The following is a 72,089-nucleotide window of genomic DNA, read 5'->3' on the forward strand; positions in this document are numbered from 1 at the left end:
TTTTTATTTTTTATCACATACTTGCTACTGTTGAGTTCAGTGTTGATTTTTAGTAAAAAAAAAAAACACATCCATGTAAAGATATAAATTATTAAGCTTAACTGTCCCACTTTACCCATTGTCCCACTTTACCAGCATTCACCCTATATATATTCACCCTTTTTTTATTTATTTTTTATGATAATATACTGGCAGTTAAATTTAGAATTAGCCTATATCTAATTTAATCTAATAATGGTTGGTTCTTTTTGGGTTGTTCCACTACTAATGAATCATTGCTTTAAAAGCGCCCTGAAATTAATTAATTATTTAATTTATTGACACATTTGAAACATCAAAGTTGAGTCGACGGCTAATAATAAAGTTATTTCTAATTTTGATGTCTGGTAAGGGAAAGTGCAGTGTAGTGAACTTCGTCTTCACCCTCCATCACAAGAGTTTTAGAGAATCTGACCGATGTGATGCTGAGACGTAAAAGTGCGATAAGATTAAATCAAAGGGACTGCTATGAATTTGTTAAAAAAAATCTCTTAAGATAAACGACGCCTAATGTGACATGTGAGCGTTCGATAGGAATGTCGTTTATCATCAGCAGATGAACTGAAGTGACACACCCATTACAGGTGAGCAGTGAAGAGTACTAAAGGCGAGAGTGAAGCCAATAACTCATCACATTCCTCCCTGCAGACAGTTGAGTCAAGCCAGAGAGGTGAGACCAGACTACACATTATATGATTGATCACATTTCTCCTGTCAAATTAAATTAATTATGCCTACTTATATGATCAAAAAAAAGTTTTCTGCTTTTAATTTTATGATTATGATTATTATTATTAATATAGATGATTGTCTTGCTGGTCATTTTTGCTGCTCTTCTGTGTCCCACCGTCCACAGTACGGATGCTTCAGTGGGTGAGTATAACTGAAGTTTAACTTAATTTACGCAGTGAATAGTATAGTTTTATTTTGCATGCCATGTGTTTTCATTGGTTTATATATATTAATATTGTCATTTCACTGTAAACAGAATGGTGCTATCACAAGGCAGAATGCAGTAAGTGTGATTAATGCGTTTTTTGCACCCTACATTGACATAAAACTTGATATAAAATTGATTATAAATTGTATATATTACTTTATTAAAAACTTGTTCTGAAGTGATTTATTTATTCATTTATTCATCTATATGAATAGATTTTACCACCTGGCCTAATATTTTCCCTGAATATTGCAATGGATCCAAGCAATCTCCCATTAATATTGTGACTGCAAGTGTTCAGGGCAACCCTAACCTGACCTCCTTTAACTTAACTGGTTTTGATGACAGCTCCACCTTCCTGTCAGTCTTAAACTCAGGAGAATCCGGTAAGGATCACTGCACACTGGGAACCTTAATTTGCTAATATTACTTGCATTTATTTCAATGCACATTTAACAGAATAACCTATAAAATAGTTGCTAAAAACTTTCAGCAGTCACTTATTCAGTGACTTCTATGAGGAATACCTACTTAGAAAACCAATCCTTAGGAAGAGGTAACAAGAAGTATCACATTAAAAAGGTTGCACAGAGAAGTTCAAAAGTGCGAGCTAGCAAAGAGATGTAGGTGATATATTGCTAGACAACAGAAGAATATATAATGGAAACTTAGACTGGCAAAAGTAGGGGTATGGTCATGGAGTGCAGATTAATCATCTGTGATGATCAGAATCAGTGTATATCATATCTTTCTTTTAACAGCTGAGTTAAGGCTGCTCTGTGCCTGCTTAAAACTCAATATGAAGATGCAATGTTGCATAAAAGCCAAACTAAATTAAGCCTGCTCTACCCACCTCTGCATCTAAAGTATACCATTGTATTTGCAGTGTAAATACTATTTCTGCACAGCATTAAACAGTTAAGAGACTGAGAAAGCTCTTCTAAATTTGCCGTAATATGTCCATTGTCTTCACAGTGGTGGTTAACCTTGATGATGACAAAATGTCAGTGCAAGGAGGTGGTCTTCCAGGTCTTTACAAAACTAAACAATTCCATCTCCACTGGGGTAACGGCAGCTCCTCACCTGGCTCCGAACACACCGTGGATGGCAAAAAATACCCAATGGAGGTATGAATGAATGAATTTTCCCTGTAAATGCACTGCATCATTTCAAATATTGTGATGAAATAGAACAATAATTTTGGGTTCCACAAAAATCTTTTTTTTTCAAAGTCTAAAGTACATTTTAAAAATCTAAATAATTTTTTTTTTACTATAAAGAACCATTTGTATACTGTACAAAGGGAAGGTTCCATGGGTGTTAAATGTTCTTTGTGGTACCATTGATGTCGATAAAAATCTTTATTTTTAAGAGTTTGTGTTCCTTCACTGTTTGTGTTCTTTCATGTCTCATAGCTGCACATTGTAAATGTTCATTCAAAATACAACGGGAGTGTGTCAGCTGCTCTAGCTGCCAAAGACAGCACAGCATTGGCTGTTCTTGGATTCTTCATTGAGGTGAGCATGTCATTACCTGAATGAAATGCAAACCTAAAAGAATATTCATGGCTTAGTTGTGTGCAAACACAGGCCTTTTATTTATTTTATTACTATTATTTTTTTATTTAACCACAAGGGAACCAATGAAGTGAACAAAACAAAAAGCTGGGATATCCTAACATCCTTTTTGACAAGCATCCCCAATTCAGGTGAAAAAAATGTCTTTTTTTCTTTTTCTTTTTTTTTTTTTTTGAGTGAATACTTAAACATTGGTGTATTTGGTTAATCTCTATTTCACCAATATAATTTAACAACACATTAACACATAACTAAAGAGAGCCAAGTAGTTTTATGACACCCTACTGATTTTATTTTATTTGTATATTTAGGTGATACAACCACAGATATCATGAATCAAATCACACTGAACAGTCTGATTGAAGGTGTGGACAGGACTAAATATTACCGTTATCAAGGCTCCCTAACTACACCCAGCTGTAATGAAGCTGTGGTTTGGACCGTGTTTAAAGAGCCCGTCAAAGTTAGTCACAATTTTGTAAGTAAAGACAGCTCCATGGTACAGTAATTCATAAAAATCATATTCGTCTATTACTGGGTGACAACTTTTACATATTCTGAGTAAAAAAAAAAGTCACTGTATTTATTTTATTTCTCCAAACAGATCAACCGCTTCAGCACTACTGTCTTTTTCAAAGATCCAGATGCTTCAGTTCTGATCACCAACAGCTTCAGAGGAGTTCAGCCCTTGAATGGTAGAGTTGTGACATCACAGGTGGAACAAACAGCAGCTTCATCAGCGGCCACATCCACTTTATCTATTATCACAGTACTCCTCTTGTCCAGTTTGTGTTGGCTATAGAAATATGCTTTGTGCACATTTATGAAATGATTTAATTTATTGCACTACACGGTGTACATTTTGATTTGCATTTGATCATGACTGAGGATATCTGTAAATATAGATTTGTATCCCTTGTGATTGTTGTTACATGGGAAAAAATAAGATGTAAGTTAGAAGTTTATGACAAATAGCTGTTCCTTTTTCAACCAAATGTGTTTCTATTTCTATATATTTTTAAAAGCAAATGTTGTTATCTGTGATGATAATAAGTTCTTAGATGTATTACGCTGCTGATGCTTTATATGAAGCTTCTGTGTCATATTCAATATCGGATAATTCAGTAGTATTTAAAATGATTTGTTTTTAAATTGTAAAACCTGATTTGCTTTAAATTTAGTTATTACATTTAAAATAATAAATTTTTGTGGTTTAATAACAAAATGTCTCCAAATTATTTCTGTTTATGTACCGTATATGAGGGTCCAATGACCAATCAAAATGTTTGTAATTATATGTACTTATATACAGTACCATTTTTATCTATCATACACTTTTTATGTGTATGTGTATACACACACACACACACACACACACACAAACACACACTACCACTCAAAAGTTACACTTTTTTATGTTTTTGAAAGTAGTATTTTATGCTCAAGGCTTTTTGAATAAAATTTGAATAAAAAATATACTAATATCTAGAATCTCTATTAGGAGTGTGGTTTAAAATGGTTTAAATTCTGTTTAACTGTTTTGGTGTATTATGGAACCCACAGGCCACTTATGACACTGGAAAACCAGAGAGCTTTAAAACTTTAACATCTACTTGTCAAAAATCACCATTATTTTTAATTTTAAAATATCAAGTTTCAGGCAGCAAATGTGGCACATACTTGCCAAATTGTATCTTTGGGTATTATGTTCTACTGTTTTTTATTTTTTATTTTTGTTACTACCCCCCACCTTCTTAATTGCTTCTGTGAAAAGAGCTATACAAATAAGTGACTTCCAATGCTCTTCCTTCAGCTCAGGTGATTAAAATATGCATTAACTCAATATATCAATATACGATCTTATTCCTGGAGTGGACAGAACTAAATATGACTGTTATCTTGGTTCTTTGACCACACCAAACTGCAATGAAGGTGTGGTGTGGACCATCTTTAAAGACCCCATCAAAGTCAACTGTGATTTGGTAAGTATGGGGGAAAGCTTATTTAGCAGAGTTGGTAACTGCTGAAGTACATTTTCCTTCCTACAGCAGTAAAGTTTTGAAGTGTTCCAGTATCTCTGGTTTACGGTGCCTGTAAGGTGACTTGTTCGGTTTACTTAGTTTTGTCATGGCCACGACATAATAACTCGTGGGAATGTGATAATATGTCGTGGCCACGAGATCATTTTGTCGAGGTAACGACATCCCGAAATTGAAGCAAAAAACAAAACAAAAAAGAATATAAACGAAAAAAAGACTTTATGTAATATTTATTTATGATAAACTTCATTTGAATGCTGACGATCGCATGTAATACAGCCCGGTAGCCAAAGCATATGGTTAATATAATAATTACTTAAAGGGGGGGTGAAATGCTATTTCATGCATACTGAGTTTTTTACACTGTTAAAGAGTTGGATTCCCATGCTAAACATGGACAAAGTTTCAAAAATTAAGTTGTACGTTTGAAGGAGTATTTTTGTTACAAAAAAACCTCTTCCGGTTTGTCACAAGTTTTGGAAAGTTTTTTTTCGAGTATGGCTCTGTGTGACGTTAGATGGAGCGGAATTTCCTTATATGGGTCCTAAGTGCGCACTCTTCTGCTGGAAGAGCGCGCGCTCCCGTATAGCAGAACACTGAGAGGCTGAGCACAGCCTGATCAGAGCGAGAGCGTCGCGAAAAGTCACAAAAGAAGTGTGTTTTTGGTTGCCAGGGCAAGACAACCCTGCACAGATTACCAAAAGAGAAACAGCATTAAGGGACCAGTGGATGGAGTTTATATTTACAGAGCATCAACGGAGTTGTGCAAGTGTTTTTGTTTGTTCCCTGCATTTCGGATTGCACATCGTTTATTTCTTAAGGATAATGCAGTCCCAATGGAAAAGGGTCACGATCGTGTGTTGGAACCGCATGCGGTGAGTAAAACTGCTTCAAATATCTCTGTGTTGTTAACTTAGCTATCAGCGCGTAAGCACATCAAGTAAACAACATGTGATGTTGTCATCAAACTGCACTTTCCACATGTAACTTACAGCTTAAAAAAAAAAAAGACGACATAAAGTGGAACTTAGTCATTTTCCAAAACCGCTAAGCAAATATATACAGTTTCAGTACATACCACATAGCATACCGCCTTTGCTGATGCTGCTCTTGTTAAATTTCAGCCTCTGGATCTGTGTCACAGCTTCCACATGCTCTCAACTCAAAAGCCTACTCGCGCTCGTGATTCTTTAGCTCCGCCCACACGTCACGCCTCTAGGCGCTCGTGTTTTTCCGGGAAAAATCGATAGAGACTATCTTTCTCTTATAAATATAATAAAACTAAAGACTTTTTGGAGTTATGAAGGATGCAGTACTACTCTATAGGTACTCAAGATTAACAGGATATTGAGTGAAAACGAGCATTTCACCCCCCCTTTAATTCAAGATAAAATATTAATGAATCCATCTCTGATAATCCCGGGGTTACTATGGTCACGCAGGTTTGTTTACGCATTAAACTCGTGGCCATGAGAAAAACATGCCGTTCCCTCAACATAAGAAGTCGAGGCCACGAGAAATGGATGTTGTTCCCTCAACATAGCATCTCGAGGCCACGACATAAGGATATCGTTACCTCGACAAAATGATCTTGTGGCCACGACATCATATGACGTTCCCACGAGTTATTATGTTGTGGCCACGCCAAAACTAATTAAACCGAACAATTCACCTTAAGGGCACCGTACTGGTTTAATAGTTTTAAACCATTCTATTCCCGCCTCTCACTATTAGATTAACCTGTTCAATACAAGTGTTTACATCAACAAGACGACCAACTCTCACCTAATGGTGGACACGTTCAGGTGTGTTCAGCCGGTCATCAGCAGGATTGTGACCTCACAGGTGGCTGGTACCAGAGCTACTAGTCCTGTTTCCCAAACAGCATTTGACTTGGAAACGGATGCATACTGGTAGGATTGTAGTGTGAGGTTGGTAATGTTATGGCACAAGTTAAGTGTTTAAAAAAAAAATTATAATCATAATAATTTAAGAATGATACTTGTTCCATAAACTTATCATGTAATGGCCCGTGCAGATCTTGAATAAAATGGTTAAAGGCATCCTGCTTGTTCATGCATTAATCTTAATAGCATCCAACACTACTTTTAACATGTTATCGCCTTTTATACAACTTAAGATCACTGTTTGGTGCGTGTATGCTAATTGTTGTATTGTGGTGTTTTTGAAATCCATGTTTGTGCACTTGATTTGGACATAAGACTATCATCAGTTTTGCACTTCAGAATGAAACTAAGCTTTTTAATTTGTATTGTAGTTCCTTAAAGGTAACGTGCCATCATTTGAGTGTAGAAGGGAGCTCAAGTTGAATTTAAGTTTTGTTAGGCAGAAAAGAATGTCTCAGATTAAGTGATTGAGGTGTTTTGTTGCTGGATGTAATAATGGACACGGCAGTCATCATTTACACCAGACACCTGAGCCGCTGCAGTCACAGAAGATTAACGTTACTTTCGCTTTGGAGGTTATGCGCCAATATGCCTAAATGTGTCTGAAATCATTTGTCATCGACCTTCATCTAAACAAGAAGTGACTATACGTTTTTTTTTTTTTTTTATTAATCTTTGCAAATCGCCTTTCCTAATATATGCTAGTTATCAAGTTTTGTGGCTATAGTAAACAGTACTGCTCATCACTGCATGAAAGAGAGGGGCGGGATCAGCAAAAACTCATTAGCATTTAAAGCAACATGAACTAGAATTGCTTGCAAAAAACAGCCATTTTGATGGTAAAAAGCTGTTTTTTACACTTCCATTGAGAAATTAACATAAAAATGTTATAGACTTTTCATTAAGACCCCAAAGAATAATCATCTATATCAAATTGGCATCCGATTACCCCTTATAGTTGAGAAACTTATGCTGAAGTACACTCCAGTTTATCAACTATGTTTTAGAGACCCGATACGTGGACCGATACGTTTCTCCAGACCTTTTTGTTTACTTTTGCAACTCGGATGAAAATAACAACAAAACAAGTTTAGTTGTTGGTTTTAATAAAACAAATGTGTTCAAAAACAACTTGTATGTCTCTTCTTCAGTATAAAAACCTGAATGCAAAACAAAAGCTTAGGGTTCCACCTAGTGGTAAACTTAAAGGAAGAATTTACACGAAAAAGCTTAAGCTAAATTTAAACATGCTAAAAACAATTATTCTGCTAAGAGTATATTTATTTGAATCCAGTTCAGTATTTTTCTTGTACTTTTGAGAACGGCATTAACAGTCTCCATTACATCATTTTGAACTTTTATTTATAGAATCCAAAGCATTTTGGTTTCATGTGTGAACCACAGGTTCTACTGAACCTCACAAACAAAAAAAGCCGAGGGCAGTATGACCAGAACATTACAGAGCTCCAAAAAGCAGATGACGGAAAAGACACGGTACACAAGCTGCTGTGACCACTGCAAGACACATCTGCCCACAAATACAATAATAAAATCATGTCATTTTATAATGAGTCATGGTACTCTGTGGAACAAATTACAATCAAACTATTCCAGTAAATGTAATTATAATTCTTTGGTCATCATTTAAGTAATGCTGATTAATCTTGAATTGGTTGTGTTGGGATGTCATTGTAAAGACGTACCATTCAGTATTTCCAGTACACTAGAAGTGTCATGACCGATTTTATCAGGAGTGTGTTTCACACACTCACAGATTTTTGGTAATTTTATAGTCTATTTTTTCTCTCTCCACCATGGTTTCCCAAGGAGGGATATGCCCTTGTTATTCCGTCAACTTCATCCTCTTTTTATCTATCCAGAACATAAGCAGATGAGAGTTCATGAGAGCTACGGGCAGCCAGACAAGTGTTCGCACATGTTGTGAATTATGCTGATTTTTTTCATGAGAATTTTTGATGAATACAAATATGAAATCATTCAAGAAATTGGTAAATGAGACCCAGTGTCTTGGCAGAATTCTTTTCGATTTCTTGCAGTGCATATTACAATATTGTATCTTTATAAAAAGGTTACTAATTACGTTGCATTGCCACATTTAATGGAAGTTGCTTTAGTTTCCTTACGTTATTTGTTTCACCTTCAGAATGACTCACAGGATTTTTTTGTTTACATTGGAGAAGCTTTGGGGAAAACACTGTTTCTTAGCCCTAAAATTGTTTGCATGCAATAACAAAACACCATAATAAAGGTAAAGATCATGGGGTGCAGTACCTGTAAACTTCACGGCCGAGCAAATCCAAGATTTGCAAAATCCAAGACTACTTTGCACCAATACACAGATTCTGTTTTGTTATTTTGTCTTCTGTCACAAGTTGGTTGGAAAGCAAGGAGAAAGCTGAGGCAATGATTTATATGAAAACGGTAAGATGATACAGGACAAAAAAAAAAAGTGTGAAAATATCAACAAATCAGTAACTTAAGCGATTAAGTACACAGGGACTAAGAACAGGTAAAGTAAAAGAACTCAATGAACCAAAACAGCATGTGACACTACCATTCTTTCCAGTAGGCACAAGTTGGCACTCTACAGAAAACAAAGTTTAAGTTTTGAGGAAGTGGGGATCATTGGAACAGGAAACCACCAGAGTATTAATATACAGGCATCTGTCCCCACATCTCACTGAGAGAAGATGCGGGAACGCTTTTTTTTTTCCACCTATACATTTGTTCCTCTTCCTTGACTTCCTACCCTTCCTTTACTGTATAGGGTATGCCCTTTTCCATTGTCTTTCATGCAAATTACCATCTGGCCCCAAAAGAACGCTCCAGGTCTAGGACAGTGTAGATGATGTGGGGAAAATTGTATAACACGCTACAGTACAACAGCTATGTTTCTCCCCTCCACCATGTTTCAAGTTTATGTGTGTAGACCAGGGTTATCCGACCCTGCTCCTGGAGAGCTATATTCCTGCAGACTGTAGTTGAACATATGAAGCAGACTCACTCCTTTAGTCAAAATCGAAGGTTCAAGGGTCTGTCCATACAAACTTCCCTGGTCCAATCATAAAGTGCAACTGGCAGCAGGGATTCCCCCCAAGGAGAAGTGCTTAGGGAAATTCCAGAGTGAGTATCTAAAAGCAAAGTGAAACTCTAGTAAAACAAAATGCATTTGAAGTATAATTATGTCAACGTACAGTAAAGAATGGTTCAAAACCCCCTGTTTATTTTTTACTTGTATCTGTCAGTCTGAGACGTCATTGCCATTGCTTATTGATTAAGCTTAAATTTCATTGCACTACAACACCACTTTCTGAAGTGGAAACAGTTCAAATTCAAGAACATGCAAAGGACTTTCTTTTTATAATTATGCACATATATAATGTAAAATGTTAAAATTGAATTACTCCATATATACTGTAGATGCAAGTGTACTTTTTCAATTGGTGTCAAGGATCCGGTACTTCGGTACCAATATTTTTTAAACGTCACGGTACCAGATTTTCTCAAACCCGGTACTTGATGCGCGTGGATACCTGAAGTGCATGCAGTTGGTCTTCTAGAGAGCCACAGAGCTTCTCTTAAACCAGAGACAGTAGACAGACTTGTGTTCTTAGCTAAAAACTTGTAAAAAAAATACTTATCCTGGTTTAATTATTTTTCCCAGTTTGTTTATTATTTAAATGCAAATGCAATCATATCGAGATACATATTGAATATCGTAAAAAATTGGACAATATCGAGATACATTTTTTTTTAATAATAATAAAAAATCTCTAGTGTAATAATGACAAAAATGTATAACAAAATTACTAAAGCTTTAATTAGAATTCAAATGAAAACATAAAATACAACAATAAAAACAAATTTAAAATATTACCAAAATATTAATATCAATGTCACTAAAATAAAATAAAATAATACTCAAACAACACCGTAACACTGTAAGTATAACAAAAATATCAAATGCTTATAATAAACACAAGTAATCATAATAGACTATTTGTTTGTTAAAGGGATGTAATCGCCCCTATGTCTTTAACTTTCTTTATGAAATACAAAAGAAGCTATTTTCAAAATGTCAGGGTAGACATGTTGTTTTTGACCCACTGGCTTTCATTGTATGGACAAAAACTGTGTGTTTTGGAGAACAAAAACAGTTTTAGAGTGACATAAACAGGAGTAAATTTCTGAATGCACATGCTCTTTAAGAAATCATACTAGTGCATCAGAACTCTCCCCCGACTGTCTCTTCTGTCTCGGCTGATTTTATGTATAATCTTACAGAAGAAGAAATATATATATATATATATATATATATATATATATATATATATATATATATATATATATATATATATATATATATATATATATATTTATGTATAATCTTACAGAAGAAGAAATATATATATATATATATATATATATATATATATATATATACTTTCATTGTCTATATTCCATTTCTTTCTTTTGGTTTAGTTAAATCAGAGAAGCTCACACACAGGGATCTCTCAGTCAGCCGGTATTCTGGAACTTATGATGAAGAATGTTTAGAATGCTAAACAGCCTTTTTTATTTCCTCTTCTCTGTGTTTTCTTCTGAACTTTGCCCATGTTCTTTTACAATTTTTTTGTGTGCACAAACAAATGATTACTGCAAAACATTTTTTCTCTTAATTAATTAGGCAACTATCATTTCCAGGTGACAGTATGATGACAGAGGTCCATCTAATGTGTGTCTAGGTGAACTCTGAACATTCCAGTTCTAATGACATTGACTGATGAAGTGTCAGAAGACAACCACTCATATGTGACACTGAAAAAACTAAAACAAAGTCTGAGCAGGGTTATTATAGCTAACTAAAAATAAAACCAAAAACAAAAATGTTTCCCAAGACATTATAATGTGTTCTTTGGACTTAACTGACAGACTGACGTTCTGAGGTTTTTTTTTTTTATCTCCATTTTATGTTGCAATTACTCTGCTTATTGTACATATCAAATATGAGACATTTATATCAGTAGTCTCATATTCATAATTGTGACCACAAAGTCTGTTTACAGTGTCTATCATTGGAACATGTTTAAATCTGCCATTGTCTGTGTGTGTGCATATAAACAGTACACATAGAGAAAGTGTGTGATATATACATACATAGATACATCACACGTATATTACTTTAACTTTCTGCACAACTCTGTATACATTGGATTGATTTTAAAAACTTGAAATTTGCACCAAACATACATTCCTGTAGGAAAATAATTTCAGCTCCCACGTTCCCACGTTAAATTTTCATTTGGTTTAACTTGATGTATTAAATTAACTAAAAACTGCAAAGCTGAATATATATATACACATACACACAATAATAAAAACTACATATACGTATTTTAAAAAGAAAAATACAAAAATAAAAACTAATTAGAAATAAGAAAACTATGATAGTATTTTAGTGAAAATGTTTTTAATGTCTGATATTGTAAGATTTTTTTTTTATCTTCACACATTTTCTATGTATCTGAACATTGGATGCATCACATGATTTTGAATTGCAATAGTATGTTTTGTTTTTGTTTTTCAAAGAAATAGTAATGCAATAGTACTTTCACATCATGAATTATGTTCTTTGAATGAGGCTTTTTCGTAATTATAATATCAGTAGGGTTGCATCACTTCTTTCAATCGCATTTGTATGAATAAAAAATAAAATAAATTATACAAAAAAAAAAAAAAAAATCTAAGTAGGTTCCACATCTTTATCAAAATGTCCAAGCAAAATTAGTTCCAGGCCTTGTGTATTTATGCAATGACCCCTACACAAGCTGAAGTAGTAAACCACTGTCCTGCTGTGTGTTAATGCTCCCATGTGGATCCTACTTGTCATCACAGCTAGAGATCATAAGAACTACATACAGCATGGGTCAACAACCTTTTGGGCATGAAGTGCAATTTTTTTTTTTTCTGGTTAACCACTGTGCCAGCAATGCCTGACCACAGCATGAATTTTTTCAATGCATGCTTTATTTACTGTATACAGTTCCATTAATTTAATTTCAGCCTCTTTATTTCAACTTTACCCTAAAATAAGCTTAAAATAATTCATTTTAATATATTTACACATTAAAGGTGCATAGTTAAAAATAAATATAAAACTGTCTTTTACCATGTAAAGCTGCTCGTAGTACTATTTGGAAATTATATATCATTTTAAGTGCTTTGAAAGAGTCTGTAAAAATAAGTTTGAAGGTTTTTATTTATTTACTGTATACAGTTCCATTAATTTCATTTCAGCCTCTTTATTTCAACTTTACCCTAAAATAAGCTTAAAATAATTCATTTTAATATATTTACACATTAAAGGTGCATAGTTAAAATATAAAACTGTCTTTTACCATGTAAAGCTGCTCGTAGTACTATTTGGAAATTATATATCACTTTAAGTGCTTTGAAAGACTCTGTAAAAATAAGTTTGAAGGTTTTTTTTTTTTGTTGTTGTTATTGCAAGTGGCCCTATACAAGAACACCTGGATAAAGCAGTAATATGATCAACAGTAACCAGGATGAAGCACTCATCTGTAAGGCTCTGTTCTGGTCACAGTCATATTCTCCTCTTTGACGTGGATTGTCAGGAAGTTTGGTCGGTTCAGGACACATCATCCAATCGACTGCTGTTGATTTCTGACTGACATTGTCTAATTCTCCGTTCTTCAGAATCCAGTATGAGTTGTTCTTGAAGAAATAGCAATCTCCTGAGAGGTTGAGAAAGTAATTGTGAGTAAAATGCATTGAGATTGCATTCAAAGTTGGAGAAATGTTGATTTCATCAGTTCACCCAATATTTGTGTACAACATACTGCATTGTGTAATTCTGCATTAAATATTTAAATGCTACATGGTTATCAGATTGAATGTTTACATGTACTTTACAAATAATGAGTGAAGAAGATAATGTTATAACTTGTGGTTGATATTCATTCTGCATAATTTCTTATGCTGGACATGGAAGACCAAGCAGATCGAACTGCAATTGTGTGTTTCTATAATTTTACTATTATTTTAATGTACTTTAACTACCATTTTAAAGTGTCATTAATGTAAAATACAAAATAACCTATAATGTTTCTTAATGTGTTTTGTTAATTTGAATAATTTAATAACCAATGACAGACAAAGCAGAAACCCAGTAAAATCAAATTTATTTTATGACTTTAATACAGACATATGAATATAAATATATAAATTGTCCATATTTTAATTAAAGATTTATAAAAATGTATTAAAATTGAATGATTCAGTTAGGTTTTAGTGCATTTTAATGCCTGAAATGTACAGCTAACTTATGAAAAGTTTGAATAATAACAATTTGTAGACAAACCCGAAAAAAGTTCATATTTTAGCACTTCCACACACACACACACACACACACACACACACACACACACACACATATATATATATATATCTCAACTTTAAAATGTATTTTAAAGAGTTACAATTTCTCAAATGTGGTGACGTTGAAGTCATGTGACCCTGATATATATATATATATATATATATTTTTTTTTTTTTTTTTTTTGTATTCTAAGTTTTGCTTATTTGTGAAGATTAACCTAATGAACAAAATGTGTGAGAATCATAAACTTTTGTCGGTTACAGAGATTATTTTATGCAATAATCTAAAAAGCAAATAGAAAAATCCTACTAGGTTTTTGTCAAGGCAACCAGGGTGATGCAAACTTTTAATTGGCCTACAAAAATATATCATTACTGCAGTGCTTTATTCTGCTACAGATTGATTTGAGTGGTCACAAACGAAGCCAAAGCTTCATAGCTATAGTAAACTGATAATGTAGCAGCCTAAAGCTGGAAATGCACTTGATGTAAACAGACTTTCTCTACATTACCGTCTCTCCAGATGATATCATCGGGGTTACTGGGCACGCCCGTCCAGAGGATGGCGTTTTTGGGGTAATCTGCATCTGCACGGCTCTTCTCAGTCCCAGAGAACCTCCAGTACTCTCCACCACTGAAGATGTAGGTTTTTCCATTATGAGCCCAAATAAAGGCAGCGTCCACCCTCCTCACCTCACTTCCGTCATGAGAGATCAGCCCCCAGTCTGACAGTGGACGTGGGTAGCCAGACATTGCCATGTTGTCTTTAAATACCCAGTACTGTGAGCCTGTGTGGAAAAAAAAAATTATGCATTCCCTTACAGAAATTAGCTTTTTCAAATTGATTTGTACTTCCATTGTGCCCAAATTGAATAAAAAGGAGCTAACCTATGAAGAAGATGATCCTGCTATCCGTTTGTCTTTCATAAACTGCATCTATCTTGTTAGTGCCGGGAGGAAGACCGAACCAGAAGTTTTTTATGAGAACTGGCTCAAAGGACCCAAGAGAACCGGATTGCTGGATTCGCCAGAAATATTGACCTAGAGCAAAAGGAATGAAACAAAAATTTCCACCTTTGTGTAAGTCACTACAAGCAAATCCAGTATTTATCGTCATTTCTGAGGTTTTATTTTGCTTCCCTAATTTGTCTTCTTTCACAGTTTCTTTTATTGCACTTTATCTTTTTGCATCCATACATTTCTGTTCTGGAAATTTGGTAATTAGTGCATATTTTATAAGAGAATGGATCTTTAAATATGTAATCATTTAATTTCTGAAAAGTTCTAATAATACTCTGATTAATCTGCTGGAGAAAGCATGGTAATATCTAGTTAATTTTTTTACTCTGTTCACCTGTAGTGTCTTGCATTACAAATCTTAAGTTTCTAGTGGCCTTTAAGATGATCAACTCTGCCTTTCAATATCTGTGCATTTGTAAGAACAGTCATCGGATACCTTTAAAAAAGAAAACTTCTCCCCTGATGTCTGCCACTGCATCAAAATCTCCTTTACAACGGTCCAGGACTGATGGATCAGGTCTAGATAAACAGAGAGGTCACAGAGGCCATTAACACTTTTAAGTTGATGTGTTTGAGTGCTGGAGAAGTTCCACACTGTGTATCTATGCTGTGCAAATGTTTGGGGTGTCTTTGAAAGCATTCTCTTATTCTCAACACGGCTGCATTTATTTGATAGAGTAAAATCTGTATTGTGGAATATTCTGTGATGCAAAGCTGAATTTTCTGCATCATTACTCCAGTTTTCAATGTCATATGATCCATAAATCATTGTAATATGCTGATATATTATCATCACTTTTAGATAAAAATGGTACAAATAGGTAAAAATGACTCACTGTATTGGAACTTTGGGCCGAGGTGTACTCGGTGGTTTGGGCTGAGGTGGTTTGGGCTGAGGTGGTTTGGGCTGAGGTGGTTTGGGCTGAGGTGTACTCGGTGGTTTGGGCTGAGGTGGTCTCGGTGGTTTTGGCAAGGCAGGTGTGGGAAGATTTGGGAATGGTTTTGATGTGCTTCTCTTGCTTCCTGCCAAAACACAAACCAAAACCACAGCGAAAACTTTAGATATGGTCAGCTCAGCACATCATGATAAACTGGAAAAATTGGTTTACAGTTACAGACAATGAAATATGATCCAAGCCTAATCTAAATAAATAAATGTTACAATGTTTAAATGAATGAATGAAATAAATTAATGTTTTTATTTTATTTTAAATTTGTGGCACATGTTCTTGTTTAAAATGATAGTTCAATAACAAAGAAAAAAAGTTTTCCAAATAAAGCTATTAAATGATTTCAGAAGATTTGAAATCTTCCATGGATTTTACAGGTTTGAAATGACTGTAAATTGACCACAATACTCATTTCTGCATGAAATATTACAGTTACCAGAGCACAGGGATGTAACTATTCACTCAACTCCCGATGCGATACAGTTCACAATTCTGATTCCACAATATGATTTCACACAATTTATTTATTTCGTTATTTATATTTTAACAAAAAATATTGAAGACAAATTCTAAATGAAAAGGCGTCCTTTAATATTGTCTGGACAAAATGCTGCACACTAATTTTTGTCAAATAACTAAACTAAACTCAAGTTTCAAAACAAAACGCAAATCAAATAAATAAATAATACACATATTTTCATATAATCAAAGGCTTTGCCAGTGCTTTCCATTTAAAATTAGAGACAACCACTGCATTTTATTCACAATCCAAACAAAGATACTGCACACATGAGTTTTTGATTGAAAATAGATAAAAAAAAACAAAAAAAAAAACAAAAAACAGAATGGTCTGAATTTAGCTTTGTGAAACTACTACATAAAACCCTGCATAAAACAAAAAGAGCAGAAAGGCTGCATGAGACACAAATTCACTCAATTTGTATCAATTTTCAACCGGTTTGGGGTGCATCATTATAGCCCTACCAGAGCAGGTAACCAGGGCATCTTCAGATAACCAGAGGCCACTGAGCTACAGCATCATGTAAGGCACCCCTACACTTGATTGTTTTTTTTAGCTTCCTGACAATTATATAAGGCAAATTATAATTATTTTTATTTTTATATATATGCTAGTTAACTTTTATTTAAAATTTTCAATTTCAATTTATTTGTATAGCACATTTATACACAACTTTTGTTGCACAAAGTGCTTCACATTGTGAAAATAAAAACAAAGTAGACATACAAATTTTAAAATACAGAATTAAACAAGAACTAGTTAAAAAGCCAAGCTAAACAGATAAGTCTTCAGCTGAGACCTAAAGACCTCCACTGATGGAGCTTGTCGAATATAAAGAGGGAGATTGTTCCACAGTTTTGGGCCTGTTACTGAGAAAGCACGATCACCTTTTGACTTCTTTTTGGACTGAGGAGTAACTAGCAATAGTTGATTTGACGATCTTAAAGACCTAACGAAATGTAGGGCTCTATAAGGTTGGAAATATAGTTAGGAGACAAATTATGTAAAGCTTTAAAAACAACCAGTAAAATCTTGAAATCAATCCTAAACTTGACTGATAACCAGTGAAGAGAACGCAGCACCGGAGTGATGTGCTCTCTTTTTTTGGTGCCCGTCAGAAGTCTAGCTGCAGCATTCTGTACAAGCTGCAGATGTGACAGTTGTCGGTGGCTGATCCCCACATAGAGGGAGTTACAGTAGTCCAGTCGCAAAGAAATAAATGCATGAACAACGGTCTCCAAATCCTTAAAACTAAGAAAAGGTTTAAGCTTAGCAATAATTTTAAGATGATAAAAACTACTTCTTACAACTGAATTAATCTGTTTATCAAAGCTAAGCGATGAGTCAATAATGACCCCAAGATTTCTCACATTATCCTTCACAGTCATCTCCAATGAAGCAAGAATACTGACTACACACTCTTTAAAATGTGATGGCCCAAATATTATGATTTCAGATTTTCTTTCATTCAGCTGAAGAAAATTATTATAGAGCCAAATTTTAATTACATTCAGACAGAGTAACAAAGATTGCAAAGACTGTTCATCTCCAACTTTAAGTGGAAAATAAACAACATTGTTCTGCATAAATGTGAATATAAGTTAATATCTTCCAATTTACTCTTTCCTTGAAAGAAAGAATTCTGCACTTGTGGAACTGCAGAATTATCCACCTTATTTTCCAATGTGGAAGAAGTTTTTTACAACTAAAAATAGCTGGAAACAGATGAGACCAAAATTTATAAATGGGAATTACGGGAAAATATAGCCAAAAGTGAGTGTGTGAGTTTGTTTACAGAATGCTGCTGCAACTGATGCTAACGCTCATATATTAATACATATAAAAGAATATATAATGTTCCAGCAGCCAGTAGGCCCCTCCCCAGTGCAGGCCCCTGGGCTTCAGCCCGTTAAAGCCTGTGCGTTAATGCACCCCTGCAGGTAACTAAAGCTTATGAACATGCTCCTACCGTAGAGCGACTGAATGGCATAGCGATCATCTTCCAGAAGAATGTAGGATGCGTAATCACCAACATGACCCTGGTAGTACGGCCTCATGATGGAATGATGAGCGGAGGAATGAGAGAGACCCAGGGCATGACCAAATTCATGAACAGCCACCGCAAACAAATCAGTGCCCCAGTCATCTAAACAAATGGGGAGAATAAGATGAGTGGTTCTTCATTTGTTTGTAAGAACATTTATAAGTGGGGGAATCATCAGTTGAGGCCATTTTCAGCCACTTAAAATCAAGATAAACCTCTTCAGACTATATTTCACGTACTACGTAAATGTTTAATCAAATGTTCTAAAATAAATATGGCATGTACTGTAACAGTAATGATTTTTCTCACTGGTTTTTTTTTTTTGATAAAGTTACCTGGCAGTACATTACTGCTGAACTTATACACTTTTTTTGATGTAAATATAGATCATAGTTTACAAGAAAATACTATTTTATTGTTTCATGTTTAATGCAATGTGTTTCTTTGTAATTAATTGTGAAATACATATACAGCAATACTTATTTGTTATGAAAGAAGTCAAACACCCCAAGCTGAAAATGATACTAACTTTGCAACACTTTGTACAGCTGTTTCACAGCTAAAATTGAACTGATTTAATAAATTATACATTTTAAGACTTTAACACTTATTTTCCAGTTTATTAATGCAAAACTTGACTGATAACCAGTGAAGAGAACGCAGCACTGGAGTGATGTGCTCTCTTTTTTTGGTGCCCGTCAGAAGTCTAGCTGCAGCATTCTGTACAAGCTGCAGATGTGACAGTTGTCGGTGGCTGATCCCCACATAGAGGGAGTTACAGTAGTCCAGTCGCGAAGAAATAAATGCATGAACAACGGTCTCCAAATCCTTAAAACTAAGAAAAGGTTTAAGCTTAGCAATAATTTTAAGATGATAAAAACTACTTCTTACAACTGAATTAATCTGTTTATCAAAGCTAAGCGATGAGTCAATAATGACCCCAAGATTTCTCACATTATCCTTCACAGTCATCTCCAATGAAGCAAGAATACTGACTACACACTCTTTAATCAAATGTTCTAAAATAAATATGGCATGTACTGTAACAGTAATGATTTTTCTCACTGGTTTTTTTTTTTTTTTTTTGATAAAGTTACCTGGCAGTACATTACTGCTGAACTTATACACTTTTTTTTGATGTAAATATAGATCATAGTTTACAAGAAAACTAATTGTGAAATACATATACAGCAATACTTATTTGTTATGAAAGAAGTCAAACACCCCAAGCTGAAAATGATACTAACTTTGCAACACTTTGTACAGCTGTTTCACAGCTAAAATTGAACTGATTTAATAAATTATACATTTTAAGACTTTAACACTTATTTTCCAGTTTATTAATGCAAAGTTCCTTTGAAACAATCTATATTTTAAAGCGCTATAGAAATAAATGACATGATTTATGCTATAATTAAATATATATATATATATATATATATATATATATATATATATATATATATATATATATATATATATATATATTCTGTGGAATAATGGAATAAATGCAAATTCATAAATGCAAACAAAGTCAATTTACAAAATCACTGAATTTGATTAATCCATAAATATTCTGCAACCTTTGGGACTGCCATTCATCTATTAACCACTAAATATTTAGTAAAACCTTATACCTTTGTAGGTCCAGCTCTCATCATCATCAAAATGTGTATCTCCAGAAATATCAGCCTCCCCTGGGAAGAAGGCATGAGCAAGTGTCCCTCCCTTCCCATCGAATGGATACCCATCTTCATGGTTCATTCGACCAAAAGAGATCTTGATATCAGCTTTGTCCTGTTTGTTTGAGGATGTAGCACGAAACTCGAGGTTGGTCACATCACTCCAGGCTTTAAGGGCATAGGCCATAATATTGTTCACTTCACTGGGATTGAGGAATGGAGGGAGAGATGGGTAATTATGGATGCTAGGACAAGAAAGAGGAAAAAAGATAAATCAGTGGCTGCACATTTATAAAGTTGACTGTATATGATTGTGTCAGTGACCATTGTTAATGTAACATTGCAGACCTCCATGTGACTTCAGACTTTTTCCAGCGAAGCCCAGTGGTTGCATATCTTCTCTTCCTCCTCCGCTTTTTCAGCTTGTCCTCAGACCCTATAATGTCTGGCAGTGAACACCGTGGTGTGTTCATCAGTTTCAGTGTGTCACTGTCTAGAGAAGCGCAGGACAGAAGGGTCCAGATCAATATATAGACTTCAGAGATAGAGAGCCCATTGCAGTACGTAAAATAAAAATCCATATTGGGAGGAGAGAAAATAAATACTTCTTTCTCTAGAGATGCATTGACCAAACCATTCACAAGCCACCAACTACAGCATGAGTCAGTCAGGAAAAAGTCAGTCTAAATCTATTCAGTACACGTGCATTTATGATGAAATTAAAACATAGGGATTTGATTTGAATATGATTTGAAAAAAAGAAAAAAAAAAGAAGAAGCAAGAAACACTACACAACAGAAAGAAAGGGGGGGGGGGGTCAGAAAAAGACTTGTGAAACAATGCCATTGGACCATTTCCTGCATGTGTTGAATTTACCGAGTTTGCCTGTGTCTTTGAGGCCAGCGAAACGCTGCATTTCTTTAATGGCTCTCTCAATGCCTTCTTTAGTCTGCAGCTTTCCTGTGTGGGGATCCGGAGGGGGCAGGTATCCATACCTGCTCAACCAATCCTAAGAGAAATCAGAAATCACACGCTAAAAATTTTAGTATAACTTACCAAAGACAAAAATATACTTTATTTATATTATATATTTATTTAATTGATAGAAATTAGAAAAATACATTCTCAAAAAGGATGTGTTAATTAATAACATCTCTAGGTTACGCATGTAACCCTAGTTCCTCGAGGGAATGAGACGCTGCGTCAAATGCGCTTTGGGGAACGCGCCCAGCGTGAGCGACTCTGAATATTATGTGTAATCAGTCTAATGGAAGAGCGTGACATCACAGGCGGGGTGACGTAAGCGACCAGGAAGCTATAAAAGCACTGGCATCAGTTTCGAGTACCAGCAAGCGCCGGCAGGGGTGCCAGGGGTATGGCTCCGAGACGCAGCGTCTCGTTCCCTCAAGGAACTAGGGTTACAAACGTAACCTAGAGACGTTCCTCTTCAGGAACTCGAGCTGCGTAAAATGCGCTTTAGGGAACGAGTACCAACGGCGCCAGGCTACCAAACCCCTGCCTAGTGTGTATCAGAAGAGCACAGCTTAGGACAGGAGGACAGAAGCGCCTGGAGTGACTGGCATGTCTAGGCCATAGAATTTAACAAACGTAGAGGGCGTGGACCACCCTGCAGCGTTGCAGATGTCCAGCATGGAAACACCTGCTAAAAAGGCCTTGGAGGTCGCCATACCCCGAGCAGAGTGAGCCTTGGCTCCCGACAATGGGGGACGACCAAAGGACTTATAGGTGGCGTTGATAGCCTCGACTATCCAATGACTACTAGTCTGCTTAGAAGCAGGAGAACCCCTCTTGGGGGGACCGTAGCATACATTCAATTGGTCAGTTTTTCTCCATAGGGCAGCTCTGTGGACGTATGCGTCCAGCGCTCGAACTGGACACATACAATTTAGCTTCGCTTGGTCGTGCCCCCGAAAGGGAGGAGGACAGAAGGCCTGCAGCACTAAAGGTCATGTTGTAACAGAGGGAACCTTGGGAACATATCCCGCTCGAGGGTATATGAATGCTTTAGTCATGCCAGATGCAAATTCAAGATAAGTTCCACAGAGAGGTGATAGCCAACAGAAAGGAGGTTTTAAGTGTGAGATGTCTATCTGAGATATCTTGAATAGGTTCAAATGGGGGTTTGCAAATTGCCTCTAACACCACAACCAAGTCCCACAGGGGAATACGGGAGCGTACTGGAGGTCTCAGCCTCAGCGCACCATGGAGGAAACGTGTAACTAGGGGGTGTCTTCTCAGTGACTGGCCATCGAGAAGGGCGTGGTAGGCCGCAACGGCCGCCACATAAACCTTCAGCGTGGAGTGGGTCAATCCTGCAGAGAGCCTAGCCTGTAGAAACTGCAGAACTGTACCAACTGGGTAGTTTGCTGGGTCTAACTGGCTGTCTCTGCACCATGAGGTTAAGAGTTTCCACCTCAGGGCATACAGTTTCCTCATTGAGGGAGCTCTGGATTGGAGGAGGGTCTCAACAACCACAGTTGAGAGACCAGCTGCTAACAGTTGTGCCCCCTCAGGGGCCACACCCACAGCTTCCACAACTCCGGCCGAGGGTGAATTATCATACCCTGCGCCTGCGAGAGTCTGTCCTAAATGGTATCTCCCACGGAGAGCCGTCGACGAGCAAGACTAGATCTGAGAACCATACTCAGCCCGGCCAGAACGGGGCTACTTATAACAGACAGACCCTGTCCCGGCGTACTCTTGCCAGAACTCCCGGGAGCAGAGCAATAGGGGGAAAGGCGCACAGACGAAGCCTCTGCCAGGTCTGTACCATAGCGTCCAGTCCCAGAGGAGCTGGATGAACTAGAGAGAACCAAAGGGGACATTGTGATGTCTCTTGAGTTGCAAATAGGTCTACTTGAGCCCTGCCAAATAATCTCCATATCTGCTTCACCACTTCTGGGTGAAGACATCCCTGGTGGTTGATGTAAGAGACCACCGATGTGTTGTCGGTGTGCACCAACACATGGTGACCCTTTAGGTCTGGGAGGAAGTGCTTCAGTGCATGATAAACTGCTAGCATTTCTAGACAATTGATATGCCATGTTAGATGGCGACCGCTCCACAGACCACGGGCAGGGTGGCCACTCATGACTGCACCCGGTGAGGGATGCGTCCATCGCTAGTATTACACGGCGACAAGGAGCTCCCAGCACCGGGCCCTGATTCAAGAACCAAGGTTTCTTCCACATGTCTAAGGCACGGAGGCAGAGCAGCGTGACCTTGATAGTGCAAAGTAGATTGCCCCTCGGGGAAAATCCCTTGGTCTTGAGCCACCACTGTAGGGGTCTCATGTACAGCAGGCTAAGAGGTATCACGTTGGACGCAGCTGCCATCAGACCCAACAATCTCTGAAATTGTTTGACAGTAAGTGACTGGCCTTCTCTGACTCTCAAGACTGAGATGAGGATCGACTTGATACGAGCAGGGGACAATCGTGCCTGCATCGCGGTCGAATCCCATACTACGCCTAGATAGGTGGTTCTCTGAACCGGAGAAAGCACACTCTTCTTGGCGTTGTCTCAAACCCAGCTCCCCCATATGTGCGAGAATGACATCTCGATGCCGAGCCGCAACCTGCTCTAACTGAGCTAAAATCAACCAATCATCAATGTAGTTGAGAATGCGGATGCCCTGCATGCGCAGGGGGACCAGAGCCGCGTCTACACATTTTGTGAATGTGCGGGGTGAGAGAGCAAGGCCGAAGGGAAGTACTTGATATTGGTAAGCTTCGCCCCTGAAAGCAAACCTCAGAAACTTCCGTGTTGTGGAAGGATGGATATGTGGAAGTATGCGTCTTTGAGATCTATTGTGACAAACCAGTCCTCGGACCTGATCTGAGCTACAACATGCTTGATTGTGAGCTTTCTGAACTTTAATCTCATAACTGAACGATTTAAGACTCTCAAGTCTATAATCGGACGCAGCCCCCCATCCTTCTTTAGTACTATGAAATACCGGCTGTAAAATCCGGACTCCCTGTCCTGAGGAGGGACCACCTCGATTGCCTCCTTCTCTAATAGCGTTTTCACTTCCTATTCCATAACCAGACCCTGCCTGGTGCCGACTATCGTCGGAATGACCCTGTTGAATAGTGGTGGTGCTGAGCCTAACTGAATACGATAGCATTTTTCTACTGTGTGCAAGACCCATGGAGATACATTTGGCAGCAGTTTCCACACTGCTAAATAATCTACTAAGGGAATCAGTCTCTCGAGACTGACTTCTGGTGTAAGAGGCCCCCGCAGGGGCGGCGAGTGTCTCAGCCCCGCTACGCATACGGGCGGAAGATACTGAGTCCGATGCTCGCTGGGGACCGCTGCGCCCTAGAACACTGGCAGGGTTGGCAGACCGGCCACCAGATGGTGCTGAGGCGAGACGGGTACCATGTACTGCGGTGTGTACTGCTCTACCCCAGCAGAGGCTGCCCTCTGAAACCCTGGGCTTTTGGCGTCAGGGTTTCTTGGCAGAGGACTTCTTAGCTTAATAACTGCCCTCAGATCTTGCTTGGGCTTAGAAGACCTAGGCCGAGAGCGGAGGAGCATGAGAGGCGACGCTCTGCTTTTGGGCCTCGTGATACGAGGAGCTAGGGTGCGGCTGGGGCATCTCCTGCCCAGATGCCCCAAGAGGGCGACAAGGGAGGAACTTATGGAATGTCGCCGCTTGTTTGCAGGCCTCCTGAAACCTGTCGACGACAGAATTGACTGCGTCGCCGAACAGGCCAGTAGGCTGAATCGGGGTGTCCATGAGGCAGACCCTGTCCCGGTCTTTCATATCAGACAGGGTCAACCATAAGTGCCTCTCCGCGGCCACCATAGCTGCCATGGACCGCCCAATCGCTCGGGCGGTCTCCTTGGTGGCGCGGAGGGAGAGATCAGTGGTCCTTCTTAGCTCTGAAATATCATGGGACTTGATCTCCTCTCCCTCGTCTAGCACTTTAAGTAAGTCGGCTTGGTACGCCTGTAACACCACCATGGTCTGCAGACACGCACCAGCCTGTCCTGCAGCCGCATACCCTTTGCCCACCAAAGCCGATGTTGTTCTGAGTGGCTTTGAGGGCAATGACTGGGCCTTCAGAGATGATGCCGCGCCGGGGAACAGATAGCTCATGAGCGTCTGTTCTACCCGGGTCATCGCTCTATAACCGTGCTCTCCCATCCCCACCACATTTCCATAATAGCCAGATGAGGGGACGTAGAGGAGGGCCGAGAATGGACGTTTCCATGACCTGGCGATCTCTTCATGCAGGTCTGGAAAGAATGGAAGGCCCCGGCTGGGAGGTGGCTGACTCGCGCACAGGAAGCGTTCATCAAGCTTGCTTCGCTGCGGTTTTTTTGGCGGGCCAATCAATGCTTAACTTAACCACCTCTAAGAGCTCCTCATATTGCGGCGAGTGGGGTGGTGAATCCCTGTCGACCGACTCCACATCAACCTCCTCGGAGGAAGAGAGGCGGAGCGTCGACCCCTCTCCCTGAGTGGAAGGAACTGCAGAGTGTGCTTCCGACTCTAGGGATTGGGTGCTGGATCTGGGGGAAGTGGAAGGAGATAGGGACTTGCGAACCCCACGAGTGCAGCCGCCGTTCTGCCTCAGCAGAAGCAGGACCAGCACTGCGGGGAACAATGGCGAAGGCCCCCTCCTCAAAGAGGGGCCTCCGGGAACGAAGCAGCCGCACCGACATTCGCTCACAGTGCAGGCAGTCAGCCCCCTCGAGAGCCGACTCAGCGTGCTTCAAACCCAGAAAAACCATGCATAGGCTGTGTGTATCCCCACCCATTATATATCACGGGCAGGGAGGAACACACAACCTATAACGCGATTTGGAATCGCCATCAGAATGCTTAACTTTCGCCTTGCTCTTTGGCATGTCTAGGAGCTCTAACTGGACAGACAACAGTAAATAAGACTCACAAGACAAACAAGTGACATTCACACACAGAGCACTTGCTGAAAGACGCGAAGCTGATGCCAGCTGCGCGGCACGTGCTTTTATAGCTTCCTGGTCTCTTACATTACCCCGTTTATGACGTCACGCTCTTCCATTGGACTGATTACAAACAATATTCGGAGTCGCTCACGCTGGGCGCGTTCCCCAAAGCGACGCAGCTCGAGTTCCTGAAGAGGAACATCATTGTTATACATTTTGTGTTGGTTGTGTTTTATAAAATAATAATAAAAAATGCATTGTTAAACTCAATGTGTTAATTTCCATTTAATTATTGCTTTTTATGTCACTTCACAAGCCATTATTTCTCTGGTGCCTCAACTTTTCACTGAATATCGCTTGCTTGGAAGTCAGGTGATTATATAATAGCCTACTAAAGACTTTCAAAATGTCTTTTGAAAAGTTTGTGATAATTCATTGAAGGTTGAAGTGAAATGTACGTAATTATAAGGAAAGCTAATTTGCAACAGTTATGATTTATGTGCCATATTTCTGTCGATTGAACTAGCCATGCCACTATTTATGAATGAATCCTGATTTTGAGTCATATGAATCATGTGAAGTGTTCTAGAAAAGAGGACAGCCGCTGATGTTTCAAGTATCACTAATATTACCTTTTGTTGATAATAGGGCTTGCCACGCCAGATCTGTGGAAAACACTGGGATTGTATGCTTATGGTAAAGTGGCCTTTGTTTTTACACAATGTCCAATCCATCCTTTTTTAATCATTACTACTATTTCCGTTAACTGAGCAGTGATTATATTCTCCATTTACTATTTCAGTGAAGTTGAAGAATTTAATAGGGTGATAGAGAAACAATTGAGAAAAGACAGGAGAGAAGGTGGCAGTTAGTGCTGCTGCAAACATCACAATGTGGGCTTTAAATATTTAAAGGTCAGGAAAAGTCATGTCAATAATATGTTATTTCTATTCAGATTTCTTGTATCTCTATTATTATTATTTTTCTCAGTTCAGATGGGCTTTATTGACATGATTTTTTCAAGAACCTTTGTTCCCACAACATAAAAACCTTTGAACGGTATGCAATAACAGTATTATGAACATTAATTGTTATGAAGATTTATATTATTACTTTTGTATTGTATAAGTTTGTGCGCTCTGTGGTCACTAAGATCTTTTAAATATTATAGATTAGAACGTGTTCAACTAAATTTTCCTTGGAGGTCCTTGACAGAGATGACATTACTGAATTAAATGATGAACTGCCTTTAACTGTCATTTTGCATTATTGATACACTGTTTTGCTAATGAATGTTGTTCAGTTGCTTTGACACAATGTATTTTGTTTAAAGCTCTATATAAATAAAGGTTACTTGACTTGACGTCAGAGTTTGAAAACCACTGATGTCCTGTCTTTCCCACACACAAGAAATTCTCATGCAAACGTCCAAAAAAAAAAAAAAAACCACCCTCTATCTCTTTAATGACTGCATCACCTATAAATAACTGAAAAAAAGGCTCATTTTGGAGAGGCTAACTAAAAAAAAAAAAAAAAACTGTAAAAAATAAGTAGTCAATTGCACTAACAGTAGCTATTTTAATTTACTAAAATTATTTTTTTTTCTTTTTGTTTCAATCGTGAATATCCACTCCATCAGCATTGTATTGTATTCTGTTGTAATTCAACAGCTGTGAGCATGCTCTGGGTGGATGTATTTTACCATTTTGTTGATTTTTGCAGTTTTTGTGCCTTTTTTAAAAGGTATAAACTCGGGACTCCTTTCACTGCTCTGTGTTGCTGTCACTGATCATTTGGTTCTCAAGTCTTAAAGACACAAGATATTGAATTTAATTTAACTTTTTTCTTCAATGATGCGTCAGTGTCTCATAACCTAAGTATTATCCTATGAAAGTCCTTTTGAGAAAACACAGCGCGTGTTCTTTTTTATTTTATTTTCTCTCTCTATATGACAGATGCATCAGACTGTGAAATTTCATGCAGTGATACGTGTTCATGGATGGAAGCGAGCTATTGCTAGAGTTTTTGCATTGCATAATTTGTCCATAAAAACTGAAAAAATTATAACTTTATCTATCGGTGCTGCCAGAAATATTCTCAATCTCTTTTTACATGGCCACGGGAAGGTCCCTCTAAACTTCTTTATTCTTTAAAACTGTAGTTTATGGTCACCCCAAGTACGATTTGTTCCTGGATCAAAATCTGTTGATGATCCTGGATCAACATTATTGTCCAAAAATTTAGACTTAACCCTATCCCTACCCCTAAACCTAACCCTACCCATATTTCATTCCTAAAATCATTGGGAAATTATATCTTAACAAGGGTGTAGAAGCACCTTACCCTGAATTTAAGCCTACAACATGTTGTACTTGGTAAAAATCACGCTCACCAGTTTATATGGATGCATTATGAGAGGTGGTGGGTCAAATAGCACATTTTTTACACAAATTGTGTGATTATAACACATTACAATATCTAAACACACTTTTGCCAAAAGAGGGCTAACACACTTGTTGACTTAAAAGTAACACAAAATGTGTTAACCTCATCTAGAAGTTCAAGAAATTTCCAACCCATCAGTTTTAAGAATGTAGTGAAATTGTATCACTTTCATAGTGTAACTGTCCAATTAATAGTTTGATCTGTTTTAAGGTCATTTAATTGGTCTTTTGTTTATCGTACACCTCAGTTGATGGACAAATGAAGATAATTGACTACAGCTGCATATAATCATAAATATAAGGTCTGAGTAACACATTTTGGCCCTCATCAAAACAATTCAAGAAATTCCCATTTTATTTTAATATGACACATAGGGATTTTACACATGGAAAATTATGCTCACATATGCACATCAAGAACAATACAACCCAAACTCACTTTGGACATATGGCACAACGTTTGTTTTCCTATTTATTAAAATATTTAACTTTTAGTAATGTAATAGCTCATCTTACCAAACCCTGAGAGTACTGGTCCAGCATCGGAGCCGGAGAGACAAACGCAAGCAAAGTGCAGGTCAGGTAAACCAACCAAAGACATCCTGAGAAAGTCATCTTGCTGGACGGAATACAATTTAATAAACAGCTGCAGACAATCAAAAGGATCTACTTTTTTTTCTGAGGTTGATGCAGCTCTTGCAGACCAAATACATGAGAAGTGTGCTCTCCTCTCTCTCTCTCTCTCTCTCTCTCTCTCTCTCTCTCTCTCTCTCACACACACACACACACACACACACACACACAGACACACACACACACACACACACACACATATATATCTCTGTTTGTCTATTCCGAAAAATTAAGAAAATCTCACTCTCACAAATGAGCATTACTTAACTGCATTAATATACATATTTAATATTACCATTAATTATTCCACTATCCCTTGATTCAAAACAAGTCATCCTTTGCCATTCTCACATTTTGCTCAACATAAATCAATCAAATGTCACCAGAACCCACAAAACACAATTTAGGTTAAAGATGCAGTAACACCCATAACTGAAAGAGACCGGATGTTTAAAACCTTAGTAAACCGTTACAACACTCATATTTCTTAAAGGGATACTGTACTTCCCCCCAAAATTAAATTTTTTATATTTATCTGCTTACACCCAGGGCATCCAAGAAGTAGTTGACTTTGTTTCTTCAGTAAAACACAAAGCAAGATTTTTAGCTTTGCAGTCTGTCACTCTTATAATGTAAGTGGATGGGAATCATGGCTAAAACATACAATAAAACAAACAAACATACACAAACAAAACCAAATTATACCCTGCGGCTCGTGATAATACACTGATGTGTAAAGACAGAAAACAATCTGTCAGTGCAAGAAACGTATTGTTTTGTTTGTGCTTGTTTTTTTGTTTTTTATTAATTCTATGTTTTAGCCATGAATCTCATACACTTACGTTATAAGAGTGAAAGACTGCAAAGGTTTGAGCTAAAAATCTTGCTCTGTGTTCTACTGAAGAAACTGAAGTGACCTATATCTTAGTCTCAGCCTCTGATTGACCGTTGGCTAAACGCCTGATGCTTATGGCACACAAAAGTGGAAACACTTCAGGAGTGTCGAAGTCATCATCGGATTGATTGAATTCTACAGGATTTCCACGAGACGTGTGTGTCACGTTCTTTAACGTTCTGCCTGGAAACAAATATAAAACTAAAATGTCCTTACTCAAAGGTTGCTTGTGTTCAAGCTGGTCGCTCAGATTCACCTCACGGACCAAGAGAAACTGCTTAGGTTGAAATTGACTTCTGTGTGAGCTGTTCAAAATTGACAATGGACTTTTTTGCCCGTGTAATTTGACCGGAATAATACCAATGTGATCCCACATTGATATTGTTTTTATACAACAGTTCAATAAACAGTGAGTTAATTCAGAGTTTATTTTTTGCAATTCTGACTTTTCTTTGATCTGAATCCTATTTACATCTCACTATTCTGACCTTTCTCCTTATATATATTTTTGTTTGTTTCTACTACAGAATATTTTTTTAAGATAACTGTGTATGTTCTATTGTTTATATATTACTATTCTGAGTTTTGCCTATAACTTGCAGTTCTGACTTTTTGTCTCATTAGATACAAAGAAAGAAAGAAAGAAAGAAAAAGAAAGAAAGAAAGAAAGAAAGAAAGAAAGAAAGAAAGAAAAAGGAAGTGAGCCAGACACAGTGATGTAGTAATGGCTATATAGCTATATAGGTTTATTCCTGCTTCACTAAAACTATTTAAAGCTTGTAGAGTGACTCATCATGTAGACTCAAATATGAAACTAGTAAAATAGAAGTGTGAAGTGACGTGTGACCAAGTATGGTGACCCATGCTCGGAATTTTAACCCATCCAAGTGCATACAAACGGTAGTGAACACACACACACCGTGAACACACCCCCGGAGCAGTGGGCAGCCTTAAGGGTCTCACCTCAGTCGTGGTATTTAGAGTGAAAGAGAGCTCTGGTTATTCACTCCCCTCACGTACAATCATTGCTGGTACTGAGACTCAAATCTGCAACCTTTGGGTTACAAGTCCCAAGACTCTCTAACCATTAGGCCATGACTGCCTCTTAAGGATATACATAAAGAGATATATTTCATCTCTTTAATCTCATGATGGTGTTATGCAATCAGAATGTCCATTAAGTGAAACCATTTACATGTGTGTATGGACTGTGAAAAATTACTATATGCTTATTTGGTTAAATGGACAATAATTTTGATACAACTCACATTAAATCATTGCAACATTTTATTAAAGGATTTAATGCATACATTAAATGGGTTGACTAAGCGAGTGAACATAACATCCTCATACAAGTACAAAGGGATAAAAAAATGACAAACTTCAAACTTTAACTTTTAAACCATTGTTTCTGGCTAAAATACAAGTTCTCTATCCATAATATGGCTTCCTCCTGTGAAAAAGTCATCTTGTCTGAATCAGGAGAGAAATAAGCACAGATCAAGACCTATTTATAAGCCAAAACAGCTCTAATCCAATAGGTGGGTTGATTTGCATCTGTTTTAAGAAGCTATATAAATAAAGCTGACTCGACCGACTTGACACACACATCGTTGCATTCTACACAATCCATAAACTATAGTTTACAGACATAGTTTCTTAATATTCAGACATATTTTCACAGAGTCATGAATATATACTGTATGACAGCATGTTCAGTATAAATACTTTGGCTTGCCAGATGAGATGTTTTCAGAAGATTTTTTTGAGAATAAATAAGACATACAATATTCACTGATGCTTTCAGAGAAATGAAGTGATTGTCACTAACTGCTTTCTGCCTTTTAAATCAGTTGTGTACTGGTCAACGATTAATGCAAACATGATTGTCTCAAGCTTAGTGAGGTTTGTGAAAAGCTATGGTCATAAACATTCCCTAAAAAGTGATATATCATATATTTGATTATGAAAATGATCACAACAAATAAATTACTTTAATGGGGAAATTACAGTGTAGAGATGGGGAATTACTGTAAAAGAAGCAGAAGCCAGAGTTATGTTATTAAATCATCATAATATGCTTCCCAATTCTGTGAAGTTTCTGCCAGGAACTCATGTCAATAGTTCTGAAGAGACGTTTGCTTAAAATCAGCACAAATGTCATTTCACAGTGCATCATATGCATATAAATCATATACTGTATATTCCTGTTTGTCTGAAACAGAAGCAAATATTGCACGATGTCATAAGATCTAAAAATATGGCTAAAATAAATGTGCATGTCAAATTTATGAATTTTGTTCTTTAGGTTGAACCATCAGAGGATTGTTTTCCACAGAGTTTCGATTTTTTTGTAATCTTCCGTAAAAATATCTATTTAGTATCACTGCAGTCTGGCCCAGTACTGCCCCATATTTTGATCATTTCCTGGCACTTGGACAGGTACAGAGATGCCTGGAGAAATCAAACCTAAAACAGTAAAAGATCGAAAATTTAATGCACTTTTAAATAGTACAAAAAAAAATAAAAATAAAAATAAAATGAAAAATCGTTTAAGATTTACTTGCCCTCAGGCCACCCAATATGTAGATGAGTTTATTTCTTCAACAAAACAGATTTGGAGAAATTCAGCATTACAACACGTGCTCACTAATGTATCCTCTGCAGTGAATGGGTGCCGTCAACACAAGTAATCCACACTGTCCATCAATTATAATAATTTGTTTCATTCAAACACACAGCTTTTCACTTCTCAAGATGTTAACTGATGGATTGGAGTGATGTGGATTATTTGTGGATTATTGTGATGTTTTTTATCAGCTGTTTGGGCTCACATTCTGATGGCACCCATTCACTATGGTGAGCAAGTGACACATTGCTAAATTTATCCAGATCTGTTCTGATGAAGAAGCAAATCCATCTTGGATGGCCTAAAGATGAGTAAATGTTTTGCAAATTTTCATTTTTGGGTTAGCTATTCCTTTAAAACCATCAGCCAACAAATAAACCAAGAAGTAAAGTAGATAACTTCAGATGGAGAAGGTGCTGACTGGAAAAGGGAGAGAGAGAGAGAGAGAGAGAGAGAGAGAGAGAGAGAGAGAGAGAGAGAGAGAGAGAGAGAGAGAGAGAGAGAGAATTGTTGGTTTTTGGCTGTTTGGCTGTTTGGCTGTTTGGTCTCTGTTGAACTTTGATACTATTTTTGTAAGTAGGAACTGTTTGGTATTTTGACTCTATTGCTTGTTATGACGTGGATTTGGATTCTCCTTGTAACTCTGTTTGCCTGATCTTGTAAATAGTTGTATATTATTGTAAATATAGAGGGTTGGGATGAAGTAAGGAGTTTGACGCCATTTTGTTTATTGTAACCTTTTGATCTCTGTTTTTGGTTAGGGAGTTAGGTTAAAACATTGTACTTTTATTTTATTTTGTTTAGGGTATAAGAAAGAGGTCTTAAACTACAGAAGTTTTGTTTATTATTTTTGGCCTGGTCCACTCCTGAAGAATATTCCCCATTTACTTATTTTGTTGGTTGTATTTTTGTTTGGCTCAATTAAAAACCCTCTAAAGAATCCCCGTTTCCTCCCTTCTCTTTTTATGTTATGCCTTTACCCCTAGACGGGCGTAACATGAATTGGGGGCTCGTCCGTCCATTCGGATGAAATTAGAAGCTTTTTTACTCCATCTGAATGAAGTTTAGTATTTGGGTACTCACTGTTTTTGCAGAGTTGTGTTTTTCTTGTGTTTGCCTGGTGGTTTTCATCTAGTGTGGGAGGAAGCTTATGGTCTACAATGTCGTTAAAATTTGAACTTGAGAAATTTACGATCGCGCCTACAGAAGAACAGTTTGAAAAGTGTCGAAAGGATGATTTATTGTTATTTGCAGATTTTTTTGATTATAGGCGTGTCTCGAAATGCGCTTAAGAGAGAGATTAAGGAGGTCTTGCACAAGGAGTTTGTAAAGCAAAGGATTTTACCTGGTGAAGCTGAGGTAACGGGTGTTGCAACAAATCCAGTGTTTTCTGACGACTTGAACTCTTTAGAAAAGGAGCTCAAGTCTAATGAGGACAAGCGCATAGATCCTGATAATTCCTCTTCACCAAAAGAGAAAATGTTAGCAAATGTTAGTTATTTCACTGTTTTCGAACGTATCACTGTTACTCTGCAGTTGCCCAAGAATATTTGGCCTTTACTGTTACAGTGTAAACTAGTGGGTAAAGGGCAGGAGGTAAGTTCGGCTTTGACTTTAGAACAAAGTCTAGATTACGATGTAATTGAGTCCTCTGTGTTAAGAGCTTATGAGCTTGTTCCAGAAGCCTTTCGACAAAAATTTAGAAAGCATATGAAAACCTCCAGCCAAACGTTTGTTGAATTTGCCAGAGAAAAGACTACTCTGTTTGAGAAATGGTGTGCAGCAAGTAAAATCAGCACATTTGAACAACTTAAGGAGTTAATCCTCGTAGAGGAGTTTAAGAATTGCTGGTCTGAAAAGATTTTAGTTCATTTAAATGAGCAAAAGTTGACATCACTCACCGAAGCTGCCATCTTTGCAGATGAATTTGTGCTTACACACAAAATTGTGTTTTCTCCTTTACATCCTACTCGTCGTGTCACTGAGCGGAATCACAATCCTAAAACTGTGATTGGCCAGAATGATTAGCAGGGTCCTGATTCTCGTGAGTGTTTTTACTGTCATGAGAAAGGTCATTTGATTGCTTTATGTCCTAAGTTACAATGTAAGAACCAGAGGAAAACACAGACCACACATAAAAGTGTTGCTTTTGTGCATACCCACCCTTCAGAGTCTATGCTTGTGATTGATCCCACCTTTGAACCATTTGTGTGTGATGGTACAGTCTCGTTTTCTGAGTTAGACACAGAGCATAAACATGTACGCATTTTGAGAGATACGGGTGCGGCACAGTCATTCATCTTGACAGATGTACTTCCTTTTTCGACACAGTCCAGCTGTGGTTCAGATGTCCTTGTTCAAGGAATTGAACCTGGGGTAGTTAGGGTTCCGCTCCACGAGATATATTTGCATTCTCATCTTGTGACTGGGTTAGTTAAAATAGCTGTACAATCTCAGTTGCCACTGAAGGGCATTTCTCTCATTCTTGGTAATGATTTAGCCAGAAGTAAGGTGTCTTGTCTTCCTGAAGTAGATGATATACCCTGTGTATCAAAGAGTAATGTGCTATTGACTCAGGAGTTTCCTAAGGTATTTCATTCCTGTGTTGTTACACGAGCACAAGCTCGTAAGTTTGAAGAAGAAATTGATCTGTCCGACTCATGTATGTGTTCTGATCAGTCAGATGTTGAGACTAGTTTAAACGTAGACAAACAAATTTTGAGTTTTGGGCCAAATTTTTATTTTCCTTTTGATAGGAAGCACCTAATCGAAACACAAAAATCTGATGGTACACTGACGACTTGTTTTAATGCTGTGATGGATAAAACCTTGTTAGATGATCATGTTGTTGCTTATTTTTTAGATGATGGAGTACTTATGCGTAAATGGAGTTCGGAAGGAAAATGTAACTGGAACTCTGTTTTCCAAATAGTTGTGCCTAATTCTTACAGAGAATATGTTCTACGTGTTGCTCATGACCATGAATTGTCTGGACATTTGGGGATCAAGAAAACCTATAACAATCTACTAAGACACTTTTTCTGGCCTGGCATGAAAGCTAGTGTAACTAAGTATTGTCGTTCGTATCATGCTTGTCAGGTTGCTGGAAAGCCTAATCAGGTTGTTGCCCCAGCACCATTAAAGCCTGTTCTGGTAATGAGCGAACCTTTTGAGAAACTGGTAATAGATTGTGTTGGTCCCTTGCCGAGAACTAAGTCCGGACATCCGTATCTGTTAACTTTAATGTGCCCTGCTACCAGGTTTCCAGAAACAATTCCGCTACGCACCTTGAAATCTCCTGAAATTGTGAAGTCCATCATTAAGTTCTGCGACACTTTTGGTATGCCAAAAATAATTCAGTCAGATCAAAGATCTAATTTAATGTCCCATGTGTTTCATAAGGTAATGAAAGAATTGAATATCAAACATTGTGTATCCAGTGCATATCATCCACAATCACAATGTGTGTTAGAGAGGTTCCATCAAACTCTTAAGTCTATGCTTCGAACTTACTGTCTTGAACATGAGAAGGATTGGGATGAAGAGGTTCCCCTCTTGTTGTTTGCTGTCAGAAAAACTGTCCAGGAATCCCTTGGATTGCAAGAACAACTTCTTTCTCAAAGTCACTCAGTTAAAGAACAGAATGTGTTAGATCATGTCAGTTATTTCCATGAAAGATTGCATTTTGTCTGGAAGTTGGCACAACAAAGCTTAGAAAGTCCACAGTATCGGATGAAAAGTAGATATGATAAAAACACTGTTCAACGCTCATTTGAGCCTGGTGATGAAGTTCTTGTGTTACTGCCTTTGCCTGGGTCAGCTCTTCAAGCTAGATTTGCGGGTCCATTTTAGATTGAGGAAAAGTTAAGTGACACTGACTGTGTGGTAAAAACCCCTGACCAGAGGAGGAAAGAGAGGGTATGTCATATTAACATGCTAAAATTGTATGTTTCACGTCCTAAGCCTGAATGCACCGTTCCACTTCCTGTTATTGTATCTGTGAGTGGAGTCTCTTCTGAATATTCACCTAGTGTAGATGATCTACGAATTGGAAGTGCCTGTTTGTCTGACATTTTCCTGAAAAATTCTGAATCCCTTGCGGTAATTAGTTCAAAACTGTCTCATTTATCTAGTTCATCTCAAAAGGAACTAATGCAGTTGATTGAAAAATATTCTTCACTGTTTTCTGATGTGCCCACTGTAACAAATGTGTTGGAGCACGACATTGATGTGGGTGATCTTCGTCCTGTTAAGCAAAATGCTTATTGTATCAATCCAGTAAAGCGTGAGATCATGCAGAAGGAAACGCAGTACTTGATTGAGCATGGTTTAGCTGTCCCAAGTTCAAGTCCCCGGTGTTCCCCATGTCTTTTAGTTCCTAAACCAGATGGAACGTCACGCTTCTGCACAGATTACCGAAAAGTTAATCAGTTGACTAAATCAGACTCATTCCCTCTTCCTAGAATAGATGATTGTGTTGAACGCATTGGTCAGGCCAAATTTGTGACAAAGCTAGATTTACTAAAAGGATATTGGCAGGTGCCACTCACTGATCGTGCTTCAGAAATCTCCGCTTTCGCTACTCCAGATGTTTTCCTGCAATACAAGGTTCTTCCCTTCGGCCTGAAAAATGCTCCTGCAACTTTCTAGCGATTAATTAGCAAGGTGCTGTCTAATGTAAAAAATTGTGAAGCCTACCTTGATGACGTTGTTTGTTACTCTGATACATGGGAAAGTCATTTAAAGACTCTAAAGGAAGTCCTCTCTAGGTTCCAAGAAGCTAATCTCACCCTCAGTTTAGCTAAATGTGATTTCTGTTATGCCAAGGTCACCTATCTAGGTAAGGAGGTCGATTATGGTATGGTTCGACCAGTAGAATCTAAAGTTTGTGCCATCATGGATTTCCCCTCTCCTAAATCCAAAAGAGAACTCCGGCGTTTTCTTGGCATGGTCGGTTATTACAGAAACTTCTGTTCGAAAAGATGTTTCTTTTGTTTGGAGTCCTAATTGTCAAATTGCTTTTGATTCACTAAACTAAAAACATTGTGTAGTTCCCCTGTCCTTGCTACTCCAGATTTCACCAAACTGTACAAACTTGAAGTGGATGCCAGTGGAACCAGTGCCGGTGCTGTCCTCCTACAAGAGGATGATCATGGGATCGACCACCCTGTATGCTTTTACTCCAAGAAATTAAATCGACACCAGTTAAATTACAGCACTATAGAAAAAGAAGCTTTAGTTCTTTTATTAGCATTACAGCAATTCGAAGTGTACATCAGTTCAAGTTCACAGCCTGTTGAGGTATTTACAGACCACAATCCACTTGTTTTTCTTCATCGCATGTCCAATAAGAATCAAAGACTCATGCGAGTCTTACAAATCAGATACAAGAAAGGTGTAAATAATGTCATTGCTGATTCTTTGTTACGGTGATCTGTATAAACCTGCTGCGATGTTTATTCTTATGTGTGGGGGTGTTTGTTACAACCCATTGTTTTGCATCTTGTCATTTGTCTTCTTTTTTGTATTTGAAAGTGTTTGTGTACAGGTAGGATGCTGATTGGCTCCTACAGGCTAATGCTTGGCCCATCTGAATTGGTGCATTCAAATTTAGGCACACCTTAAAAGCCCTGATGTCACTTCCTTTCTCCAGTGCAGTGCAGAGCAGAGAGAGAGAGAGAGAGAGAGAGAGAGAGAGAGAGAGAGAGAGAGAGAGAGAAAGAGAGAGAATTGTTGGTTTTTGGTTGTTTGGTCTCTGTTGAACTTTGATACTATTTTTGTAAGTAGGAACTGTTTGGTATTTTGACTCTATTGCTTGTTATGGCGTGGATTTGGATTCTCCTTGTAACTCTGTCTGCCTGATCTTGTAAATAGTTGTATATTATTGTAAATATAGAGGGTTGGGAGGACGAAAGGAGTTTGACGCCATTTTGTTTATTGTAACCTTTTGATCTCTGTTTTTGGTTAGGGAGTTAGGTTAAAATATTGTACTTTTGTTTTGTTTTATTTTGTTTATGGTATAAGAAAGAGGTCTTAAACTACAGAAGTTTTGTTTATTATTTTGGCCTGGTCAACTCCTGAAGAATATTCCCCATTTACTTATTTTGTTGGTTGTATTTTTGTTTGGTTCAATTAAAAACCCTCGAAAGAATCCCCGTTTCCTCCCTTCTCTTTTTATGTTATGCCTTTACCCCTATATTGGCGTAACACTTTCTACTAAGAACATTCTGCTCTAATCTGTATCTAATAAATTGGCTCCTAAATTTATTGGCCCATTCACTTTCACCAAAATCATTTAGTTCGGTGGCAGTCCACCTCAAACTTCCTCCTGCGTACAGGAGAATTCATCCCGCCCGTCTAAAATAAAACCTCTGTTTCATTCATTTATTAACCTGCCAGTCGCGGTTCCTCCCCTGCTTTGTCTTGTAGATGGGGAACTCACTTATTCGGTCAACTGTATTCTGGAACCAAGAAGGAGGGGACGCGGATTCCAATACTTGGTGTACTGGGAGGGTTACGGTCCGGAGGAGAGAAGTTCCTGTTAGGGACATTCTGGATCACTCCCTGATCGAGGATTACAACTGACAGGTAAGTCTGTTGAGCAATGCCAGGAGGCATTCCTAGGGGAAGGGGTACTGTCACTGTTCACTGTTTTCCTTGCAAACCAGAAGCCAGATTGACGAACACCACAAGGGAGGTGGAGTTCCTAGCCAACCAAGTGGCTGAGCTTACCACCCGCATCCAAGAGCTGCAACGAGAGGCTGCAAAGGGTGGGGCAGCTCACCATCTTCCTCGCCATGAGCCCGAGCCCCGATGCAATAACCCACCACCCTATGATGGAGACCCCAATTCCTGCTGGGCCTTCTTGTCCCAGTGTTCAGTGGTGTTTGCCTTGCAGCCAGGCACATACGCACTTGAGATGTCCAAAGTGGCTTATGTATTGACTCTTCTAACTGGTGTGGTGTATTTTGCTGGTTCTCCAAAGAATCGAACTCAGTCAGGGATTTTTCTCTCAGAAGAAAAGACTTTATTTTAAGCAAAACAAAGTCGAGAGCTCGTTGCAAGGAGTTCTCCCGAAATGCTAGGTTGCATCTCATTATATACCCTATACAGGGCGTTTCCAAATAGTCAAACTTTTCCTTATGCTTGCAAGTTTGATCCCTCCCTAGGGAGACGCTATGGTAAAGAGAAGAGACCCATTGCATGTTTTTCCAGATGTTTCCTGAGACTTGCTATGGTAAAGAAAAGAGTTTCCTATCTGTGGTGGTCAGGATGTTTTTTGCAGACATAGGCACATTCCTTTCACACAAAGGCTATATGATTCTAATGGAATAAAACACGTATGTATATATATGACTAGATTCATCTTGATCATACTTGATTGAGCAAAATCCCACCAATAAAAATCTTCCACATATTCTCCCCTTTGAGACTTAATAAGTCTCACATTTGATTATTCTTATCCAGAGTGCTACTCCATAATCCAGTCATTAATGCCATTCCTAAAAACTTTCCATATTTAGTTATAAACTATGCTCCACATGCTCCTAACTGTAAATCAAACCAGTCTTACATTTTATTATCTTTTCCAACATTTTCTTTATCTACCATTCTTAGCCTTTTCAATTTGATCAGTTCTTCATTAAATGCTCCCTTCTATAAATACAGCATTTTCCCCAAACATAACACATACTTTTCCTTCTTCAATTCACAAATCTTGAGCTTTTCTATTTTGCTCTTTTCATTCTATTTGTTGCATCCAATTGCTCTATTTTCCCTTCAAATCTTCCTACATCCATATTTCCCTTCTCATAACCTTCCAATTCTTCATCTACCATTACTTAAGATTCTCTTTCCATTTTTAGGGCTCAAGCCCGAAGGGGCGAAGAGCCCTATTGTTCTTCTAAGGATTATTCTTCTTCTTATTATTATTTTTTTTATTTTTTATTAAACCTTCCGGGGGTTTTTGGAGGCCTTAACATGCTCAAAAACTCTTGAAAATTGGCACACACATTGGAATCTGCGGCCATCAGGACGCCACAGAGACTGGGACCCGGGCGTGGCACAGGGGCTCTACAGCGCCCCCTGGAACACAGTCAGAAATCTTGAACCATAGCTCACACACACTTTCATGTATTTATATGAAACTCAGTACACTTATAGATCTCATTGAGCCGAACAACTTTCGCACTCTATGTCATAGGCTCCGCCCAACAGGAAGTCAGCTATTTAGGGCTGTTTATAAAAAGCATGCTCTGGAATTTGATATACTTGTCATAGGTCTTTTACTTGATTGCCACCAAACTCGGTCAACATGATCTCAAGACATTGGGGATGGAAAATTGCGAGGGGATTTTTGATATCTCGAACGGTTTGCCCGTGGCGAGGCGTTGAAATTATGGCGAGAAATGAGAAACAGGAAATGTCTAATAACATCCACATACATTTCCTGAATTTGATCAAACTTCATTGGTTTGTTCGTTGTATGATACTGATTGTATATATGTGACTATTAAGAGTCAACATTATAGCGCCACCAACTGGCAGCAGGAAGTGTGTCATTTTCCAAATGCTTTGAATTCAGCATCTTATTTTTACTCTATTTACTTAAAACTTCATCAGAATAATGACAAAACACGGCCGATGTAAATCTGTTGTGGGGATATTGATATCTGATATAGTGTTGCCATGGCAACGTGTCAAACTTGAATGTTCTGTTATGGTGAGTTTGAGGCAGACAACAAGCTCAGATTTACATGAAACTCAAAACACATATCAGTATTAGTGATAGCTAGACAATGGCAAAAGCTTTTAAAAGGGCGTGAAGGAGGCACTCTATAGCGCCACCTTTTGTCAAAAGTGGGTGGGTTAGTTTTAGCTACAGACACCAAACTTGGTACATAAATTGTTCTTTTCAAGACGGACAACTTTCTAATTCACAGTCATCAGCTACGACCAACAGGAAGTCGGCTATTTTGATTTGAATATTTAAATTGAGCTCTGATTTAATGCATACTCCTCACAGGAAATGTTCACTATACTCACCAAACTTTGTCTACATGTTGGAAAAACATTGAGGAACTTAAATTGCGAACGGATTTTGGTTAGCTTGAACGGTTTTGTCGTGGTGATTTTTTGAAATGACAGTAAAAAGGGAATCATTAATTGTCTTGTATTTTTAAATTGCAGCTTCCAAACACTTAAAAAAAAAATCATACAGAGATCAAATCATTCTGAGGACATATGCATAGATTCATGACTTTACAACACTGTATGACTAAAAGAAAATAAAAAAACTGTCAGACATCTCAACTCACTCTGTCCCTCTGTTTGAGGAATGTATGTGTGCTGACTGAGTGTGTGTGTGTGTGTGTGTGTGTCTGTGAGTGGGGGATGGGCATGAGCTGAGTGGCAGACACAATGAGAGAGAGAAAGAGAGAGAGAGAGAGAGAGAGAGACTTAATCATCTCTTTAATCACCAGAAAAAAAATGTATTTTAAATTGTTATTTTTTGTTGCTTTTGCTAACATTGCTGTTTTCATTACAGCTTAAGAAATCTCTTAGGCCTTATCCTTTTCTGACAGTTTCAGGAATTAAAAACAAAATTCTAAAAATACTTATTTGTGCTGCAAATAATAATTTCAAACTCATTTGATACTGACCTATTCCATCCTGTGACATGACATTTATCTTAATTTACATAATCTCATGGATGTAACAGTAAAACTGTTCAGCTCACAGATGAAGACTAAGCTGTAATGCAAGCAGAACTTTCACAAATGCTTATAAGTCATTAAAGGATTTTATAACACTGTAAAATAATGTCTAATTTGTTAACATTAGTAAATGCATTGGTAACACTTTATAATAACTGCACTCATTAGTAAATAGTCAGTTCATGCTTTATAAAGTCTTGTCCCAACTTAAATAGTCATTAATAAGCAGCTTATAAATACAGCTATAAATAGCTTGATCTTGGTTTATAAGCACATTTATTAAAAAGGAGAGTAAAGGGTCAGTTATCTTCCTATGAAAAATAAAAAAATGAAAATAAACAAACAACAACACAGATTGATACAGAACTCAGAAATTTTATTGTGGATTTATGATCAAATCAGCCTGTAAATGAATCATACTCCTCCAAGAAGACACAAGTAGTTCACACCAAACTTTTTCAACATGATGCCAATATACTGAAGATGTTAAATTGCGAATGGGTTTAGGATACCTTAAATGGTGTGGCCATACCGATTTATTAAAGTAACATAAAAAAATACAATAGTTATTTTACTATATCTTTAACATTCTTCATTCCAACTCTTCATAATTTTTTATATACGTAGAAGTCATCATTTGAAAGAAGCACAGCAAGTTTCATAGCTTTATCATTTTCAAGAGCCAGCTTAAAATTAAAACTATCATAACATATAAATCAAGCTTGCAATTCTTAGTACCAATAATGGCCACCAGATGGCGCTATATGATTACTTTTAAATAATATTTGTAGAAACAAGTATGATTTAAATCATTTATAGAAATCTTTCAAAGAAAAATAATATGTATTTTACTGATAAAATGACCCTCACTTAATTAGAATAATATGCTGAAGTATTGTGAAATACTGTGTATTAAGAATAATTCTTTATAGGCTTTATGGACAGATAAGTTTGGAGTGACTCTTGAAGGATCAGCACCACATCCTCTTTTACCACTGTTTAAAGAATTTATCTTACAGAACAGGTGCGAATTAATTTTGGATAGCTTGAATGGTTTTGTCATGGTGATTTTTTGAAATAACAGTAAAAAAGGAACCAATAAATGTCTTTTATTTTTTTAAGTGCAAGTTCTAAACAATTCAACAAAATGTACACATAGAAGACAAGTCATGCTGAGGAAATATGCATAGTTTCATGACTATACAACACTATATGGATGATAGAAAATTAAAAAACTACCATACATCTGATGTCACTCTGTCCCTCTGGGTAATGTGTATGTGTGTGTGTGTGTGTTTGTGTGTTAAGTGTGTGTGTGTTAAGTGTGTGTGCTGAGTTTGTGTGAATGTGTGGGAGAGGGGATGGGCTTGGTGTCAGAGAGAGAGAGAGAGAGAGAGAGAGAGAGAGGGAGGGAGACTTAATCATCTCTTTAATCACCAGCAGAAAAAAAAGCAATTTTGTGTTGTTGTTGTTTTTTCATCATTACAGCTTAAAAAATATCTTAGGCCTCAACATCAACTGTTGCTAGCCTACTCCCAAAATTAATAGTCATTAGTAAGCATTTTATAAATACAGCTATAATTAAATTGTTCATGGTTTATATGCACATTTATTTTGAGGAGATTAAAGGCTGTAATCTTCCTAAAAAAATAAAAAAAATAAAATAAAAATAAACAAACACAGAACTCAGAAACATTTATTTCAAGATGCAATAAAAGAAAACTGTACACTATATATATATATATATATATATATATATATATATATATATATATATATATATATATATACAATTGCATAAGTTTATATTTATTTTTTTTATCAAGTGTACAGCTAATAATAATAATAATAATAATAATAATAATAATAATAATAATAATAATAATAATAATAATAATAATAATGCATTTTATTTAAGGCTTCTTTCAAACCATTTAAGGTCACCGTACAACAAGTAACAACAGTAACAATATTAAAACAAATAGTAACAGCAAATAACAATGTCAATAAAAAACAGCAATAATATTAGAATAGCACAACATATTGTGGAATACTATATTAAGACTTTATATATAGGCTTTATGAACAGATAGGTTTTGAGAGATTCTTGAAGTACTAGCATCACCTCCTCTTGTACGACGGTTTGGGGAATATATCTTCCAGATAGTACTGCCGCTCCCTATATGCAGAATACGCAGTCTTCGTAGGGTACCAACTCCCAGAGGGGTCACCATCCCAGTAGCTCAAAAAAAATAAAACATGCGCCATTCTCCCATCCGCGCTCGCGACAGCTCGGACATTTGCGGATGAATGTTCATAATTGATGGATGGACATCTATGCCCGGGTAAAAGACATCAGCAATCCGGCAAAGAGAAAAGAAAAATAAAGTAAAAAACAAAACAAAAACAGGCATAAATTTGGCTTGACATTGGACATTTGAGAGTCTCAAATTTAGGGACCGTCTCTAAAGTTACATGTGATATTGTTATTATATTCTAACATCAGTAGCATTTGAAGAGAATTACTTACAGTCATAAAAACAACTGTAATTGTTCATCTACGTGACAGCTATAATGCACAATTAAATTGAATGTTTGATGTTTATTAAAACAAACTGTAAGTCATATGTAAATTATGCTACTTTTTCACATGGACTCAAAAGCAAATTTGAAGCTCAATAGCATTTGAGGAGAAAGACTTGCAGTCATAAAACAGTTTTAATGTGTTAATTTAGGTGTCAGCTACAATGCACACCTTATACATTTATATATATATTAAAATAAAGTGTTACTAAAGTTATATATATTGTTCTGTGTATGTGATTTCAAAGTCTAGATGGGTCGGATTAACCCTTTAACTGCCGTATCCCTTAAAACTTGATTGCCAGAGGGTTACTGTAAATGCTTATGCCCGCTGGGCACAGTTTTCCAGATGCCACCGGGGTGGCGTTGCACTGACGGCTTGAGCCCGCCATCGCTGCTTGCAGCTATATTTTCTTTTCTATTTGTTGGCTCATATCTGCACCCAAGTATTTTGATCTCAGTAGCAGTCCCATCACGTCTCATTCCATCTTCACCAGGGAGACTCTTTGCGAGTCGTTGCAATGGTCTTTCCCTCGTTGGCAAGGGTGGGTCGTTACTAGCACGCCCTTCATCCCTCACTTCATGCTGTGTGGAGTTGTTGAAGCTGGTTAGCGTATTTTAAGGTTAGAGATGTGAACTCCGGTGTCACTCTGTAACCGTTTTGCTGATTAATGCAAGGCTCTTCCTTGAGCTCATAACTGCACCCTCACTGGTTCCCTTTGATGGGGCGAAGCATTCCTTGGTCTTACTGGAACTGCTGTCACCTGTAAATGGAAAACTTAAGAATTTTTTGTTAGTGTTATCAAGCATGCTAATTTGTTCATCTTGCCAGTCGTCCTTCTTGGTGTGACCTGTGGAAATGTAATGTGGGTTGAGGGCTGTCTTGGCCCCTTTTTGAGTTTTCACAATTTCAGTGCTGTCTTTACTATTTTTTTTAATTCCTTTCAATTTTATTCTCAACAATTTGCTTATTTAGTTATCTCTTTGTTTTGAAAACTGAGTTCCACTATATCACTGGATAATTTATCTAGGTCTATCTTGCTCGGTAGCATAGGCCTTTTGACCTGGAAAACACTCAACCCACTGTATATATTTTAACAGTCAGAAAGACAATATTTCATCCTTTTGACACAATCAGCTCCATCATGATATGCTGAAAAGAAAGTTAGATGTGGGGTGGACAGAGCAAGCTTGCTTTGCTCTGCCTTCCCATGTTATACGCTGCGCATGTGTGGCACTGTTTTTCTTTCTGCCACAACAAAGACCTAGGTACTGACCAGGAAACTTAACCAAATTCATTCATGGTCATTATTTTACTTGGCATAAATTTGCCCTGTGGGCCCACATTCAAATTTGTATACAGCAGTTTGGGCAAATTGATTGAATTGCCTCAGTGTCTCGTCAGACACTCTCTTTCATGCCATACAACACCATCATTCATACTTTTTCACACACTTTCACTCCCCCCTTTTTTTTTTTTTTTTTTTTTTTTTTGCCAAAAACTTTTCTTTTCTTTCTTTCCTTCCTTTTTTTCAAAATCTCATAGATTAATTTGTTTAGAATATTAGGCCTAGGTATTGGGCATTTGAGAAAGCCAATTGTCATTTCTCAAATGTCATGTGTTTGTCTAATTTAAAGTTTAGTCAAATACTTTGTTATTGCTCATGAGCAACTCTGAGAAGAGGATTGGAGATCTCTGTAAATCTTGGATCCATGGCCATCAACATTTCCATCTGGTTATCCCCAGTGATGACAGTATATGTGATTACATGATTTTGGATCTCTGGAATAATTTTTTATTCAATATTATTTTATTCAGTTTTACCTTAGAAAATTACCTTAAAACAAAATGGAGTGACCAATATTTCTATTTTTTCAACCATATATATTTTTCCTATTGTTCATCAGGATACCCTTTTTTATTTATTAATTTATTATCTTCTTTCCCAAAGAGCTCAGCATTGTTGTCAAGTATTCAGTTATGCACTTTCCCCTAGTTGTTTAATGAAACTGTCTTACTATGCCAAATCCAGCTCCATGTTTATCTGATTGGTGAGTCAAGTACTCACTTCTGCCTGTCAAAGTTATTATTTTTTCTTTAAGACATGAGGCTGGACCGGTACCTATTGAAAAGCAGATTGAGAGAGTTAGTTAAAACACAGAATTTAAAGAAATGCTGTGAGACCAGTGAATAATCAAGATTAAAACATAATAAATAAAATAATTAAATAAAATAATTAACATTTGAAGCAGTCTCTATAGTGTTCATTGTATATGCAGCACCAGTGCACTGAAGGGATGGAAGTCCTTCTGGTGACATCATCAGCCTGGGCTGTTGTACCGGGTTGTCAGTCTGTGATGGCACTCAAAGACCTGATGTTGTGGTGTACGGTCTCCATTGTTTTTCTTCTTCTTCCCAGTCTGGCTTCTGGTTGCTTTCTGCCAGAGTTTTGCATTTCATAATGTTCTTTTCAACCTCAGGAAAAGTCTCAAGTGAAAGATTCACCTTTTCCTGCTTTAATTTCAGTCTTCTCCTTGCTGAAGTGTGTTCTTCTCTTTCAGGAGGGGAGGGGAACATCCATCAGCCCCTCCCTCTTCTTCTCTCTGCAGCTGTGTTTGCTGCTTTGCCATTCCTCGACAGACTCCATTTCATTGCTCTCCTTTGTCAAGGCACTGTTCCAGAAATCATCTGAAAGTTTAACACTCAGAGACTGTATTAATCAAATGTACCTATGTAACTTCTGACCAAATTGTGTCTGAGCAGTCAGCTCTTTTTCTAATTTTCACTTTTCAACCTCTTCTTTCAGTGGTCCCTTAATAAAAACAAAATCATCTGTTTGAAAACAGCAGTTCTCTTATTCTTTGTTAGTTAAGCAAGTTCTTCATTGCAGGAAAATAGCAAGCATTTTTTCTTCTTTGCAAAATGCAGAAATCAGCTACCTTTATTATCTAAATATACTGCAATAAAATAAAATAAACTTTTTTATAACAGCATGACATGCGTATGGTAAAATAAAGACTTCAATCATAATTTTTATTCTAAATTTGCATACATGATTCAGAATAATCTAGTATTTGTGAATTAATGTTTCCTAACCAACATAAAATTATTCCTATTATTGTAAATAAAATAATTAAATTTAATTCTTTAAGTAACTAGTTCCCTTCCTATTGTAAAATACCTATAGCTTTTGAATCAAAATGTCTATTAACTTGGTCACCCAATCTTGCTTTCATTCCACATTGCGCAAGTTATTTCTTTAATTTTTTACATTTACACAAGCCCAATCTCTGAAACTCTGTAATGGATTAACTTTCATACTGTCCCAGGGATAACAAGATACAAATTTTAGATGTCTTCACATATTAAAAAAAATTTTAAGCACGTGCATCTTTTAAATTAATCTATTCAGACCAGTTATTAAATAATAAATGCATATCTTATTTTAATTAATTTATTATTATATCTATATTCCACCATATCTGCCATTTCTATATTAGTCCATTTCTTGGAACATTTGTATTTATTTTTCTCTAAAACAACCTTCATACAGTTGACTTTATTGTTTTAGGGCTCCTGCATTCCTTTCTCAACACCAGCCTCTGTAACCTGATCACTCCCAAGTGATGGTCCAGGAGGGGAGAGCACCTCTTGCTCCACCCATGTAATACAACTTTACTGTGGAAACGTCCTCCTTTGTTCTCACTCCCACTACACTGGGCTCAGAAAATTTTCTCCCCTTTGCCCCAGACATCCTAAATGCAAAAATCTATTATAGATCTTGGTTCAAACTTTATTGATGCTATTTTCCTAACCTCATTCACACTTTCTGCACTCTTTATTGAGCCAGAGTGCTTATTCTTGCATACTTTTTCCCTTTATTTAAGGGATAATCACACATTAATTGTCCTTTTATTATCAAGGCTCATCATACATTCATCCCTCTCAAGTGGATACTAGTTGCGTCCAACTCCACCCAGCCACCCTGAAGTGACGGTCCAAGAATGGTGTGCAACTTTTACCCACCCAACACAGAATTTATTTGTTCACACATTCATTCGTCCGGACACAAATACATCCACACAACAAAACACAGCTCACCTAGAGCTACTTAAGGGCCCACCTATTCTGACCTTCGAAAATTTCACTTATACATTCTCAAAGCGGTATCCGTGGGACTTTTCCTCGCGATTCCTTAATCTGCTTATCCGTTTATCACTGTCCTACCTAGGCCCAGCTATCCGATAAACACAGACACACAGCATGCCATGTCTTTCTGCCTACACCATATTTGTCTTAAATCGAGGTTGCCTTCCAAGGCCTTCCTATTAATAACCCAAATATGTGCATGCAGTTATTTCTTCTGGAGTAAAACCCCTTTTTCAATTTAGATATCATATTATTTTTCTAAATTTGGAAGAGCAGATTTTAAGTGTCCTTACCACTCAGAGCTGACCAGTCAACAACACACACTAATTATATAAGCAAAAATGCTTACCTTATTCTATGGTGGCCACCACTGTGTGTGTGTTGCTCATCAGTCAGCTCAAAAGCAGTCATCCACTCTGCTCCTTTCCAGTCCCATCTGGGGTGCCAAATCTGTGGTGTATTTTGCTGGTTCTCCAAAGAATCGAACTCAGTCAGGGATTTTTCTCTCAGAAGAAAAGACTTTATTTTAAGCAAAACAAAGTCGAGAACTCCTTGCAACGAGCTCTCGACTTTGTTTTGCTTAAAATAAAGTCTTTTCTTCTGAGAGAAAAATCCTTGACTGAGTTCGATTCTTTGGAGAACCAGCAAAATACACCACACTGGCAAGGCTAGAGACTGGGGAGCCTCCATCTGGGAGACTCAAGCTCCCTGTTGCGCCTCTTTTAAGGATTTCTGCCAGGAGATGGAGAGGCTATTAGACCACTCTGCCAGAGGTCAGGAAGCGGCTGACCAGCTAGCATGGCTCTGTCAGGCGGGTCTCTCAGTGACGGACTACGCGATTCATTTCAAGACTCTGGCAGCGACCTGCGATTGGAAGGTCGCCGCCGCCGTCAGTACCTGGCAGTTCGTCTACCCTGGAGGACTGAGGAGTCGTCACCTGAATGACAGCACTATTAAGAACAGGTACCCCTTGCCTCTTATGTCATCTGCCTTTGAGCTATTGCAGGGAGCCAAGGTCTTCACCAAGCTAGACCTTCGGAATGCCAGTCGGTTCCATTCCTGGGGTTTGTTGTTTCTGCGGGGGAGATCAAAGTGGACCCCTGTAAGGTAAGGGGACGTTGCCGAGTGGCCAGCTCCTGACTCTCGTAAAGCTCTGCAGTGATTCCTGGGGTTTGCCAACTTCTATCTGCGGTTCGTCCGGAACTTTGGTCAGATTGCTACACCTTTAACGGCACTCACCTCTCCCAAGGTACCGTTCAAGTAGAATACTGGGGCACAGGAGGCCTTTGATAAATTAAAGTCCCGTTTTATCTCTGGTCCTGTCTTGTCTATTCCAGACCCTGAACGTCAATTCATTGTTGAGGTGGATGCCTCAGATGTCGGTGTGGGCGCGGTCTTATCTCAGCGGTCACACGAGGATGGTAAGGTGCATCCCTGTGCCTTCTTCTCCCACCGCCTGAGTCCCCCAGAACGGAATTACAACATAGGTAATCAGGAGTTGTTGGCAGTCAGGCTGGCTTTGGGGGAGTGGCGTCACTGGTTGGAGGGCGCAGCTCGGCCCTTCCTGGTCTGGACGGATCATAAGAATCTCGGGTACATCCATTCGTCAAGGAGGCTGAGCTCCCGACAGGCTCGCTGGGCCCTCTTCTTTGGTCGGTTCAATTTCACCCTGTCATACAGGCCCGGGTCCAAGAATGTCAAGTCCGATGCGCTCTCTCGTCTCTTCGAGGCCCCTGAGGGGAGGGAGTCAGCAGAAACCATCTTGCCCAAGGGGGTGGTGGTGGCATCCCTCTCTTGGGACATCGAGAGACGAGTAGAGGAGGCTCTACTTAAGGGTCGTGTGCCGAAGGGGGGTCCAGCAGGTAATCTGTTTGTTCCCACCAAGTTGCACTCTGAAGTGATCCAGTGGGGTCACTCGTCCAGGCTAGTCTGTCATCCAGGAGTCCGGAGGTCGCTGGCTGCCATCTGTCAGGGATTCTGGTGGCCATCCATGGCCAAGGATGTCAGGCAGTTCGTGTCTGCCTGCTCAGTGCACGCTCAGAACAAGACTTCTAATGCACCTCCCGTTGGTCTGCTCCACCCGTGGCCCATCCCTTCTCACCCCTGGTCACATTTGGCCCTTGATTTTGTCATTGGCCTCCCAGAATCCATGGTTAACACTTGTCATTCTTACGGTGGTGGACCGTTTCTTTAAGGCGGCCCATGTCATTCCCCTTCCCAAGCTCCCCTCAGCCAAAGAGACTGCTCAGGTGATGGTTGATCACGTATTCCGGATTCATGGTCTTCCGGTCGATGTGGTCTCTGATAGGGGTCCCGAGTTTGTCTCTCGGTTTTGGAGGGAGTTCTGTCAGCAGATCGGGGCCTCTACGAGTTTGTCATCAGGTTTCCACCCCCAGACCAACGGGCAGTTTGAGTGGGCAAACCAGGATTTGGAAAGCACTCTTCGCTGCCTGGCATCCCACAATCCCAGCTCCTGGTGTCAACAGCTGTCCTGGGTAGAATACGTCCATAACTCCCTTCCGGCTTCTGCCACAGGTATGTCCCCATTCCAGTGTTCTGTTGGTTATCAACCTCCCTTGTTTCCCACACAGGAACCCGAAGCTGCGGTCCCATCTGCTTTGGCTTTTGTCCGACGGTGTCGACGCACCTGGAAGAAAGCTAAGGCGGCCTTGGCCCAGGCTAATAGGCGGACCAAAGCAGCGGTGTGTGGTCAAAGGGTTTGGCTTTCCACCAAGGACCTACCTCTCAGGGTAGCCTCATGCAAGTTGGCACCCAGGTTCATTGGCCCATACAGGAGTCCGGCGGCGGTGCAACTCAAGCTCCCTACCACGCTTGGTCGGGTCACCCTGTTTTCCATGTTTCCAGGGTTAAACCGGTGTTCCATTCCCATCTTGTTCCATCTGCTCCAACCCCCCCATCTAGTAGATGGCTCCCCGGTCTATATGGTGCGGAAGTTGCTAGATGTCCGATGTGGGGGTCGGGGCTTTCAATATCTTGTGGACTGGGAGGGCTATGGCCCAGAGGAGAGGAGCTGGGATCGGACACTGGTCGAGGACTTCTACCGGCGACAAGGTGAGCCCCTTCCTGAGGCACCTGGTGGTGTCCGTCAGAGAGGGGTACTGTCATGTCTGCTGTCTGATCACCCAGTTCTTCGGTGTGTGTGTGTTTTTGTTTATGTCTTCATTTCGTGTGCACATGGTGTTTTGGTTTTGATAGTTCGTCTTGCACCTATCTGTGGTGCTCCTCCCTCCCCCTCATTACTAAAGTTTCCGCTTCTAATTGTTTGACTCCACTCACCTGCATTCAATGTCTGTTCATCTCTTCCTCTATTTATTTCCGTCTGTCGCGCTAATCGGTGCTAGATCATTGTTCGACTACAGCCCATGTGTAGCCATTCTGTCTAGTCCTGCTCCGTCGTGCCATTTTCTGCTGCTACTGGTTTTGTTTTGTTTTCTATTTTTTCCCCTCCATCATTTCCTAGACCGGGCACCTGCATTCCTCAAAAGTGTTTTTGGTTTGCTCCGTGACAGGCTCTCTCATGTCCTCCTCCCTCCTATGCTCTCTACGCAGCCGCGCCGTCGGGCGCCCCCTGCCGGGTGTTTACGCAAGGACATTTGAAGTCTCTTATTTTTCTGTTGGACCTTTTTCCATTATTTCCTGGCCTTCTGTTAGTTGTAGGGAGTTTTTATTTTGGACTTTTTTAATAAATTCTGACACTAACTGCATCTGTGTCCAGTTGTGTTCCTGACAACTTGAGGTTGAGGCCTGCAATTAAAGCATATGGGGTACCCTGGAATTCTTGCCTAGATAATCATCCATTGTTAAAGTGGTTCAAAAATACTGGAAAAATTCAGGGCATAGTCTCCTTGATTTATAAGCAGTTACTTGAATGTTCATAAAATACCCTGAATGTATTAGCTGCGTGGGAGAGAGAACTCTCATAGTTGGGCTCTAGTTTGCTGATTGGATACCCCATATAAGCAATACCTCCAAAATCCCCTCGCACATTCTTATTAATTTCTAAACTGTACACAATGTATTGTACCCCATACAGTATAAGTGATTGTTACAACCAGCTCGTAGTTGCAAAATCAACGAGAGGCAACACAGGTGGGGAAGTAGGAAAAAGAGAAGTTTTATTTTACAAAAGAATATATTTAACAAAAGATAACTAAACAATCAGTAGTCAGTATATGGACATCAGTAGTGAATATTACATGAAAGAGGACTGTAAACTGAGGTCTGTATGAATGTTAACACAAGTAATAACAGGAAAACAAAAGAAGCCGCTTTTTCAAGTGAAGTCACATCGTTGCTGTTACAATATGTTATATATTGTCAGAAGGATGTGACAGACCATGTATGGTTAAACTTTGAGTCCTGCGTATTTGACGTCATTAAGAGGCGCGAGCACGTGAAGTAAAGTGAGAGCACTGAGTAGCATGTGGTTGTGAGATTCCTTTATTTATATAAAAATAGAGATATTGACAGAGAGAACCAAGCATAACATGGTGGCAGCGGTAAAGTACGATACAAAAGTGAAATATTAAGTTTGCTATCGAGAAAGCAACTGCGAGAGACGAGGTCCGATTATGGAGGGTGCGTTCGGATTGAAACCGCCAGCAAATTTTGACTGGAATGCTACGTGCATACCCAAAGCTTGGAAAGCGTGGGAAGAGGAGTTTTCCCTGTACATCGATTTGTCGCTTACAGACGCGGACAACAAAACGAAGGTAAAAGTTTTCCAATATTTAATCGGAGAAACAGGAAGAAAACTGTGTAAGATGCTGAGTGCGGCTCTGCCGGCTGACGGCGAGCTGACGCTGGAATGGCTGTTAACCGTGTTCAGAAATCATTGCAATCCAGCACCGAATGAAACTGTGGAAAGATACAAATTTTTCACCAGAAATCAGAACTCAGGCGAAACGTTTGACAAGTATGTTACTGACTTGAAAGTGCTGGCTGACACATGCAATTTTGGATCGGCGAGAGATTCTCTGATTAAAGACCGAATAGTATGCGGCATAATGAACTCGCACGTGAGAGAATCCTATTAAGAGAAATGGACCTGACACTTGATAAGTGTGTGAGGATATGTAAAGCATCAGAACTGTCAAAAGAGAATGTGATGACAATTGAGGGTCAGAAAATGGAAGTGCACACAGTTCAGAGAGTTAGACAGGCCCAGAGTGCCAAACAGACACAACCAGCTAAATGCAAATTCTGTAATTCAAAATTCAATAAAAATAAGAAACCCCAGAGGAAGATGGTGAAAACATTATGGCAATTGATGATATTGTTACCACAGAGTGATGCGAAGAAAACGAAACGTGGGGCAAGGAAGACTTACAACGAGAGTATGCTGATGTATTTGAGGGAGATGGATGCCTGGAAGGGAAATATAACCTCGAGGTGGATCCAGAAGTTAAACCGGTGAGGCTTACAAAGCGCAGAGTTCCGGTGGCACTAATGAAGCATCTAAAAGTCGAATTAGAAAGCCTGGTAGATAGAGGCATCATAGCTCAGGTAGAAAAGAGCACAGATTGGATTAGCAGCATGGTGGTGGTGAAGAAACCAAGTGGAAAAATAAGAATCTTTATAGATCCAAGACCAATAAACAAAGCACTTAAGCGTCAACACTTTCCTCTGCCTACCATAGACGATGTTCTCCCGGATGTGACCAAGGCGAGAGTTTTTACAGTGTGTGATGTAAAGGACGGATTCTGGCATGTAAGGCTGTCAGAAGAGTCAAGTTATCTTACTACTTTCGCTACTCCATTTGGCAGGTATAGATGGATCAGAATGCCCATGGGGATCAGCCCGGCTCCAAAAGTTTTCCAGCACAGGTTGACTCAGGCGCTGGAGGGGCTCCCAGGAATCTGGATAATAGCGGATGACATCCTCATTTGTGGGGAAGGCGATAATGATGAGGCAGCGGAGAAAGATCATAATGAAAAACGAAGACAACTACTGGAGCGATGTAGAAACAGAAACATCAAACTAAATTTCAACAAACTCAAGCTGAAACAGAAAGAGGTGCCATACATCGGACACAGACTGATTTCAGAGGGTCTAAAGATTGATCCAGAGAAGGTGAGAGCCATAATGGAGATGCCCAGGCTGTCGGATGTGAAGGGGCTGCAGAGATTATTTGGTATGGTGAACTATCTGTCCAAATTTTGTGCACACTTGCCAGATAGCTGCGACGCATTAAGACAACTGACACACAGAGATGTGGTTTGGGAATGGACTGATATACAGGAAGAAGTGTTCAATAAATAGAAACAAACTATTGACTCTGCACCTGTTTTGAAATATTATAATCCAGAAGAAGACGTAGTTCTCCAATGTGATTCCTCAGAGACAGGGCTGGGTGCAGCATTTCTGCAGGCAGGACAACCAGTTGCTTTTTGCAGCAGAGCACTTACACCCACGGAAAAGGGGTATGCTCAAATAGAGAAAGAATGCCTGGCAATCCTGTTTGGGATGGAGAAATTCCACCAGTACACCTATGGCCGGAATTTAGAAGTCCATTCTGACCACAAACCCCTAGAAACTATCACAAGAAAGCCACTTTTAGACACACCTAAGAGGTTGCAGAGAATGCTTTTGAGGCTTCAGCGATATGATATCAATGTTGTCTATGTTCCAGGTCGACTAATGTACCTAGCAGACACTCTCAGCAGAGCGTACTTACCGGAGTGTGCTACAGAAGGATCCGTAGAGACAGAAATTGAGACGATTAACATGCTGCAGTACCTGCCCATATCAGAAGGAAGTCTACAGAAGATACAGACAGAAACGGCTAGGGATGGGACATCTCAGATATTACAGCAAGTGATAGTCCAAGGATGGCCGGAAGAGAAGATTCAGCTGAAAGAAGAGGTGAGACCATTTTTTTCAGTAAGAGAAGAGCTTAGTGTGCAACAAGGTGTGATTTTCTGAGGAGAGAGAGCTGTAATACCAGCACAGCTAAGAACAGAAATCATGGAGAGAATTCATGCTTCACACTTAGGGATAGAAAGCTGCTTACGCCGAGCAAGAGGCTGCGTATACTGGCCGGGGATGAGTGCTACCATAAGAACATACGTAGGAAACTGTGCAGTCTGCAGAGCAGTGGATGCACGGCAGCAGAAAGAGACAATGTGCCCACATGACATTCCTATGAGACCATGGTCAAAAGTGGGAACAGATTTGTTTTCATTTAACAACAGAGCATATCTCATCACAGTGGATTACTTTTCAAACTTCTGGGAAGTAGACTGTCTCACGGACACAAGGTCAAGTACAGTAATACACAAGTTAAAGGCCCATTTTGCACGACACGGGATCCCAGACACTGTGATCTCTGATAACGGACCACAGTACAGCTCACAAGAATTCAAGCAGTTCAGTACGGCTTGGGAATTTAAACATGTAACGTCATCTCCAGCATATCCACAAAGCAACGGCAAAGCTGAGTCTGCGGTAAAGACGGCCAAACAGCTGATGGAGAAAGCAAAGAGAGCAAAGACTGATCCATATCTAGCTATTCTAGAACACAGGAACACACCATCTCAGGGGTTCCAGGCCAGTCCGGCACAAAGACTCATGAGCAGAAGGACTAAAACATTACTGCAGACACATGACAGCCTCCTGCAGCCAGGTGTTGTAAACACAGAACATGCAGTAAAAGACAACCAACACAAACAAGCATTCTACTACAACAGAGGAGCAAAAGATCTTAGACCTCTCCAGCAAGGAGAACACGTAAGAGTTCAGCTGGACACGAAACACAGATCTGACTGGACACCAGCAAAAGTGTTAAGAATTGCCAATATCAGATCATATACAGTCAAGCTGGAAAATGGAACTGTTGTAAGGAGGAATAGGAAACATCTCAGACTTGTGCCTGGAGGACCACAGAGAGCAGAAACACAAAACTTGAGTGACAAGATTGAACAGTCTAATCAGAAGATCCAGCGGGATGAGGGACATTCACAGACAGTACCAGAGACACACACACGCACACAACATTCGGATAACAGCAACAGTGTTGTGACAACCAGATGTGGCAGAATAGTCAAGAGACCAACACACTTGAAAGATTTTGTTTAAATCTGTTAATTGTTATTTTGACACAGAATCGTTACTTTGAGTATCTGTTATATTGTTGTTCTTAGTCACAAGTTTATTGCATACAGTGACCACAGTGACAGTTAAAAAAAAAAAAAAAAAAAAAGGAAGGATGTTACAATATGTTATATATTGTCAGAAGGATGTGACAGACCATGTATGGTTAAACTGTGAGTCCTGTGTGTTTGACGTCATTAAGAGGCGCGAGCATGTAAAGTAAAGTGAGAGCACTGAGTAGCATGTGGTTGTGAGATTCCTTTATTTATATAAAAATAGAGATATTGACAGAGAGAACCAAGCATAACAGCTGTGTCCCCCACAAATCTAGCTAGTAAGTGTGACTAGTAAGACAATTCTCAAATAACTATTATGATGACTTTTGTTCCACCCGCTTAAATGATAAAAGTACTTGCACTGTACAATCTATTAAGACTGTGTCTGTTCACCGAATAGTGAGGTCAAAATATAAATTTTATGTAGGATCTAGAAAAAATATTATCGTGATTTAAACCAGAAACATGTAAAGTAAATGAACAAAAACATTTTTTTTTTAAGTTTTGGCTCATAAATATTAGATCACTCACATCACTTAGATCACTTACTTAAAAAAAAACAAAACCTCTGTATTGTTTTTGTTTTTAGTCTACAGAACATGAGCATCCAGGATGCTGAAACCCAGGTCATGAATGAGCAGGAGATAAATGATCTAATGAACAGTGTGTAAGTTCCACTGGGTTTTACTGTACATTGAGTAACAAGATGTTCTGCTTTGTATTAACAAATATAATTTTCTATCACATTTGCCAGAATTGATTGGGGGACAGTGAAGGAGGAGTTAGTAATGAGGAGATTGAAGCACATGACAGTGAAGATGAGGACTATGTCCCTCGTATTTGTATTCGGTATGTTAACATTGGATCCTCTAAGATTATTCACAAAACATTCTCGAACACTGATTCAATGAAATATGTAAATATAAAAATAAAAGATGTAAGTTTTTTTTATATATATTTTCTGGTCCCTGTAGTATCTCAAAGATATATCCAGATATACCCAAACCCAGTCTCTGTATTTGCCATTTTTATTTTATTCATCTGATTGGATATCTATCTGTAATTGATATATACAGTATATATCTTTAGGTTGGGTGGAGCATTGCAGGCACCACCACGCATTGACAATCTGCCTGTGATAGATGCCAGTGAGACAGTACATGACATCCCGGATGTAGAGCCTCCATCAGTCACCTTACCTACACTTCAACAACCTGGCTTTCCTGATACACTGGAGGTCATGACTGAAGATGACCTAATTGGGAAACGGGCCTCCATCATTTATGAGGACTGTTTGAGGCAGCTTGCAACATTACTTGTGCTTCTTCTTCAAAAGTGCCCATACACATGTGACGTCAGCAAAGTGGAGTGTCAGTGTCACCCTCCATTTGAAGTTTCCATTACGCGCAGGGGTACTGCAAGCATCATGGAATGGGTAGGTGTTGTAATCATACTACATTGCAAATAAGTGTAGATTGGTGTTGGAGGCAATGTCAATACGTTGACAGTGGTTTTGTGAAACTCAATCAAGCTTCCTGAGTTGTAGTTCCACTTAGTGGAAGCAATTCTATGTTTGTATTTGATAATGCTAAACAGCCTAAGTTGTGTCCCATTTATTGTCAGACCTGCCTTGTTGGCCACACTGCATAGAGATGGAGCTCACAGCCCACTTTGAGGTACGGGATGCTAGCAGGGGACTTTATGTTGGCAAGCAACATACTACTCTCCGGAAGCAACTACGCCAAAGTCTCGCTTCTGTTCCAGTTTATGAACATGGGGATAGTGGTCCGTAGTTCATTTTTCACAATTCAGGACACATACGGTGTCAATTTTATGTTCTGTGAAAATCATTGATTCTTGTTTACAAATTGAATAGCGGATGGAAGAATGGACTGTCCTGGACATTGTGCCCAGTACTGTACATACACTGCCATGGAGAACGAATCCAGGGAAATCATCTCTGTCATCACTGTGGACAAAAGGGAGACTGTGCGAAATTCTGTGATCATGGAGAGAGAGGCATTTGTGGTGACAGTCGACAATCTTTTGAATGAAGTGAAACTAGTAGAGGTCTGCACTGATGCCCATATCCAGATCTCCACACTAATGAGTAAGTTGCCACAGAAATTTTGCGTTACTTGTAGAATTACAACAAATTTTTTGGAGGGGTGGGGGGACCGTTAATGTACTAATTATACATATTATTTTTTTAAATAAGACAAAGGAAAGTACAAAGACCTTGGGCTGTAGCACAGCTTGGATATGTGGCATGGGGCCAAGAATTTGGCAAAAAGGATCCATGCTGTAAGTTCAGCTATCATTACTATGGCTTCATTTTCTGCATGGCAATCTACCCTAATTTGAGCGATGTAATCATCATAACTGTTATGTCTATCCCAGGCTTCACAGGTCAAGGGTCAGTCCTGTTTGAGCAGTTGGCTAAAAGACATTGTCAACCACTTTTGGTGGTGCTGCAAAACAGCAGATTCTTACCAAGAGTTCCTTGTAAGTTGATATGGTTTGAAAAATAGTTGTCATCTAAAAATAATATTCTATGAACTAGCATGCAGACTTATTAGACATACCTTGCTGGCAAAGAGAATAAGTTAGGATGGTTCGTTGATGTTGGATATTTGTTGATTCAGTAGCTAACCAGACATGTCATTGTGGTAAATAATGTGACCCACTTAGATTATAGTACTTACAAACAGAATCATCATTAATAATGAGTTATGTACAATATGCATGCTTTTTTTCTGTACATTATATTTCTATATTATTTCTAGGATCTGTGGCTTGGTCTCCTACATCATGTGACAAATGAACACAGGTGGGTGCTGGGAAGCTGCCAGCATGCAGACTTAGAATCTGGTGGAACTCAACAGTGGCTTGAGCGAGGCTCCATTTGCACATGAGGCCCTGAAGAGCATCGTTAGAAACAAGTGGTGGCTTAATGAGGTCCACAAATATCTCAATTTTAGGTATTTTTTTGAGTATATACACATACTGTAGATAGAAAGTTATTTTCAAAATCCCACTAAATGTCTCTTCTTACACACACCCCACAGGTCCACTGCTGATCTGGAGTCCTTCCAGAACCATATTGTAATGTACGCTAGCAAGCGCACAGCATTTAGCCCTCCTGTCTTTGAGGCCAGGATGCTCCTTGCAGCGATGGACTATAATTACCACAAGGACCGCCCAGAGTTGTGTAAATCTGATGGAAGCAAACAGTAAGTGACTTGCTCACATCTACATGCTATTGTTTTATACCAGATTACAACACCATGTTAGGGATACTCCACCCAAAAAATGAAAATTCTATCATCACATACACCATGAGGGTGAATGAGTATGTGATGAGTATGTTTCATTTTTCGGTTGAGTATCCCTTTAAACACTACAAAAAATGTCCCTTGGAATGTAAATGTCTTCTTCCCTCCCCTTTCTGCTTTTAATTCAGGTACAGGAGGCTGTACAAGAAGAATGCTCGCAGGTATATGCTATACACTCAGAAGACATTCAAGACGTATGGCTACATCCCAGAACTGCAAGCTATGTTCCTCCAAAAGAGATTAACTGATAAGGGGATGCCTAGACGGAGGACAGTACGACCTGATGACCCCAGAAGGTACGGCCCACTTCCCCCTGTGCCGGCACCAACCATTGAGGAACTAGTGCACACCCAAGTCAGGAGAGGTCTTGGTAGGTTGAATGCCAATTTATTTATTTTGCACCTTGGGCTACATGCCACACACCAATTCAGATGTCATGCATAACACTTCCAAGTTTGAAATAAACTAACTTCAGGTTTTATTTTGCTCTTCTCAGTGTCAACATTCCACACTAAAGACCTGTGAAGCCCAGTTTCCAGAGCCTCACAACCCTGACCATGTTCATGGCCATGTAAACTTTTGTGTCACAAGCTGCTTATCAACTAGTTCAGACTAAAAGTTTCAACAGTACAGAGCAGCTGAGTCTAGTTTTCTATTTATACTGTGTAACATTTATCATTATACCATTTTATATACTGTTTCTCTACATTGTAAAAAGCATAGTATTGTTATTCTAAATAAACTTTTTTTTTATTGAAAAAATGAGGAAGGCTCTTTACAAACAAACAAACAAAAAAAACAGAACAAATCAAAAAACAATTTGTAAAACCATATATACAACAATAAATAACTTGAATTTAACTGTTCACGTTAGAATGGTATCAAATGGTTAAATTTTTTAAATACATAATTATCAAAATATCTCTCATGAAGCATAAACATAATTAACAGAAAACAGAAAAACTTACTGTGTACGTCTGTTAGTCACCTGCCATTAGTAGCTCAATGAAGCAGCCTACGTTTCTGCTGAATCCTGCAGCTTATCTGGCAACCTCGAGTCAGGGGGGAGGGGATACACCGCTCTGCAGTATTTTTATAGTGATTGCAGTACCAGTTTAGGCCACAATCCTACATATGGCACCTTTAAATTGTGAGTGTAGTTGCATCTGATCAAATGCGCAATCTTATTCTTTAGCTTGCGTTAAACTAATTAATTTTACTTTGTTGGAACAGCAGCTATGCTAATGATGTCTCTATTTGTTTCTATGTTTTGCTACGATTTACACAAGCTCCAGTCTGGATCCAGAAAACCTGAGAAGAGATGATGCTGACCATCAGAGGACCTCAGATGATGCTAACCCTGAATCAAAATTTTAATATGATAAAACGTCTCCGGTTACTATCGTAACCTCGGTTCCCTGAGAGGCGGGAACGAGACATTACGTCAGCTAAGACGTATATGGGAACTCTTCCCTTCTCCACTTTCACTGAAATCTTATTGGCTAACGCCAGCTGGGGACAGCTGGCCAATTGACGCGAAGCATGCAAATACTGGCGGGTAAGCGTGCAGTATAAAATGCATGGGCGCGAAAATTACGTCAGAATCACGACTGAACGCTAGCACAGCTGATCAAACAGCGACCACGGCGGCTAACGTAATGTCTCGTTCCCGCCTCTCAGGGAACCGAGGTTACGATAGTAACCGGAGACGTTCCCTCTCGAGGCGGTAACTCAACATTACGTCAGCTAAGACGTATATGGGAACTGTATAAAATCCCGCCGTGAGAGCAGTGAAGATAAGCCCTGAAAGGAGTCAATCACCCCCACACATAAGCAGTACAGTTCTAGCCAATGGCCGTGTCGCTAAGAGTGCTTGCATCTGATAGGCGGAACTAGGCCAATGAGACATCTGCTCCGACCCTAACAAAATATGCATAACTTCAAGCAATATATCGAAATCTGCACTAACCAGGGCAGACACAAAGCAATAAGCACTCAAGCATGAGAGTTAAACAGAGTCGACGGCGTTTGCGGTGACTGCTGCATAAACCATTTAAACCATAACACAGAGTTAGCAGCCATGGTAACTACTGTATAGCTGGTTATAACAGCTTTAATGAATAAAAATTTAACTCACCGAAAAACATGTGACGCTACAGAGGGTACATCCAGCTTGTAAAACCTGGCGATTGTGTTCTGGGAAGACCAGCCAGCAGCAAAACATAAATACTGGACAGACATACCTCTAGACCAGGCCCATCAGGAAGCATTTATAATGTCCTCGCAGAATGAGCTCTGATGTTGAGGGGGTACTCCTTCCCCTGGCATTTGATAGCGTCCACGATCCAGTGATAAAGTCTCTGTTTAGAAACAGCACGTCCCTTATTACATCCACCAAGCACACGAACAGCTGGTCCGACTGACGAAAGGCGGCCGAGCGATTCATATACATCCGTAAAACCCTAACAGGGTCCTGGCGCTCTGAGCATCAGCGTCGCACGAGGCTGACGGCTCAACAGATAAGGCGGGCAGGGAAACAAAACGGTGTATTGAGTGACTTCGAAACGAAACCCGGTCTCGGCCGGAGAGTGACATTACAGTCGCCAGGCCCGAAACCAATGCAATATCGTTCACCAAACACTCACGAAATTCTCCAAGGCACTTCGCTGAGGCGAGAGCAAGAGGCAAGGCAGTCTTCAGGGAAGCTCCTTAACCGCAATCGAAGCTAATGGCTCGAACGGTAATAGCAGATAGAGCCCTCAAAACTAGAGCGAAATCCCACGGCGGCACGGAAGGCGGCCATGAAGTACACGATCTACTTGCTCCCCTGAGAAAACTGAATACCAGAGCGTGCTTACCGATCGTTTACCCGTAACCGGGGAACGAAAGCGGTAATAGCGGTCACATACACCTTCAGCGTGGATGGTTTCAAACTCCCGCTATCCAACTGTGCTGTAGAAAGCGCAAAACATCCGACACGGAACAGGTCCCCGGGCCAATATAAATGTTCTCGCACCATTTTGTGAAAACTCACCACTTCTGCGCGTAGCAGCGAATGTTTGATGATGCTCGCGTCTCAGTAAGTGTGTTTAGCACTCGTCAGTGCAGAGTGTTCCGCTCATTAGGGTCCCCGCAGCGGCCACACATGGAGGTTCCACAGCTCGGGGCTGGGGTGTTATATTGTGCCATTCGCCTGAGGCAGCAGGTCCTGCTTGAGGGGGATTCGCCATGGGGGAGCCATCAGTAACTCTCTCAGGTCCGCGAACCAGGGCTGATTCGGCCAGTTCGGGGCCACGAGTATAACTGATGCTTTCTCCTCCCTGATTTTGCACAACACAGGCAGAATCTTCACAGGAGGGAATGTGTAAGCCTGGCTTCCGGCCAGCGCGATGTCAGAGCATTTCCCAGCAGGGGGGGTGAGATAGCTAACGTGTTCTCGCTCGTGGCAAACAATCCACTTCCTCCCTCCCAAATCATTAGATCTGATCTTGGGTGAAGCCAACATCTCCTTGAGGAATCCCGTTCCTCAAAAGCATGCTCACTCCATGGTTCAAAGTACCGGGGATGTGCGACGCTCCTATGGAGATTAAGTGTCGGTCCGCCCACAACAGGAAACTCGCTGCCTGTTTGAATAGAGCTCTGGAGCGCACACCGCCCTGGCGATTTATGTACGAGACCACAGACGTGTTGTCGGTTTGAATCAGTACATGTTTCCGCTCCAATTTCGACCGAAAGGCTTGCAGGGATATTAGGACACCGCTTCCATTATTCCAAACGGTTTTGTGTCACCTTCTCTGTGACTCCGACCACAGGCCCAGACGCACTGCTCCCCAGCCTAGATCGCGTTCGCAGAGAAAAGAACTCCTGGGCTGAACATTTCCGGTCTGTTCCACGGTCTCAGAGTGCTGACGCAACTGTGAATGACCGTAAGTGCTTGTGGACCGAAGACCACGCCCTTGGCGGAACTCGAGTTACAGCCAAAACTGTAGCGGCCGCAATGTAGCAGACCCAGATGGCACACTGAAGAAGCCGCCGCCATCAGTCCCAGAAGCCTCTGAAATTCCCTCAGTGCAAACGACCTGCCCAGTCAGAAACAGTGCAGAGTCGATGAAATGCTCTAGAGAGAGATGGGCTAGTATCGCCATCGAGTCCAAACATATTCACAGATATGTTACAGTCCGACTCGTAACAACACGCTCTTCTGCATATTCACACGCAGTCCCAGCGTATCCAAACGGCGAAGCATTGTTTCCACGTGACTGATAGCACATCTCTTGAGTGGGCTAAAATCAGCCAATCGTCCAGATAATTCAACATGCGCATTCCGCTCGATCTGAGGGGAAATTTCGCTCTATCGCTCTCTATGACAGCAGACTGAGAACTTCCTGTCGCAGAACAGGACGGTTTTGGGGCAAAGTCAGTGACGGGACCACGCCATTGAAGCGGGGAGGTCTGCGTTTGAATTGGAGAGAATATCCGTCGTGAATTATTCCCAGTATCCACGGTGAAACGCCCGGGATAGCCCTCTTACCGTCCATGAGATGACACGGCGGACGCGTTACGTCTACAGCCACTGATGGCTTCCTTTAATCAGGGCCCCGCCTCCGCGAGGCTGGAAGCACTGGCGGGAGGGCGGGCGCGTCGCGAAATGGTGTGACACTCTTGCGCTATCATGAGGCCATTATAATCATGGACTGTGGCTCTGCGCTGTTTGAGACAGGGCGAGTGACACAACGTTGGGTGCAAGAATTTGTATATATGCTTCTTTAGTACAATTTTAACTCACAAAAATATCATTTAAACACATAGAGCAATCGTCACCCATAGTGATGTGGGGGACATGATGCATGTGTCTTTGTGGTGTTGGCACTCTCGCTCCTTCGCGAGGCCATTATAATAATAGGTTGTGGCTCTGCACTGTTCTGAGACAGGGCGAGTGACACAGAGATGAGTGTAAGAGGAAGTAAAGCTCTTTTGTTGATTGTAACATGCTTTTATTGTGGAACTCACACAAACAGCATTCAAACAGACATCGCAATCGTCGCCCGAAGAAACATGGGGGACATGATGCATCTGAACATTGAGGGTGACACCGTGTTCATGTGGTGTTGGCACTCTCGCGAGGCCAGTATAATCATGGGTTGTGGCTCTGCACCGTTCTGAGACAGGGCGAGTGACACAGAGATGAGTGTAAGAGGCAGTAAAGTTCTTTCGCTGACCTGTTTTTATTGTGGAACTCACACAAACAGCATTCAAACAGACATAGCAATCGTCGCCCGCAGAAACATGGGGGACATGATGCATTTGAACATTGAGGGTGACACCGTGTTTATGTGGTGTTGGCATTCTCGCGAGGCCAGTATAATCATGGGTTGTGGCTCTGCACTGTTCTGAGACAGGGCGAGTGACACAGAGATGAGCGTAAGAGGAAGTAAAGCTCTTTAGTTGATTGTAACATGCTTTTATTGTGGAACTCACACAAACAGCATTCAAACAGACATAGCAATCGTCGCCCGAAGAAACATGGGGGACATTATGCATATGAACATGGCGCTTGGGGGCGGGGCCTCCCGCTCACTCACTCTTTCACCGTCAGGGAGACGGCTCGTATGGCGCGCTGGCTCTCTCGCGGCGCGAGATCCTCAACTGACCCTGACGTTACCTTCCAGGCTCTTACCACTGCTGGTTTCGGCAGAAACGAGCGTCCGGTTCAGAGCGGGGTGCCACTGCGGGTTATTTTAGCTGGTTTCAGAGCCTGGCCCGGTGCATTAGAATCTCGCAGAAGAAGACTGGGGTGAGCGACGGGGTATCACATGGCTCACACTTTGGCGCGCTTTCTGCGTCTCTGAGAATAGCTCCATGACGTCACCAAAGAGGCCGGAGGGAGGAACTGGAACGTTTAGGAGCGGCCTACGGTCTGCGTCTTTCAGGACAGCTAGGGTAAGCCATAGGTGCCTGTAAAGATGACCATGAGCTCCGTGAAACAGCTGAGCAGAGCGCTTAGTAGCAATCAGCGCGAGATCAGTTGCCGCGTGCAGATCCTGATGACGTCAGCGCTACTGTGCCGCCGTTTGCCTGAAATACCTTGAGTATTGCCCTGGCATGAAGAGCAGAAGCTGCACTCGCTCTTTCTAGACTGTGGTCCGGACCAAAAGCAGAGGGAGACGAGCACAGGTGTGTGGTAACAGTCTCCTAGACGGGGGGAGGGTTTCCGTCCCGTCCCGTCCACGTGCGTGATATGGCCTTCGTGGCAGAGTGGGTGCGCGCCGATTGGGGTGCAGCCCACGATTTCACCACGAGCTCTTGCATGCCTAAATGCCATCTGGTAGCAGCTCGACTGGAGGAGCCACGAGTCTAGTTACCTATCACAGGCTCGTCATGTGCGTTGCAAGCGAGACTCAGCTCCGTGACGACCTTTCCGAAGACCCTGACGAGCTTCTCCTGGAGGTCTCAGGGCCCTCTTGGTCGGGACGGTCCCACTGAGAGGCCCAAACCTTTTTCGACGTCGAAGCGACATGGAGTCGTTTTCCTCGTCAGCTCCGAAGAGGACGAAGTTCGCTTTTAAGCTATAGTCCACCACGCCGACGTCAAACTCGTCTTCGGGCGGGGGAGGGCCCACCAGCGGCTCGCTGGCGGCAGTGGGCCTCATTCCCGCCGTCCTCCGAGCCACTCTGGCTCTGAGGGCGCGCACTGGCAGCTCGGTACAGTGGGCGCAAGTGTTGTCCGTGTGAGAATCCCAGGCAGGTCACACAGAACTGGTGAAGGTCCGAATCTAGCATTAGCAGCCATCGGATGCGGAGAGGAAAAACAGGGTGAGTAGTCCTCTATTGCAACTTCCACGATGACTTAGATAAGACTTCTAGCGTGAAGAAAGAGATTCTGACGTAATTTTCGCGCCCATGCATTTTATACTGCACGCTTACCCGCCAGTATTTGCATGCTTCGCGTCAATTGGCCAGCTGTCCCCAGCTGGCGTTAGCCAATAAGATTTCAGTGAAAGTGGAGAAGGGAAGAGTTCCCATATACGTCTTAGCTGACGTAATGTTGAGTTACCGCCTCGAGAGGGAACCATGGTTAATTTTGGTAAAGGTTGTGATGTCCACATGTTTTTGTTGATGTCATTGGGCTGCATTCCTATCGCAAAAAGGTGGACAAAAAATAAAAAAATGAATTGGTTATTTGATATAAATGTTTGGTAAATATAAAACAAGAATTTGATCGTCCTTTAAGTGTAACAACGGCAATTACCACGCCATCGTTGCCCTTTGCAGGCCTTCGTAATAATGCAAATGGTTTATTTTGTATTACATTATATTACCAGTGTTATTAAATAAAACCATATGATTTTTATTAATTAACTGATCATTATTGCATCACTGTTTTTATATAATACATTTTAAGACATGAAAACTAAAATATTAATTAAATGCATTGTTGGTAGTGGTGAAATTATTACAGACATTAAAACATGTTATAGTCTACGTCAACGGTCCATAATGTTTCACAGGATTTTGAACATAGCTACCTGAAAATGATGCACTTTTTTCAACATAGGGTTTCTTATTAATTTTTTTTATTATTATTATTTCTGCGCTGATATCTTTTACCAGATATAGCCTAGTTGTTTATTAATTATGTTGACAATTTGTATTCAGCCTCAGCCTATTTAGATTTTTATTTTCTTATGTATATGTTAAGAGAACAAAAGTTTAAGTTCAAAGAAGATTGTTAATATTTTGTTTCACTGCTGCTGCTAAAAAACTAAACAAAAAAAACATTCACAGCAATGGTTCACACTGACATGGAACTTAGAAGATTCTGGCTGCTGTCTTTTCATGATATTGCCTGTTTAGAAGGCAGCATTCCAAGGATTAATGGGGATAGAATACAAACTTTCACTAATTGGAGTAGTATAGCCCAAGAAAAATGTTTATAAAAGTATTAATTACTTAGTGCACTTGTGTCCTTTGTGTGTTTTGTTCCTTTTTCTTTTTCCTGGTTTTTATGCTGGCATCAAACATTTGTAATGTTATTATTGCAAATAAAACAAACAAACACACACACACACACACACACACACACACACAATAAATAAATAGGAACTAAACATGACATTATGCTTAGAAGAGAGTAAAATGTCATATATATATATATGTCAGTGGCCGAATGTGTCTATAACATTTAACTTTTGTAGACGACTACGCCACCTAGAGTAGAAACTAAGACCCCAGGAACCCAATATTAACACACGGTTCTTTATCGGAGGAGGGAACAGTGGAAACCAACACCCAGAAATGCACAGTAGAAGAACAATTTATTACAATAAAATTAGTTGCAAGGAAAACATCAAATTTATCCAACAACAAGCAAGTCCAAAGTCCAGATCTTCAGCTCAAGGGCAGGGTTTAACTCCGTCTTTACTAGACCCCGGTATTACAGCGGCTGTCTGTTAACACTCAGTCACACATAGAGATCAGTATTAGCCCGATGCTGAAAGACAAAAAAAAAGGGAAAAACTGCCAGCATACGATGTCCAAGTCACATCAACCGTTTAAAAACATTAAAAACAACTAAAATTTCCTTAATATCAGCCGATTCAAGATGTCACTCATGTACAACTATACACAACGGATGGTTTTCGTCTGTTATGAGGCAGTAAAACTAAATTGGATGGGCGCACCGCAAGGTAGAAGTCAGAGCGTACTCACTGCATGACTGGACAGCAACCCTGCTATCCAGTCCAATGTATTCACGGCAGAAGAACCACGTCGTTTTCTTATCGTCTCCCAACACTCCCGGTAATCCCTCGCAGCCGGCCCTCAGCCCGTCTCACACGCTGCTACTCCAACAGTGTTCCGCGAATCGTCAACGTTGTGGTCACTCGTCTACCGTGCACTGCAGTCTCTCATAGCCATAGGCCGTCTCAACATGAGTGAAACACAAACACTCACGCTCTGATGCAGGCACAACGTGATTTCTCGCTCACTGTGTTAACTTCAGTTACGAATACACAATGCTGCCACACCCCGTCAGTCACTGTTACGTCTTTTTATAAGGGAACAAATTACCCTCTCCGCCCAGTATCCATCACTTATTAGTTCATTAATCTATCAGGAATAGAGGTGTGGCTATAGGGAACTGTTTTACAAATACAACACAGCAAATCCACACGAAAGAAAAACAATTCACTCCAAAGAAAAACACAGCAATTAAACGTGATCATGCATATATATATAAAAAATACATTGTGCAACGCCTTTACTCCACAACACCCCCCCACAGTAAAATAAAAGCAGTCCCTGCCCAAAAGTTATTCAAATCACTCTCTATATCTCATAGGTCGCTGTCCGACATTTGTACGTGTAGATCGTCTAACCGTCTCATTCCCCATATTTACAGGTTCTGAAGCAACCCAAACACTATATGGTACAGGGTCTTGAGCTGTGACTATAGGCGTGGTATTCACGGTACTAGGGGGTGCTAGAACTTCCCCTTCAGAGGCAGCACACAATTTAAGTGCATTACGGTGTAGAACCTTTTCCTTCCCTCCCTGTTCAGGTCTTACCCGATACACCAACCCAGTCTCTCCCAATGTTCCTATTACAATATGGGGCACTGGACTCCACCAACCACACAACTTTCCCCGACCTTGCCTATTTCGGTCCCTAACCCAGACTCGCTGACCATCTAACAAAGGTACATCCTTAGCCCCACGATCATAAATCTGTTTCATTTTCTCAGCAGCCTGATCCATGTTGTTCTTAGCTACGGCGTAAGCCCACTTTAACTTTTTATAATGATCCTGGACCCACCCTCCATGATCCCACTTCTGCTGATCAAACACTACACCCAACCCCAAATCTACCGGGATCCTCACTGTACGCCCAAACATCAGATATGCTGGAGCAAACCCTGTGGCGCTATGAATAGTGTTGTTGTAGGCTTGCATCAGCTCAGGGAGGAAATCAGGCCACCTATCCTGTTTCTCTTGTCCCAATGTACGGAGCATATTTAACAATGTCTGGTTAACACGTTCTACCCTACCATTTCCTGCAGGGTGATAGGAAGTAGTTCGACTCTTCACCGTTCCATATAACAGGCAAAACTCCTGAACCAACTCAGACTCAAAATTTGGTCCTCTATCTGAATGGAAACGCAAAGGGCAGCCAAAGGTCTCTCACAGTGGTTTGGGCAGTCTGATCTTTTGTTGGAATTGCCCATGCGTAGCGAGTAAACATATCTACCATAACTAATATGTTTTGGTAGCTATCAGTAGGTCGTCCTAAGGACAAAAAGTCTAAAGCCACCACTTCTAATGGACAAGACACTGTGATGGGATTAAGGGGTGCTTTATGACTGTCCCTACCCTTCTGCAGGCTACAGGCAACGCACCCAGAATGGAACCCTCGCATCATCTCCTCCATCTTAGGCCAGTAAAAGTGCAACCGCACTCTGGTCAACGTACGTTCAACACCTGCATGGGCCAATGCTTCATGATATCGCCTCCACACCTCCTCTTGCTGGACAGCTGGACAAACAATCTGCAATCGACACTCCTGGGTATTTGGATCAATCATCTTTTTGTACAACACTCCATCATGGATTACAAGTCGTGATACGTGGCGAAGCAACTGTTGTACCCTCAGAGGTAATGCTCTTCTCTCAAAGGTGGTTGGTACACTGGCAGACCTTACATACCGCATAACCACCTGGAGTTCATCATCCCCTTGTTGTGCCTCTCGCCACTCATCGATCCCCAAAATACCAAGAGTGACAGCACCTCCATTAGCATCAATCTGCTGGACCTCTGCAAGCTGATTCTGCTCTGTTATGGACACAGGTAATCGGGACAAACTGTCTGCATTATCATTTTCCCGCCCCGCCCGATATTTCACTACAAAATCATAACTGGCTAGTTGGGCCACCCAGCGTTGTTCCACGGCCCCGAGCTTAGCTGTTTGTAAGTGGGCCACAGGGTTGTTATCTGTAACTACTGTAAACTTTGATCCAGTCAAGTAGTCTTTAAATTTTTCTGTTACAGCCCACTTCAATGCTAATAACTCTAGTTTAAAAGGAACTATAATTTGAATCATTTCTCTCTGCAGGGTGAAGGCTTCGGCTAGCATAAGCAATCACATGCTCCCTTCCATCCTGCACTTGTGACAGAACAGCACCTAAGCCTTGGTGGCTGGCATCTGTGTACACGACAAACGGTAAAGCGAAGTCCGCATAGGCTAATACAGGGGCTTTTGTCAAACAAGACTTCAAGGTCTCAAATGCAGACTGACATGTAGTGGTCCACTCAATCTGACGTGTACCAGACTTTTTATCTACAGGAATGCCAACCAAGAGAGCATTTAGAGGTTGAGCGATTTTGGAAAAATTAGCAATAAAACGCCTGTAGTAGCCTGCAAGGCCCAAGAAGGCCCTTACCTCCCGAACTGTGGTAGGGGT

At 39.9% G+C, this 72,089-nt stretch overlaps 2 protein-coding genes and 1 long non-coding RNA gene across 3 annotated transcripts; 2 read left to right on the top strand and 1 right to left on the bottom strand.

The window, feature by feature from the left end:
• The first annotated feature begins 842 nt into the window (after positions 1-842).
• ca15c (carbonic anhydrase XV c) lies at positions 843-3,753 on the top strand. Its single transcript, XM_052611035.1, has 8 exons — positions 843-912; positions 1,028-1,054; positions 1,195-1,365; positions 1,955-2,106; positions 2,395-2,496; positions 2,615-2,687; positions 2,868-3,034; positions 3,161-3,753. Exons 1-8 carry the CDS (start codon positions 843-845, stop codon positions 3,356-3,358), a joined length of 960 nt encoding a protein of 319 aa, XP_052466995.1. The 3' UTR covers positions 3,359-3,753.
• A 10,381-nt stretch (positions 3,754-14,134) lies between these two features.
• On the bottom strand, positions 14,135-29,220 carry LOC128025625 (matrix metalloproteinase-25-like). The gene is made up of 10 exons (XM_052612119.1): positions 29,043-29,220; positions 21,014-21,146; positions 20,486-20,630; positions 20,093-20,382; positions 18,381-18,557; positions 15,778-15,964; positions 15,378-15,460; positions 14,810-14,962; positions 14,434-14,709; positions 14,135-14,139 (listed from the first exon to the last, which is right to left on the bottom strand). Exons 1-10 carry the CDS (start codon positions 29,139-29,141, stop codon positions 14,135-14,137), a joined length of 1,548 nt encoding a protein of 515 aa, XP_052468079.1. The 5' UTR covers positions 29,142-29,220.
• A 28,667-nt stretch (positions 29,221-57,887) lies between these two features.
• On the top strand, positions 57,888-58,570 carry LOC128025052 (uncharacterized). The gene is made up of 3 exons (XR_008186090.1): positions 57,888-57,967; positions 58,055-58,149; positions 58,390-58,570. It is a non-coding gene; the product is annotated as an uncharacterized LOC128025052 (long non-coding RNA).
• Positions 58,571-72,089: the final 13,519 nt, after the last annotated feature.

The sequence above is a fragment of the Carassius gibelio genome, chromosome A12, assembly GCF_023724105.1.
Source record: "Carassius gibelio isolate Cgi1373 ecotype wild population from Czech Republic chromosome A12, carGib1.2-hapl.c, whole genome shotgun sequence".
In the NCBI taxonomy this organism is placed as follows: Eukaryota; Metazoa; Chordata; class Actinopteri; order Cypriniformes; family Cyprinidae; genus Carassius; species Carassius gibelio.

Coding starts and splice junctions, on each gene's coding strand:
- LOC128025625 (XM_052612119.1), bottom strand. CDS start 29,141: ATGACTTTCTCAGGATGTCTTTGGTTGGTTTACCTGACCTGCACTTTG. Junction 20,631..21,013: donor CAAAGACACAGGCAAACTCG/GTAAATTCAACA, acceptor GCGCTTCTCTAG/ACAGTGACACACTGAAACTG. Junction 18,558..20,092: donor TGAGAGCTGGACCTACAAAG/GTATAAGGTTTT, acceptor CCATTTGTTTAG/ATGACTGGGGCACTGATTTG.
- ca15c (XM_052611035.1), top strand. CDS start 843: ATGATTGTCTTGCTGGTCATTTTTGCTGCTCTTCTGTGTCCCACCGTC. Junction 1,366..1,954: donor CTTAAACTCAGGAGAATCCG/GTAAGGATCACT, acceptor TTGTCTTCACAG/TGGTGGTTAACCTTGATGAT. Junction 3,035..3,160: donor TCAAAGTTAGTCACAATTTT/GTAAGTAAAGAC, acceptor TTCTCCAAACAG/ATCAACCGCTTCAGCACTAC.